At 34.5% G+C, this 72,089-nt stretch overlaps 3 protein-coding genes and 1 long non-coding RNA gene across 6 annotated transcripts; 3 read left to right on the forward strand and 1 right to left on the reverse strand.

Annotated features, from left to right (window-relative positions):
- The first annotated feature begins 27,353 nt into the window (after window positions 1–27,353).
- LOC142644328 (galacturonosyltransferase 8-like) lies at window positions 27,354–28,706 on the forward strand. Its single transcript, XM_075818965.1, has 2 exons — window positions 27,354–27,932; window positions 28,431–28,706. The coding sequence occupies exons 1-2, from the start codon at window positions 27,354–27,356 to the stop codon at window positions 28,704–28,706; spliced, it is 855 nt and encodes a 284-aa protein (XP_075675080.1).
- Window positions 28,707–38,687: 9,981 nt separating this feature from the next.
- Window positions 38,688–43,655, reverse strand: LOC142605328 (zinc finger protein ZOP1). The gene is made up of 5 exons (XM_075776785.1): window positions 43,425–43,655; window positions 42,547–42,747; window positions 42,314–42,401; window positions 39,452–39,547; window positions 38,688–39,337 (listed from the first exon to the last, which is right to left on the reverse strand). The coding sequence occupies exons 1-5, from the start codon at window positions 43,431–43,433 to the stop codon at window positions 38,973–38,975; spliced, it is 759 nt and encodes a 252-aa protein (XP_075632900.1). The 5' UTR covers window positions 43,434–43,655; the 3' UTR covers window positions 38,688–38,972.
- A 1,116-nt stretch (window positions 43,656–44,771) lies between these two features.
- On the forward strand, window positions 44,772–46,626 carry LOC142642000 (protein ALP1-like). Its single transcript, XM_075816340.1, has one exon. It carries the CDS (start codon window positions 44,912–44,914, stop codon window positions 46,307–46,309), a length of 1,398 nt encoding a protein of 465 aa, XP_075672455.1. The 5' UTR covers window positions 44,772–44,911; the 3' UTR covers window positions 46,310–46,626.
- Window positions 46,627–63,069: 16,443 nt separating this feature from the next.
- LOC142642220 (uncharacterized) lies at window positions 63,070–66,330 on the forward strand. 3 transcript variants are annotated; one of them, XR_012845617.1, is made up of 3 exons: window positions 63,070–63,324; window positions 64,087–64,245; window positions 64,364–66,330. It is a non-coding gene; the product is annotated as an uncharacterized LOC142642220 (long non-coding RNA). The 3 variants fall into 3 exon arrangements; XR_012845615.1 differs by having other exon boundaries at window positions 63,074–63,324; window positions 64,087–64,208; XR_012845616.1 differs by having other exon boundaries at window positions 63,076–63,324; window positions 64,087–64,174.
- The last annotated feature ends 5,759 nt before the right edge of the window (window positions 66,331–72,089 follow it).

Raw genomic sequence — 72,089 nt, forward strand, 5'->3', positions numbered from 1 at the left:
ATTCAGAAATTATTTTACATATTGCCAAACACAGCCTAAGATTCTCTAAAACATTTGAAAGTAGGAAAACAATAAGTGGGTGAAAAAAATATTTTATATCAAATGATACCACATCAATCATATCAAAACTTAATAAATAAGAGACATGTATATAAAAATAACTACTCATTAATACATATCTTTTATTTGTTAGTAAATAGTTATTTTTTATTAACATATTTCACTGAATTTTAGTACTGTTAACCTAATAACATTTTATACCAAACACCTAAGTGGGTGACGTACGTATGTCCAACAAAAGTCCAGCGCAAAAAGTTGTTCCCAAATGGAGGCCCTATACTCATGCACCACGTGGTCAATCACAGTCCATAGCTCACAGTCACAGACGTGTCACTACTCCGTTATTTAAATTTTGCTGTTTTCTTCTTCTTCTCTGGATTTGCTCTGCAATCTGCATCTCTCTTCTCATGGCTACCATAGCCGAAATCACTGACTTTTTTAGTTTTCAGATTGCAAGTCAAAGGACTGACCAAGTCAAATATTACCCGAAGCTGCATGTGCTACATCCACTTGCTTAATAAATTCACACGTAATTAGGACAAAATGATGGTACAAAATCTGTCACATTCACTTCTAAGTGGCTGGCCCAAAATATTCAATGTCCAATTCCCTAAATTTAATATTTTTAAAGCATTCCACAATATGCATGATTTTTTGTAGGGCTGTCCAAATCCGACCAGAGCCCGACAATCGAGTCAAACCGCCTGATGCCAACCCGATTTTGGCCCGAACCAAAGGTCCAATCAGTCGGCAGCGGGTTTCCGTTCTCAAAAACCGACACCGGTGAGTTGAGTGGCGAGTTTGCATCTCCAAAACCCGAGCAACCCGAATTCGACCGGAGTATAAAAAAAATCCGGCGAAATCTACAAAAACAAGCCAGATCCGACAAGATCTCGACAAAATTTGGCAAGATCTCGACCAGATCCCACTAGATCTGGTGGGATTTAGCCAAATCCAAGCAATTTTTAGCGAAAAAATGAAAATTTCAGAAAAAAAAAATGCAGATTCCGACAATAAAATACAGTTTCCAACGTGTTTTTCCAATTTCCGGCAAGTTTTTCCAGTTTTTGATGAAAATTCCAGATTCCAGTGATGCTTTTTTATCTCTATTTCTATTTTTATTTTTATTTTTATTTCAGATTTCGATGCCTTTTTTTTTTTATTCCGGCAACTGACCCGGCCCAACCAACGCTCACCCTCACCCGAAACCGACTTGACTGATTTTTCTGGCGATCGGTTTCAGGTTCGAGTTCCTCCACCCGACGTCGGCGGGTCGAGTCCAAGTTGGGTCCAAAACCGACCCGTGGACAGCCATAATTTATTGTCTAGAGAAATTAATAGCCAATAGCCATAGTAATACTAATTGAATTAAAATTGTGTATAAGAAGCACTACAAGAAAAAAGGCATAATACAACAAGTATTATTGCAAAAAAAAAAAAATGTAATATATATATATATACACACACACACTATTACATCTCTAGGTTGTTTTTGTTGTTGTAATAGTAACTTAAATTTATTACATCAATATGAGATTATAGCAATAATTATTATATTACATTAAAATGTGTTGTTGTAATAGGTAACTCTTATTTTACATTGAGATATGTTGTTGCAATAAGTAATTTTTTATTTCACATCGAACTATATTATTGTAATAGGTTAAATCTTTATTTCACATCAAATTTTGTTGATGTAATAAAGGTGAGTAATTGAGTAGCGGGAAAATTTGAGAAATTTGCGCTATTTTTTTTTTTCATTAATTTTCTCTCTCTCACCATGTCTATCCCTTTTTATTTTTTTTATTTTTTTTTATCTCAATATTTATCTCTCACCACACGTCTTCCTTTTTTTTCTCATCTCAATTCCCACTTTCTCTCACCACATCTATCTTCTTATTTTTTCTCATCTCAAAATTAACTTACACACGCCTATCTCTTTTTTTTTTCATCCTAGTTTCCCTCTTTATCTCACCCACCTCTATCTCCTATTTTTTTGCTTTTTGAAAAAAAAATCTCAAATACTCTCTCTCTCTCTCTCTCTCTCTCCTACCTCTTTTTTTTTTTTTTCATCTTAGTTTCCCTTTCTCTCACCCATGTTTATCTCCATGTTTTTCTCATCTCAATTTCTCTCATCTTTTTATTTATTTATTTTTTATTTCACTTTCCCTCTTTCTTAAGCGTATCTCAAAATTCAAATTTATCTATAAACTACAAAACTTATCTCTCAAATTTCCATCTCACTCTCATATCTACTAACTCTAAATTTTCTCTCTCAAATTTCAATCTCTCTTAATTCATAGTCTCCTTGAGGAGACTCTTTCTCAGTTTAACGAATTTCTCTCTAAATTTCAGGTAATTTTTTGGTTCTCTTTAAATTATAATTTGAATTTTCTGTGTTTAATTGTACAATCTTCAAGTAATATAGTTTTGTATGTGTTTTTTTTTTATAGAATCAATGATAGTGTATATTGCTATCATTGTGTTGTGTGTGTGTGTGTGTGTGTGTATATATATATATGATGTTTTTCAACTTTATACTTATTTTCTTTTCTTTTTTCTTTCCAAAATAGGTAATAAGTCAATGAAATGGTCGTGAAGCATGCTTGGATAACACCTTCAGGAAGAAACTTTTCTTTCATGTGGTATTGATTTTTGCATACTTTTTGAAACTATGTGTTTGAATGTAAATTCAACAAGTTGTGTATATATTTGTGTTTTTTGACATATGTATTGAAATGAAGTATTACGAATTTTTAATCTTTTATGCATATCTTTAATTTGTTAGTATAGTACCTAGATAAGGTTTTTGAATTGCAAAACAGGTTAATGAAAAAATTATTATTTAAAAAAATGATTTCTTTATCTTTTAATTTTTTTTAATTTAATAAAAAAATAACCTATTGCAACGAGATTTTCGAAGTAAATAATTGATATGGAATTTATTGCAACGAAAATCTAGTGTTGCATAAACCTATTGCTTTTTTAATAAAAAAATAACCTATTACAACGAGAATTTCAAAGTAAATTGTTGCAATATATAAATCGTTGCAATATATGGAATTTATTGCAACGAAAATCTAGTGTTGAATAGACCTATTGCCTCAGAGTTTATTACAACAGCTTGCATTGACTTTTTTGTCATTGCAATAACACCTATTACAACGACATTAGTTGTTATTGTAACGACTTTTTTCGTTGTATTAAGTCTTTTTTCTTGTAATGGATGTATCATGCTTTTGTTATTTGTGTTGCAATACTATACATTTTTAGCATCTTAACAGCTTTGCTATGCATGCTTTAACAATAAATAAATAAATAAATAAATAAAAACAAAAGAATGAAAGTGTACCAGGGTTTTCTTAGTTTGACAGTGATACTGAAAATTCCGCATATAGATGGGTAAGGTAGAGGATATGCCATGTTCGTATGTTGAACGGTTATGCCAATACACGCGGCGAAAAAGGGCCCTCTCAGCAGATCCTCGGTTACCAGGAAATCTCAGAGACCATCCACAAAATGGAAATTGCGTATCACTGAGAAGTTGGAGTGCAACGCCAGCTACACTATTTTCTTCCACATATTCTTTGTTGAGTTGGAAAAAATCGCACATTTGGTTTGCATCATAGAAAAGTAGATGCATTAGCTACAAATAGGCATACTCTGGTGCCGGATAATATAGGAAAATCTCTGAGAATAATAGTTTCACATGAAATGGGATTTCAACATCGAAATTAGGAACTGTGGAAATTATAACTTTAGCCACCATCCGCCTGAAATGAAGAAGATCTGTAAAAATGTCGTCAAGCAAAGTGGTATCCCCGTCAGTTGACTTGTCTAGAAAAGGGAAATTTATAGAAAGATCTCGGTAAATTCTTATAAGATTGGTCAAATCTCCAGCACATTGACTATTGAGGTGAATCCCAGCAACAATGCTTGCAACTTTCATGAACATAACTTTAATTTCAGGGCTGAATTCGACTATAATATTATTTGCGTCCCGTATCCACACCGCATATCTATTTATGGATCGTATAAAATCCTGAAAAGTCTACAGAGAGAAACATTCTTGTCAAACAAAGTATGAAATAAAAAAAACATTATTCTCAAAGAAAATTATTTTAAAAAAAACAACTTACATTATATTGACTAAAATCAGCATGACCATCATCATTAGGTAATTTAAGCCTTGCAGCTGGAGATATAATGAAGTCAATCAAAGTAGAGAGAGTTGGTATGAGATTTACTCCAAGGAATGCATTTGTTGGGAGTGGGACTAGGTTAGCCATTGTAGTGTGGGTCTAAAACTAGAAAGAAGGTTGTAAAGGAGGAGAACAGAGAAATTGAAGGAAGAGGGCACAAAGTACAAAGGCTAATAAGGCTGTTAACGGCAGAAAAGACTAATAAGAGTTGAAAGAGAGAAACTGAAGGAAGAGAACACAAAGTACAAAGTGAACATAAGGAAGATGAAAAAGAAATAAGGTAGGTCTCTTTCTTCTCTTTTCACTTCAGCTCTGAAATTGCAATTAATTTGATTAGACGTGGCATCCAATGAATGGAGAATGCTATTATTCTTTTTTTAATAAAAAAAAACCTATTGCAAAGAGATTTTCAAAGTAAATCATTGCAATATATAAATCGTTGCAATATATGAAATTTATTGCAACTAAAATCTAGTGTTGAATAGACCTATTGTCTCGGAGTTTATTACAACGACTTGCATCAACTTTTTTGTCGTTGCAATAACACCTATTACAATGACATTAGTTATTATTGCAACGACTTTTTTCGTTGTATTAAGTCTTTTTTCTTGTAGTGGATGTATCATGCTTTTGTTATTTGTGTTGCAAAACTATAACTTTTTAGCATTTTAACAGCTTTGCTACGAATGCTTTAACAAAAAAGAAAAAGAAAAAAGTAAATAAATAAAAACGAAAGAATGAAAGTATACCAGGATATTCTTAGTTCGGCAGTGATACTGAAAATTCTGCATACAGATGGGTAAGGTAGAGGATATGCCATGTTCGTACGTTGAAGGGTTATGCCAATACACTCGGCGAAAAAGTGCCCTCTCAACAGATCCTTGGTTACTAGGAAATCTCAAAAACCATCCACGAAATGGAAACTGCGTATCACTGAGAAGTTGGAGTGCAATGCCAGCTACACTGTTTTCTTCCACATATTCTTTGTTGAGTTGGAAAAAAGCGCACCTTTAGTTTGCATCATAGAAAACCGGATGCATTAGCTACAAATAGGAATACTTTGGTGCCGAATTATATAGGAAAATCTTCGAGAAAAATATTTTCACATGAAACGGGATTTCAACATCGAAATTAGGAATTGTGGAAATTATAACTTCAGCCACCATTCGCCCGAAATGAAGAAGATCTGTAAAAATGCCGTCAAGCAAAGTGGGATCCCCGTCAGTCGACTTGTTTGGAAAAGAGAAATTTACGGAAAGATCTCTGTAAATTCTTATACGATTGATCAAATCTCCAGCACATTGACTATTAAGGTGAATCCCAGCAACAATGCTTCCAACTTTCATGAACATAACTTTAATTTCAGGGCTAAATTTGACTATAATATTATTTGCGTCCCATATCCGCACCGTATATCTATTTATGGATCGTATAAAATCCTGAAAAGTCTACAGAGAGAAAACATTCTTGTCAAACAAAGTATGAAATAAAAAAACATTCTTCTCAAAGAAAATTATATAAAAAAACAACTTACATTATATTGACTAAAATCAGCATGACCATCATCATCAGGTAATTTAGCCTTGTAGCCAAAGACATAATGAAGTCATTCAAAGTAGAGAGAGTTGGTATGAGATTTACTCCAAGGAATGTATCTATTGGGAGTGGGACTAGCTTAGCCATTGTAGTGTGGGTTTAAAACTAGAAAGAAGGTTGTAAAGGAGGAGAATAGAGAAACCGAAGGAAGAGGGCACAAAGTACAAAGACTAATAAGGCTGTTAACGGCAAAAAAGGCTAATAAGAGTTGAAAGAGAGAAACTGAAGGAAGAGAACACAAAGTACAAAGTGAACATAAGGAAGATGAAAAAGAAATCAGGTAGGCCACTTTCTTCTCTTTTCACTTCAGCTCTGAAAATTGCAATTAATTTGATCAGACGTGGCATCCAATGAATGGAGAATACTATTATTCTTTTTTTAATTAAAAAAAAAACCTATTACAACGAGATTTTCAAAGTAAATCGTTGCAATATATGGAATTTATTGCAATAAAAATCTAGTGTTACATAAACCTATTGCTTTGGAGTTTATTACAATGACTTGCATCAACTTTTTTGTCGTTGCAATAACACCTATTACAACGACATTAGTTGTTATTGCAACGACTTTTTTCGTTGTATTACATCTTTTTTCTTGTAGTGAAGGTTTTAGCACCCAAAAAAAAAAAGTATATAAGCTTTTAACTATTGAATGATGGTTGTATAAGAGATTCGGGGTTCAATTCCCACCTACATCAAAAATTGATTGATATCTTGGTCTGATGATAAAAAGTTATCATCAGGAGTGGATGTCATAAGTTGAAACTCTCGAAAGTGGGTTCCAGTTAACTCAATTGGTAAAGTCTCTGATAGTTAAATAAGAGATTTGAGATTTAATTCCTACCTACACTAAAAACTGATTGATGTCTTAATTTGATTATAAATAGCTATTATCAAGAGCAGACGCCATAGGTTGAAACTCTAAAAAAAATATTATCTTTCTAAAAAATAAACTATTCAATAATCAATTTTAAGTTATATAAAATTGCAATGTTATTTTCTTTATTATATAAAAATTAATAATTATGATTGAGCACAAATAGAATAGTGTTAGCAAGAGTATTACTCAATTGACACTTCTTTGTAAGGCTTTTAATTGAGACTTCCAATATTTAAAATTTTTATCTCTCTCATTTTAACTATTAAATTATTATAATAAAATAAATCGAAAAAAGAAAAATGATGGTGTTATCTTTTTAATGTACTATTCAATTTTAATTGTGCTTATAATTTTTTATTATTGGTGAATTGCTAGCTTTGGGAGAACCCAAACCTAAAATGTTTTTCACCCAAAGTAATGTAGCTTTGTTTGTTTGTTTTTGTTTTTGTTTTTTTAATTTTTAAAGGTAATTTAACTTTCAATGATGTTCTATGGATATTGGATAGTTTGTTACCACACAAGTTCAAATTGGATGGTCCACTGGTACCTTGGTCTCTCCCTAAAAGGGTGAGCTTGGCTTGGTAGGATGGTCCACTGGTACCTTGGTCTCTCCCTAAAAGGGTGAGCTTGGGTTAGATCTACCAATTCGTCTTTAATTTGATTTGATTTTTTCTTCTTTTTTTTTTTTTTAGAATCATGATACCCCTTTTGAAGTGATCTTGGCTTCCTATAATCCAAAAAGTAGAACCTATTTAACTAGGTTTTTTTTTTTTTTTTTAGTAGGTGCAAGTCTTATGCCATAACTTTTGTGTAGTGTAGAAAGAAAAAAAGTGTTTGATGCAGTGTTAAATTCTGGAGTTTGATCACAATTAAGGCACACTAGAGAAAAACTCTATTCTCTATTGGCTGACACTTCCTGGGATATCACATAGTTATGTAAACACAACCAAATGAAATGAATGGTTCTCGGCTTTAATGAAACTTGCCAATCCCACTTACTAACCATCACTAGTATTTGCTAGTTTATAACTTGACTTGAGACTTGAAACAAAAGTCCTCATTTGCTAAATCAACCCATACTTGCTCAGATAGTTCTGTAGAGAATCTCTAGAGAAAGGTATATCTTTGACAGTTTGGATGACTATTCCAGTCCAGTTAAAATTACAATTATTTGTTAGCAAACTTGGATTTTTTTTTTTTTTTCACCAATCTCAGATACGGTCCAAGTGGTCATGGTATTTATTATTATTATTATTATTTTTGGGTTTCATTGAGTTTGACTCCATTTTCAAGTTTCAAAATAGGGGAGAGTTTTCAAGATGGCTGTCTCATGCTCTTGCTTAATGGGCTCTTGATTTGGACAGGCCCACTAGCTGGCTGATTGTTCATTTTTTGGTATAGTTTTCGTTGATAATATTGATTTTCATGATATTCCAAAGACTCAAAACAAAGGTAAACTAGTCAAAAATGGACACAAAAATGAGCTGAATGACGTGAATTTAAGTTAACTCAACTGGTAAAATCTCTTATCATTAAATAAGAGATTTAGAATGCGAACGACATATATTAAAACTCTCTAAAAAAAAAAATATTAATGATTGAGACAACATGATTCAAAATTATTATGTATTGCTGAGCTAAGTTTGTATGGCCAATCTATATTATGCCAATGCCTTAAGAATACATTCCATTTCATTATGTAAAATGGAGTCGTCGCGAAATTGAAAATGAAAAGAAAAAAAAAAAGTGTAAATGAGTATGAAGGACCTCCCTTTGTTTTAAGAGTCACTCTATGGGTTCCTGCTTTTCCAAGGTAAGAAGGGATAGATAAAAATTATAACATATTTGCCAATGTTAAGTACACATACCATATAATTATCTAATTTTAATTGTTCACCTATTACTATGAAATATATATATATATATATATATATATATATTCAATAAAGCAGTCTCTTATATTAACGGTTAAGATCAGATAGTTATAATAAATTTTTTTTTTATCTTTAAAAAAAAATCTGTATCAGTAAATTTTCCTCTCTTAAAACATTAGATAATAGTGAACTGATCCAAGAAATCATGCCACGCTATATTGAGCTTCATGCTTAAAGATACTTTGATATTCATTTATGTGGTCATAGCTTATTGTAAGGACCTTTAAACAAGGGGAAAAAAAGGTAAAAAAGGAATTTTGTTGGGCACTATAGAGCAATTCTAATACAACTATTGATAGTACTTCTTTACACAAACTACAAATTTTTCCAAAGAAAAATATATAGAAAGTAATTGTAATCAGGACTTGAAATACCAAAACACCTAAATATGAACAAAAACTTATACAGATTTACCATAAAGAAAAACAAATGTGATCTAACAATTTAATCAACAATAAAAAAAAGAACTATTAGTGGGGGGAAAAAAGTGGTTGAGAGAGAGAGAGAGTTTTACCTTTTTTTTCATGGACAACTTGGAAAGAATAGGCGAGAGATGTGGAAAGGAAGTAACAAGAAATTAATATGAAAGTCAAGCTAGAAGATGAAAGGTAATTTACCACACAAAAAAGAAAAAAGAAAAAAGAAAAAAGAAAAAAGAAAGGGTTAAAGTAGATGAAAGAAATTTTTTTTAGAGAGAGTTTTAACTTATTGCTTCCACTCTTGATAATAACTCTTTATCATCAGACTAAGACATTGATTAGTTTTTTAGTGTAGGTAGAGATTGAACCCTAGATTTCTTATACAACCATAAGAGATTTTATTAGTTGATCTAATTGAAATCCATGAAGTAGATGAAAGACATTAGTGAACCAATAAATATGGTTTTTTTTTTTTTTTTTTTGCTGAATATTAATATAAGCTTTAACAGAATGACATTCTCCCAAACATGTCAATAATGAGACTCTACTCTCAAGGTTTATATACACAGTAGACATCCTCAAAAAAAAAAAAAAAAAAAAAAAAAAAAATATATATATATATATAGAGTCATAGACACACAGTAGACATTGATTTGGAAATAAGTTATTTCGTGTCCATTCTCGTGAGGAGTGAGATAACACAAATAGATGGTATGGAACAATAAGGATACTAACATATAGAGGTTTTCCAGTTCTTTGAAGAAAAAAAAGGTCCTGTCAGCTAGTTACATACTTACATATCATATTTCTTTAATTAGTTAGAACGTGTAAATTCAATATGTTTTGGAATTTAGAGATGCCATTCAATCCTTCTATTGTTATTAAATATTTTTCTTTGTTGAAATCAAGATGGAGGGATGGCAAAAGGAGAAGAGAAAAGACTTTTTTTTTTTAGAATACTAAATATTTTTAATACTCACACGGGGAGAGAGGAGAAGAGAAAAGAAAACATATGAGAATACGAGAGTTTAACATAGTTGGTCATGCAGGCTACAACCACTAATAGCAACCAAAGGCTATAATTTTCTCATTCTTCTTTCCTTTTTTTTTTTTTTCATTTTTTTTTTTGGGAAGAAGGTAGGGATCATTGACTTTTCTTTTCAATTTTAAATGTGTACATGAGTCTTAAACAAAGTTTATATCCAAACAAGATTGAAACTTAATGTCCTAACTAGGATTGTCCACGGGTCGGGCGGGTCGAGTTTGTGCCCAACTCGCAACCGACTCGCTGGAGATCGGGTAGGGAGTTGCTGGACCCACAACCGACTCGTATTAGGGTCGGGTTTTACGGGTCGGTTTTCCGTCGGGTGAGCGGCAGTTTTGGGTGAGGCCGAAACCCGCCGAAGAGGACCAAAAAAGTTGAAAATTGGCGAGATCTCTCTCAATCCGTCCAAGATCCAGTGCGATCTAGCCAGATTTGGCAGAGATTTCGCCAAATTCGACCCTTTTCCCCCCTAAATCTGGTGTTTTAGTCGTCGGATCTGGTGTTTTAGTCACCGGATCTAGTGTTTTAGTCGCCGAAATCTGCCAAATCATGCTGGAAACTCGTGAAGTCGCAACTCGTCGTTCTCTCTTCGGGCGAGTCGGGTTTAATGGGTTTTGAAGGAAGGGAAACGAAACCGAACCACCGGCGTCGGGTTTTGGAGCTCGAGACTTGCGTCCGACCACCGGAGCTGTCGGATCAGGTTGTAACGGGTCAGGTACGGGCACGGGCAGGTATGCAGGTAAGATGGACAGGCCTAGTCCTAACTACCAATAGGAAAGTAACATTAGTTCTTATTATGTGCAATGCATATGATTCATAACTCACTTAACCAAGTAAGTCATATGTATTGCACATGATGGGACATATAGTAGCTTCTTAATGGTTGGAGCTCAAGGCTCCAAACATGTTTGGAACCAAATCTTTTTCATAAATCTATATAGAGGTCATATTGATTTGAAATAATATAAACAATTAAACATCCTAATGTAATTGAATAAATTGGATGAACAAACATCCTAATTTAAGGGAATAAAATAAATGAACGATATTGTCACCATTGTAGCATTTATCACAAACTAATTGTTGTTGATTACATAATTGTGCGTGCCCAAGGCCCCTAACTCTGTTGGGTCTAAGGTTTGGGCTCACAATTTATTTGTATAATGGGTATTGGGTATCCTACTAAGGGTAGTCCCTGGGCGGGCTCAGGAATGGAATACACACAGGAATACTCTCTGGGGTGTGCTCAGTTACACTCTCAATCTTACCTTCAATTTTTCCAACCCCCTTCTTATTGTTCCTTCTGCTATTTATAGCTTGAGGCTAGCAATGAAACTATGATTACTGGGGCACAAGTTAATTATTCCTGACCAAGAATAATTATCGTTGGGAATGAGAGTTATCACGTTGGAACTGGTGACAGCCACCAAAACTTGGTTGGCAACACAATTTCCCAGGGCACTTATAGTCTGCTGAGGATTAGGCGAACATCATCGGCGCCCTAGCCGACCATGGGATAATCGAGGTGTATTTATATACTGAGATATCGATCAACGGACTAAGGTTCTTAGGCCACTCGTGGGCCGAACATGAGGTGATAAGCCCAAGAGTGATATTGTTCATGGGCCTTCCCTAACTGGAGCCCAATGAAGGTGGCTTTTGACCGTATGCCGTATAATAATCATTCCTTAAGACAAATTTTTTTAACCCCACAAGGATATCCGATGGTGGGCTCATTGCTCTTAGGCGTAATATAAACTTAGAGATCTCAGATTCCAATCACAATTCACAATACTATTGGTTTATAGGATTTTTAGGATGTCTCTTAAGCAAGGAGTGAAATGGTATTTATCACTTCTTTAAATAAACTAACAATTAGTGTTTTAAAGTTTAACAAAATATATGGCGAATTTGATTTTTACCTCTGAGAAGTGCTACGTCTATAATATTTTCACAACAAATTATAGGTGATAAGTTATTATTGGTTCTAAATTGAAATTACTTTTTAATCTACTAATAACAACCCGTAACAACTTATCACTGAGAATTTGTTGTGAAATTATTTTAAAAATATTGTGGACATATGATTTCTTTTTTACCTATACTCCTTTTACTTAATCTTTATTGTTGTGGGTTTTTTTTTTTTTTTTTTTGGTCTAGAAGCCCGTGGCTATTTTATTCAATTTCCTTGCCATCAAATTTTTACAACTTACTTGTTATAATCAACCTTTTCTTCTATACGATTCTTATCAAGTTTTCTTTTAATTAAAAATGTTATTTTCAACTTTTTTATTATATTTATATTTTTATTTTATAATAATAATTTTACTACTTATTTCTTCTTATCGTTGATTCTCTTTCCTCCTCACACAGCACAAGTCCTATCGTGCAATAGCCAATAGCCAATAGCCAATAGCCAACAAGCTTTTCCAAGTTACGACTTTTACAAAACAAAAAACTACTAATAGATTATGGCATCTATGTGTGTGACAAATCTATTGGATTACTAACTTTCATTCATTTCGGCATCGTACAATCGAGTTATTAACCTTTGATTTTGAGATTTCACCATGGCATCTGTCGTGCAAATGAATTGTTGTTTAATTTAGTTCTCAATATTCAACTATGCCATGTGATATTATAAATTATGCTCAAAGACAGTAATATTTAGGCCAAATTAGCAAAATTACACTCTAACATTAATCTGTTTTCACTTTTCAGGCTTTTAAGTAGAGATTAGATAGAACTAGACGGAATGACTAAATTGAAAACAAATTAAAGTTAAAGGAATGTCTTCAGTTTGATTTATAAATAAATAAACAAATTTATAATTTGTAATATAATTTGGCCTAATAATTATTTACAAGACATTAGTTTTTAAAGGTTTATATAAAATTGCAAATGTATACTCTAAATCAGTCTTTATATTATTTGTGGGCGTGATGAGCTTAGAGTTTGAAAGTTAGGGTTTAGGTTTTATTGTTTGCTATGGCTTGAAAAGAGAGTATTGACTATCAAAATATGGTTGGATTCGAGAAAAAATAATTGAATCTGCAAAGTGTATAGGGGGTTTCAACTTTTGAGGAGTAAGGAGAAGAGCTTGATTTGGAGTTGTAACTTGTAAAAAAGAAAGAAAAGAGAAAAATTTATATATATACACACACACACCGAAGGTGATCAAGGTCCGATTGTTCTAAAAGAGAGGACCAACACAGTGGCCAACTTGTTGGGTTCAAATGAATTGACTCATTGCAAATTATTTAATTACCCAAGTTAATTAATTAGATCAAATTACATGTAATAGCGTGGCAGTACAAACAAATCACCAAATTATCTAAATGCAGCAGAAAATAAATTTAACACAGGTGATTTGTTTACGAATGGGGAAAACCACCGAAACAAAACCCCACTAGGTGAATTTAAGGTCACTACTCCTAAGAATCCACTATTATCAATCACAAGTGGTTACAAGTATAAGGAACCTTACCAAACCCTATGGCCTATCTCGAAATACCAACCTACAGTTGAACCTTTACCCCAATACCCAATTGGACTTGTATTGTAGCGGCAATCTTTCCGTTCAATGCACGAATCCCAGTATGTGACTAACCAATGATGCACAGACTTCGCTTATGAGTTTCTTTCCAGACTCATTCAAAACAAGACATTTCCCTTTTGAGAATAGCACCATGAAGTCTTGATCACAGATTTGACTTATGCTCAACAAGTTCACTCTCAGACCTTCTACATACAACACATTTGTAATGTCTAGAAGTCTAGGTAGAGAGATGGTTCCCTTCCCCTTTATTTGTGATTTGTTCCCATCACCGAAAGTGACATTTCCACCATTCTTAGACTCAAAAACCTTAAAGAGAGAATGGTCTCTAGTCATATGTCTCGAGCATCCACTCTCAAGGTACCACAAACATGTGTCCATTGCTTTAAATACTGACTTCATCATAAAACACACTTCATGCTTGCTTGACAAATCAGTAGGAATGGTTTTCTCTCTCAACTGCCAGTTATGAGCAAAACCTTTAACACTATTCTTAGATGAACTCCTTTGCACATTTTCATTTTGAGACAGTCTAGTATTTTCTTTGTCACATTAAGACCATTTTCAACAATCATTAAGATAGTTTTCAAATAACTTTTAGACTTACATTTTCTGAAACACTCAATCAAATAGAGATTAGAAAAACAAGATGTATTTGAAATAAAAGATCTCTTCATGCCGCTTGTAGCCATGACAACAAGGGTTAATGGATCACACAACAATGATTAAAACCTAATCAGAGTGTGCTTACTCTGATACCACCTGTTGGGTTAAAATGAATTGGCCCCTTGCAAATTAATTAATTACCTTAGTTAATTAATTAGATCAAATTACATGCAATAATGTGGCACACAAACAAATCACCAAATTATCTAAATGCAACAGAAAATAAATTTGACACAGGTGATTTGTTTACGAATGGGGAAAACTACCGAGGCAAAACCCAATTTAAGGTCACCACTCCCAAGAATCTACTATTATCAATCACAAGCGGTTACAAGTATAAGGAATCTTACCAAACCCTATGGCCTATTCCAAAATACCAACCTACAGTTGAACCCTTACCCCAATATTAATTGGGCTTGTATTGTAGTGACAATTTTTCCGTTCAATACACGAATCTCAGTACGTGACTAACCAATGATGCACGAATCCCAGTACGTGACTAACTCACCAACTTGAAGAGGATTGTTGGTTGCAAAGTTCATCAGTTCATCAATAATGAAGATCATGAAGCATCTTGGTCACAAAACCCTTGGCGTAAAGATAGTAATTTTTACAGAGAGAATAATGAACTAGGGCACTATCTGCTTGTGTTCTCTTTGCATTAACTTATGACGGCATTTAAAATAAGCCTTATATATGTCTAAGGTTGTGAGAAAAGAAATAGTATACAAATATTTCAACATGAGCCGAAAATCGGATCTGGAAATTCTAATTTCGTAAGTCTCGACAAAAACAGCTTGTATCAAGCTTTAACATTAAATCTCGATAAAAAGGATTCCGTCAAGACTTCTGTCGAGCATTAATAAACAGCTCTTCTTCACTTGTTCCTTGGTCAAATCTTCATGGTTTTAACACTTGACTTGAACAACATGTTTCTTGAAGTCTTAAACCCATCCTAGATCTACCCAATTACAAGTAAAGTGTATTTTGTCAAAAGATTAGCCAATTACATAAAATATGTCCTTAACACAACTAACACAACCAAAGTCCAAACACTAAAAAATAATAGGCGTAAATGCACTTTTAGTCCCTACATTTTGCACCTATTTTCATTTTGGTCCCTACATTTTATTTTTACCACTTTTAGTCCCTAAACCAATTAACGCCTAACATTTAGGTCCTTTCCATTACCCATTTCATGGCAAAAGCTAACGTGGCTGACATCGGCATTAAAATATTATTAAATAAATTATTTGGCATTTTTTAAATGTCAAAATTAAAAAAAAAATTTAATTACTCAATTTTAATTAAAAATAAATAAATAAACAAAAACTACTGACTTTTGCACACGTACCTCACAGAGATGCATAAAATGTACACGTTTTTTTTTTTTTTTTTTAATTTTTTCTTTTCATTATTTTTTTTCAGAAGAACATGTTCATGTTCATGTTCTTTGTGTTCTTCCCTATAATCAATCTCCAGCAAAAAACAAACCCTAAACCCAGATCCTAACCAAACCCCAAACCCGTATCCCCAGTAAAGCAAAGCTTAGCCTTCAAACCCATAAATTTTCTTAGCTAACAAACACAAAAAAAAGAACCCACTGAAAAAAAAAACCCCGAAATCACCACTGCCGAATCAAAGAACATAAAGATCAAACCCAAGCAAAAGAACAGAAACCCAACAACCAGCAAAGCACCCAACTCATCCACTCCCAAACCAAACCATAATCAAAGAAACTTCCAAACCCAAACCCAAATCTCTAGCAAACGCCAAACCCAAATCTCCAATAAACCCAAATTTGATCAGATCTATGTTAGACTAGAAAGTCACTCATTTCCAAGTTTGCAAAAGATTACAATTCTTTGGCTGCTCAAATACAAAGCTCTCTCCACTAAGACGTAGAGGCACAGAGAGAGAGAGAGAGAGAGTAGCAACTATCAATGAAGAAGATGCAGCGAATCATCCAAACCACAATGACACTATTGCACAGAAATTCCAGGTCCAGGTCCTTCTCGCTGCTTTCTCTCCCAGCTAGCCCATACCCAAAACTCCATTCAAGACAACAATGATATTCTCACACCCAAAATGCCATGATTCGTCATTGCCACCACTACCATGAACACCCTGCTGGTCCAAGCTCATCGGATCGTTACCCGAAACATCCCGATTCGTCGCACCACTTCGATTACACCCCACCCCTTTACATTGGCCCATCTTCTGCTGAGAATAGAGAGAGAAAAGGGTTTTGTTTGAAAGAAAATAATTTTTCTTTGTTTTTTTTTTTTTTAATTAAAATTGAGTAATTAATTATTATTATTTTTAAAATTTTGACATTCAAAAAATGCCAAATAATTTATTTAATAATATTTTAATGCCAACGCCAGCCACGTCAGCTTTTGCCGTGAAGTGGGTGACGGAAAGGACCTAAATATCAGACGTTAATTGGTTTAGGGACTAAAAATGGTAAAAATAAAATGTAGGGACTAAAATGAAAAAAAAGTACAAAATGTAGGGACTAAAAGTGCATTTATGCCAAAATAATAAAACAAAACTATAAAAGTCAATGCCTAGAGACACTATCGATGAGAGAGGCTTCATGAAAGCCTCTAGTACTCTTCTAGCAACAAAATGGCAATCTAAAAAATCACAAAGGGATGGAGCTATACATTGTCAAACATGATACGGTTTCAAGCGTACCATAGGGAGCATGAGATTATCCCCCATAACTCAAGGTCCTCCCTTCAAGGAGGTATATCATGCATCTAGTACATGTATCATCTATTTCACATAGAGGTGGACTTTACACGTGATGGGTATTAAAGACAAGCTTATTAATGAAAACTTGCATTAGCTTTAGACTTTCGTGATCCGGTTGGATTGAGGGGAAGTAGGGGGAGCAAAGTAGATTTAACCCAAAATTAGCTTATTTTTAACAAAATTTACTCTACTCCCCTTCCTTCTCCTATCAATCCAAATGGGAGGTTCAAATGGTTTTCCTAGGGGAAATTTGATCACCAAATTGGCAAATTCTAACAAAACTAAGATCTGTGAGACACCTTTACAAATCAACTCTATAAATTTAAATATTTATCATAAATTATTATTTTATTTTTTATTGAATTCTTTTCTGATTTCTAAATTTTAAAGGAAAGAATCAATGTGTCTTGTCAACTGTCAAGTCCAAATCATGGGCTTGATTGGGCTGGGCTTTAACTATGCTATTATGTAAAATGGTCCCATGGATTCTGGTTTTCTTTTATGCTTGAGCCCGGTCGTGTAAACAAGTCTTGGCCTAAACTAATTGTAGTGTTCTTCATTATTCTTGTAAGCAACTTGTAGACTCGTAGTAATCTCTCTGCCTCATTTTTTTTTTTTGGTGCTAATTTATTTCATTTTGTGATGATCCAAAAGAGGACACATTTATGGTAAAATATGTTCCTAGAAAAGGCAATTGATAGAATTTTAATAACTTTCCTAACTCTTACCTAGAATTTTTTATGTGTACATTGTATGTTACAACTTTCATTTTGTGATGACTTACAAAATGAATCAATTATCGTAAAATATATTTAAGTTAGATCAAAGATGGTCATTAGAATTCCTAAACAAGTCTAATTAGACCTAAAGCAATATGATCCTAGTATTCTTTTTGGATTGAGCTTATGGATCTCATCCTCCCTTCCTTTTCTTGGTTATTTAGCCAAAGAAAAAAAAAATCAGCAACAAATGGCCCTTGTATGACACAAATCTGTAGGGAAATATCACGAAACTCCCAACATGTGAGAAACAGAAAATAGAGAAAACACACGTCAAAGAAAAATAATCACACACACAAGACTGTATTTACGTGGTTTGACAATTTGCCTACGTCCATGGAGTTGCAGGGATTTCACTATTATCAGGGAAAAATACAAAGTGCAGTTACAATCTTTTTCTCTCTTGCAAAAACAATAGAAAAATCTTAATCACCAAAATAATGTTTTTCTATATCATGCGCACAAGATTCACAATGGGCCTGTAGGCTCAAGCCTCTGCTCCATGGACTAAGTTTCAGAAAATCTCCCATTAAAAAATCACGCAACATTATTTGGGTCGGGTCGGGTCGTCAACCGGATCAAACACAACTAGGCTCCACAAAGCCCAACAAAATCAGTCAGAATATATATATATATATCCACATGTTCTGAAAGGACCCAGTTTAGCTAATCTTTATATATAAATTACATGTTGAGCAACTTGTTACAGCCGTATAGAAAAACAGGACATAGATTATTGATCTTACATACGTACGTTTGGATCTCACTAGCTCTCATGGGATGGGATGCTTCACAATTTTTTATTTTATTCACAAGTGCATGCAGAAGTCATTCGCCACTTTCACCTAGGTAAAATTCAATTCTCTGCTTGAGTTGATTAAGGAAGATCAGTTTCAGTTAAAGTGTTTGACTTATTAATTAATGTCAAGTTTTCCAAACTGCTCCTTTATATCTGTAATATTATCTTCACCATGTATCATAGAGAATCTCTGTTATCTGTCTAGCCAGCTCAAAAAAGTTGTCCACCCGAGTTATTATTCTGCAGTCTACCCCGAGCTAGTGCCCACACATTACGTGCATAAGGGCACTTCCACAGGATAAGCGTCACGGTTTCATCAAGTTGATCACAAACATGCTCTTTGGGTCCAGCTATACCCTACGCTTCTAGAGGTTGGTTCGTTTTAGTTAGAAATTCCAAAGGTGTCAACAAACTCAAGTCACTCATCGTGGATATCTCTGTCTATTGAGAAAAGAAAAGAAAATCCAATACTGAAATGCTTCGTGTGTATTATTGATAGCTAATAATTGTATTTATACATGACTGAAAATAAGAAAGGAAAGGAAAACTAACTAACAGAATAACTAATCATAACTAACTGAATAACTAATCATAACTAACTGCGCTAATTACCAATTTATTCCACTACCAACCTCGTGTGTGTGTCACGTGTAAGCACTAAACATTAATAGCACCATTCTTTATTGCAAAGTCGTTTAGCTAAGCTACAAACCATAAGCTACTTGTAGCTTCTTCTATTCTGCATTTCTTCAAGTCTCACAATACTCCCCCTCAAGATGGAGTATAGATGTTGTTTTCGCCCATCTTGTGTTGGTGTGAGTGTGTGTTCTAAACACTTTTATTATTATTTATTTTCTAGCCGTTGGAAATTTATGAGTAAAATAGTAGTTGACGATTATGAGAAAAATAGTCATTGGGAAATATGGTGCCATATGAACTTGGCACTCCTATTCTACAATGAAGATACAATGATACCATATTTTAATATTATCTTCCTTCTAAAGTATTCAAGTAATCATTTATGGTCATGTGAAAAATAAATTGTGAATGATTAAACATTTGTATTATACAATTGTGGAATAATGATGTCAAATTTTACAAAATATTGAATGTATTATTCTTGTGAAATTATGGACATTCTTAAGAGTGGTTTCTAGTAGCTAGAGGCTATTGGCTTTATGTACAAATGCTATTATTATTACATCTCTTGACACGAATATATAAAATGAGAAATTATGGAAAATAATTAAAAACTTCTTTATATAAATTTTTTTTAAAAAAATTATCCAACTTGTATTTTGGGCTAGTGTATAAGATTTAGTGAGAATATATATTCCTTTTATCCACCAAGTGCAAGAGTGATATTGAAAAAAATATATGTACATATTTTATTGGCTATATGTATTGTTTTAAGATAGCGGATAGGTTTTTGTGAATTTAAAATAAATAAAAAAAACCTTGCAAATTTGTACCAAGAGGAACCAAACTCCTTAGTTCAGTACATAGTAATTTGGATTAAAACACACAATGATTAGAGATGGTAAGAGATTTTTTGTAATATTTGTTGATGACCATTCTATATTTACTTAACTTCGTGTATTAGGAACCAAAGATGAGGTATTGGAAATTTTTATTAAAAAAAAAAATGAAGTTGAGAATGGTGTAAGTCTCACTTGGTATACCTCGAATTGTGGATGTGGTTGGCTAAGATGTTACCTAAATCTAAAAGGAGAATAGCTCAAAGTGTGGGGGTACTTACCTAAGGTCATGCTACATGAATCTAAAAGGAGGAAACTTGATTCTTAAATATGTGATTGTGTGTTTATTGGTTATACTTGCTATAGTTTGATATAGTATTATTTTCATCAAGATTGATGTATTTAGAATTTAATACTATTGTTGAATCTTTAAAATGCTTTCTTTAAGTATGTGTTTCCTTTGGAAAATAAGGAAAATGTATTTCATGAACCTATCTTGTTATGATGTACAAGGATTGAGAAGAAGTAAGCAAGCTATTAAGAAAAAGAGTTATGGTAACAATTTTCTTACCTATATTGTTGAATATGAATATGTAAGTTATTAGGATGAAAAAAAAATATTGTTGATGCACCATTATAGTTGAAAGTTTGTAACATATTAGATTATGTCTAATCATACTTGGAATGGGTTGAACTTCCACCTAAGGTTAAACCTATTGGTTGCAAGTGGCTGTTTAAAAGAAAATTATAATCGAATGAGATTATAGATAAGTATAAGGCATGCTCGGTAGCTAAGGGCTATAAGCAAAAATATCATGTTGATTATTTGATACTTATTTTTCGGTTATTAGAATTGCATTTATAATAATGTTGTTTGTCATTGTATCTATTTACAAACCTATTATACATCATATAGATGTTAAAACTATTTTTCTAATTGATGATTAAGAAAAAGAATTTTATATGGAGCAACCCAAGGGTTGTGTTGTCCTTGGACAATAACTTAAAGTTTGTAAATTAGTTAAATCCTTGTATAGATTAAAACAAGTACATATACAATGACATGAAAATTTCAATATATGATGCTTACACATAAATTTGTGATTTATGATCATGAGGATAAATGCATATATAATAAGTTCAATAATAATGAAGGTATCATTATTTGTTTATATGTTGATAACTTACTTATATTTGGAATTAGCCAAAATGTTGTGCATAATGCTAAATGTTTTCTTGCCTCTGAATTTGATTTGAAAATTTTGGTTGAGACAAATGTTATTTTAGGCATCAAGATCCTTAATGATTGCATTGTACTATCACAATCTCATTATGTGGAGAAAATTTTTCTTTAACACTTTGATATGTGACCTACATTTATTATGTATGACTCAAAGGTGCACTTGGTCAAAAATTGTGGTGATAATGTTTCATAAGAAAAATAAGGGATAATGTTTCACAAGAAAAATAGGCTTGGTTGTTTAATATTTTTGACAAATTGTAGTCACGCTGATATTGCATATAATGTTGGTAGATTGAGTATATATGCTCATAATCCTAGTGTTGAGCATTGAGATGCAATATCTATATTATTGGGATATTTAAAGGGGACTTTTTTTTTTGGGTCATATTGTGGTTATCATGTTGTTTTAGAAGGATATTGTAATGCTAATTGGATTTTTGATACAGATGATGTGAAGCCCACTAGTGGATATGTGTTCACTCCAGCTAAAGGGGCTATCTCTTGGAAGTTTTCCAAGAAGACTTGCATAGTAAGATCTAACATGGAAACAGAATTAGTGGCCTTAGAGAAGGTTGGATCTGAAGCTGTGTTGCTTAGGAGTTTATTAATTAATATGCCTCCATTTACTAACTCTGTTGTCTCTGCTTGCTTTCCTTGTGATTGCTAGGTTGCCATAACACGTGTTAAGAGCAAAGTTTATAATGAGAAAAGTTGACATATTCAATTGAGGCTAAGGCATCTTATTGATAATGATATTATGTCATTGGACTTTGTGAGGTCTAAAGGAACTTGGCCGATCCTTTGACCAAACCACTAGCAAGAAGGCTGATGAATGAGACATCTAGGGGGATTGGACTGATACCTAAGTGGTGACATTGTGGCTAATGCCCAATCTCTATGATGGGTGATTCCACGCAAGAGGTTATATGGGTAGAGGTCATTAGAGGTCCATGTGGGCACTGTTATTTGTTATGTGTTTTTCGCTATCTCAGTAAGGAGATTAGTGATGAGTCCATCCCTATGGTGTAAGACAGTGCTAAGTTGCTGAATTTGGTGAGGATAAGTTTAGGCTGTTAATGGATTCATATCCCTACCTGTTGGGATGGGGTGTATCTGCACTTGCTCCTGATGGATGCCACCGACAAAGTTGCAGATTGTTGGAGGCTGAGCTTTAGGCTCTTAATGGATCCATATCCCTACTTGTTGGGAATGAGGTGTATCTGCATGCACTCTTGATGGATGTTACCGACTAAGTTGCAGATTGTTGGAGGTTGTTCTTTAGACTTTTAATGGATCCGTACTCCCTACCTGTTGGGATGGGGTGTTCTGCACGCACTCCTGATGGATGCCACTTATGCGTGAATGGAAGTTGTGCCGCTTTCTATGAGACTTTTGGGTAGGTCTCTAGAGCTCTCATGAAACGCAGTGGAACATGGCCTGGATAAGGCGTCAATCCGCTTAAGAACAATCTTGGTAAAGAAAGTTACGTGGGCGGTAAGTTTGGATTACTAATAACTTGGTTAAAAGAGTTTTAACTCTACCAATGTCTTTTAGTTCCTACTTATTTATTCTAAGTATGGTTAAAACATTTTGATACCATATTAATGCATGCTTTCTTTAGTTGATTGTCTTTCCTATTTTGTGTTTGTAACATGTGGGGGATTTTGGTGTGGGTGTGGGTGTGGGTGTGTGCACCAAACACTTTTCTTATTATTTATTGTCTAGCCGTTGGGAATTTATGAGTAAAATAGTGGCTGGCAATTATGAGAATAGTTGTTAGGAAATAATGGATAATAAAACCTTAGGCTTTTTAGGTTATTATTGTCATGAATAGCCTCTATAACACCTATCATCACACCCTTCCTTATAAGTTTTTTTACTACTCTATAATTAGATATGTACAGATCCATTATATGTCTCTCCCGCATATTTTTCTACAATTTATATTTGTTCTAAGAAAAGACAAAAGAGGGTTGTTTTTGAACCTTCATGAGTGGAAGTGCGTCCATCACAAAGGTTGACGCTATAGTCTAATCCTTAGGGGTTGTTTGGCCAAGAGAACCAGTTGCATTGAGTTTTACTCTGGGTAGCACAAATCAACCTTTAAGGACAACGCTTTCATAGCGTGATTATATAGCATTGGGAGATTGTTCTAAACTCTCTTTCTTTTTTTTCTTTTTTCTTTTTTTATATGTTCTTGCTAATTATTTGAGATATTATTTATGTATCAAAACTTGTTTATTCACTAAAACATTTCCAACATCTTGTGCAAGAGATTATTAAATTGTTGATGCCCAAGTGGCTTTGTGAGCAAGTCTGCTAGCTGGTGCTTGGTGGATACCTAAAAGGTCTTTACTACCTTGTCTTGTATATTCTCCCTTACAAAGTGGCAATCTAATTTGATATGTTTTGTTCTCCCATGATAGACAGGGTTTACTGCTATGTGGATTGTAGCTTGGCTGTCACAATAGAGTAATGCTGGATGAGTATGATCATCTCCTAAATCCTTAAGCAATCATACACAGAAATTCACACACAAGAGTTGCCATTGATCTATACTATGACTCTGCAAAAGACCTTGACACTGTATGTTGCTTTTTGGACTTTCAGGATATGCAAGATCACCCAAGTATACACAGAAACTAGTGATCGATCTATTGGTGTCAAGATAGCTAGCCCACTTAGAATCACAATATCCTTTAAGGTGCAGCTTAGAAATAGCAAAGAAGAACAATCCCTGACCAGGGGTGCCCTTTAAGTATTTAAGTATTCTAGTAGCTGCTTGAAGAGATGTGGTTGCCTAAATTGTGAAAAGAACTGACTAAGCTAATGTGTATTGAAGGTTATGTCAAGTTTGGTCAAGGTCAGATATAGTAGCTTTCCATTTAGTTTCCTATATTGTGAAGGATCGGTTGATAGCTCTCCATGATAGTTTTACAATTTTAGATTTTGTTCCATTGGTGATTTCACTGGTTTGGCCGCAAGCTAACTAGATTCTGCAAGCAAATTTAGCACATACTTCCTTTAATATAAGCTGATACCTTTGGAAGTTCTTGCCACCTCCAATCCCAAGAAATACATTAAAGAACCAAGATCTTTCAACTTCAATTGATCATAAAGGAACTCTTTAAAATTTGTAATAGCTTGCAAATTTATGCTAGCCACCAGAATATCATCTACATTGACATTACATCTAATGATTGGATTATTGTGGTACAACTGACCACATGGTTCATTCCATCACATTACTCACTAAAGTCACTTCTATAGCCCATATATCCGTCAAACTTCCTAATGGTGAATCTATGTTTGTCACTCACATTGGCCAAGGTCAACTATCTTTAGATTTAATTCTTGATAATGTACTAAGTGTTCTCTTTTTTTTTTTCAATCTTATTTCTATTGGGAAGTTAACACATAATTTGAAGTGTTGTTGTCTTTTCTTGTCTTACTTTTTTTTTGTTCAAGACTTGCAACTATGGAAGATGATTGGGTTGGGTAGAAAGCATGGTGGTTTGTATCTTTTGCAACAAATTGCCAACGTTAAGCTTTTTATTCCAATTCAACTGTCCACTTTCATGCCTATTGTCCTATCCTTTCTTGGTGTGTACAATCCTTAATCTGCTTCGTCATGCAGTTCTGCCTTCAACAATGTCAATTCTAGTCTTTCAGCTTCTAAGTTCACCTTATGGCACAACAGAATGGGTAATCCTTCTCAATCTAGATTGCAACTATTAAGTCCTATTATACCAGATATTACTTCTTGTATTAAAGATTATTCACCATGTAATATTTGTCCACTTGCTAAACAGAAAAGACTTTCATTTCCTAATGAGAATCACATGTGTTCCTCTATTTTTTATCTTATTCGTTGTGATATTTGGGGTCCTTTTTATCTTCTCACTCTCAATGGTTTTAAATACTTTCTCACCATTGTTTATGATTACAATAGATGCATTTGAGTTTACTTAATGTGACTTAAGTCTGACATACAAAGCATCTTGCAGTCTTTCTTTTCTTTTGTTGAAACTCAGTTCCATACTAGTATTGAATCCCTCAGATTAGATAATGATCTTGAATTTTCTATGCCTGAGTTTTATTCTAAAGAGGGTATTATTCATCAACTCACTTGTGTGGACACTCCTCAACAAAATTCTTGTTGTTGAAAGGAATCACCAACACATCCTTAGTGTTGCTAGGGCTCTTAAGTTTCAAGCAAATCTTCTCCTGAGGTTTTGGGGGTGATTGCATACTCACTTCTGTGTATTTGATCAACAAATGCTAAGTCCCTTGCTTCAAAACAAAAGTCCTTAAAGTTATGGGGAAATTACACTTTATCACCCTAAACTATGCACCAAATTACACTTTGCACCCTAAACTATCCAAATGCACACTTTGCACCCTAAACTATTACACTTATCACACTCTGCACCCTGGTGTAACTTTTGCTGTTATGTTTAACGGAATCTTGCTGCATGTGACAAGCACATGCTTCTTACTTAGGTGGAACAAACTTAAAAGATTGAAATGCCCTTCTTCAAAATTAATTAAAACAGCAAGATTTCGTTAAACATAACAGCAAAAGTAACACCAGGGTGCAAAGTGTGATAAGTGTAATAGTTTAAGGTGCAAAGTGTGCATTTGGATAGTTTAGGGTGCAAAGTGTAATCTGGTGCATAGTTTAGGGTGGTAAAGTGTAATTTCCCCTAAAGTTATAGGTTGACTTTGTTATACCTCTATTCTATCTAGAAACATATCCAAGTTTGATCTTAAGGCCACTCCATGGGTTTTCCTTGATCCTAAGTCTATTTTTCTTTCTAGAGATGTTATTTTCCATGCAACCATCTTTCCATTTCACTCTATGGACTTTCATCTTTAGTCCCATACTCCTATTCCCACTGGTACTCTCTTTCCATCACCACCTCCACTTATTCTAGATTCCCCTAATGTTGGTTTGGTTACTTTATCCACCCCATCTCTTCCTTTAGATCTCTCTACTATAGATTCTGCCTCATCCTCTATTGCACCATTACCACTGCTTTTACCTCCACCTTAACCTCATCCTATTCCATCTTTGAGACATTCTACTAGACCTCATAAAGCTCTTTGGGTTTTCCTTGATCCTAAGTCTATTTTTCTTTCTAGAGAAGTTATTTTCCATGAAACCATCTTTCCCTTTCACTCTATGGACTTTCATCTTTAGTCCCATACTCCTATTCCCACTGGTACTCTCTTTCCATCACCATCACCACCTCCACTTATTCTAGATTCCCTTAATATTGGTTTTGTTCCTTTATCCACTCCATCTCTTCCTTTAGATCTCTCCACTACAGATTTTGCCTCATCTTCTATTGCACTATTACCACCACCTTTACCTCCACCTTAACCTCATCATATTCTATCTTCGAGACATTCCACTAGACCTCAAAAAGCTCCTCCCTATCTCAAAGATTTTCATTTTCAAGCAGTTTCTATCACTCACACGCTACCTAATTTTCCAACTGACTCAGTAGTTTCTTATGACAATCTTTCCTCTACACATAGAGCTTTTACCCTTGCACTTTTTGTTGCAACTAAGCCTAAATCCTATGTTGAGGCTAGTCGAAATCCAAGATGGCTAGATGCTATGAATGCTGAAATAGTAGCACTTAAGGCAAACCAAACTTGGTTTCTTACTCCTTTCCCAATTGATAAAGTACCCATTGGATGTAAATGGGTTTACAAAATAAAACTTAAGACTAATGGTAGTAAAGAGAGGTTCGAAGCAAGATTGGTGGCAAAGGGTTATACACATGCAACAAGAAGGTTTGGACTATTATGAAACCTTTAGTTACTGTCAGAACCCTATTGGCAGTTGCAGCAGCTTAGAATTGGCACTTAGCAAAGCTTGATGTGAACAATGCCTTCTTCCATGGGGATTTAGAGGAAGAGGTATACATGCTCCCTCCACCTAGGTTTGGTAGCAAGGGGGAGAACAAGTACTTGGTTTGCAAACTCACAAAATCCTTGTATGGTCTCAAGCAAGCTAGTAGGCAATGGTTCTCTAAATTGTCTACTACTATCATTGGTCATGGATTCGTTCAATCCAAGTCTGACTATTCCATGTTTACCAAAGTACAATGTGATGTAATCATGCTCAAGAATGCAACGAAAGATGCCACCAACATGAAGTTCAGGAACCCAAAGTATTTGTCCATATTGAATCACTTGAGGTTTTACTTGCCAGAAATGTACCCGAAATTGCATAGGATTTTGTTCTTGGATGATGATATAGTGGTGCAGAAAGACTTGACAGGGCTGTGGGAGATAGATATGGATGGGAAAGTGAATGGGGCAGTGGAGACGTGTTTTGGGTCGTTCCATCGATATGCACAGTACATGAATTTCTCACATCCATTGATTAAACAGAAGTTCAACCCGAAAGCTTGCGTGTGGGCTTATGGTATGAACTTCTTTGATTTGGATGCTTGGAGGAGGGAGAAGTGCACGGAAGAGTATCACTACTGGCAGAATCTGGTAAAGATTAGTTTTTTTTTTGTTCCCTGCTAATTTTACATCATTTCAACATGCTTGAGCAACAGTTGGTGTCTAACACTAGTACTGATTGCATATAAATTTACTATACAACCTGTTTTGCTTTCAAATTTTGATGCTGCACCAGTTTGAACAATTTGATCTTGCTTTTTCTCTTTCTAAACACCCTACCTTTAGTTGTCTTATTAATATCTTGTACTGGATGATTAATTACGTGGGGATATAAACACTGCTAGAGGTATGAGAAAGAACAATCATCATGAATTCAAATCTATTGTATCTATAAATACAAAATAAAAATAAAAAAGAAGAAAAGCTAGAGGATATAACTTTGAAAAGAACGTCCTAGTTTCATTGTGATTAATTTATTCTGTTTTGCACTTTTGTGGGTTTGGTTATATTGTTCCCCGCTCCTTTTTTTGTGGGTAGGCAATTTATTGGAGTTATCATTATTAACCTGTTACGGTAATCTTGCTGCAGAATGAGAACCGCACCTTGTGGAAGTTGGGTACATTGCCCCCAGGTCTAATCACATTTTACTCAACAACAAAGCCATTGGACAAGTCATGGCATGTTCTGGGACTTGGTTACAATCCAAGCATTAGCGCAGATGAGATCCGCAGTGCTGCGGTGGTGCATTTTAACGGGAATATGAAGCCGTGGCTTGTCATTGCCATAACTCAGTTTCGGCCACTTTGGACAAAGTATGTTAATTATGAAATGGAGTTTATTCAGGCTTGTAATTTTGGGCTTTAAATTAATAGTCATAGTTGAAGCCTCTATTAAAGGAATTAGTAAGTTGACCGTGCGATGCACGGATAATTTGGTAATATTTTATATAAGACAGTTTTGGATAGTGTTGTATATATATTTAAAAAAAAAAAAAGTAAAGAAATATATACATTTTGAGATATTAAAAATTAGTTTAGTAGTTTCTCTGCATATTTATAGCATTTTCAAGATAATATATTTTTTTTAAAGATCACGAAACCAAAAATAAATGCAAAATAGTAACAGGACCATAAAAATCAATTAATTTGTGTTGTGTTCACATATTTCATACTATGAAATGAAAGTATGTCCAACTCTCACTGTCTTCCATTTATCGATAGTGCGACATTAAAACATGATGTGGGCAAGTGTGTATACATTTGTCTTATAAATAATTTAAAACCATGATAGAATATGACTTTACATTGCATACCAAATATTTTCTCTACTTATATACCCAAAACAAAAACTATCCAACCAAATTACCCAAACCTAAATCATAATTAAGCCCCTAATTTAAAAAAAAAAAAAAAAAACCCGTAGGGGTTTCAGCTTCTTGATGGTGGTGGGAAGTCAATATGACAGAGGCGACGACCCCTCAGATTGCTTTCTCTCTGTTTCAAATGTTTTGTCAATCTCAGGTCTTTTATTTTGGTAATATGTAGTGAAACAATGCGTTTTATTTAACAATTCGTAACATTTTTGTGTCTCTCTATCTCTCTCTAAGGCCTTATTTGGTTAGTTATTACTATTAGTCTATAATTATTATTTTTTTGCTTTTTTTTAAAATATTAAAATGGTGAGTATGCTAAAAGACATGAAGAAAAGAGAAAGGTGTGGTGTAAGCTTAGGCCATTAATGAGAAACTAATAAGATAATAGTAAAATAAGTTAATGTAAATTTTTAGATAACAGTAAAAAAAACTTAATGAAAGAGGTAAGAAAATACTAAATGCAAAATTAAAGTGCCATTTAGCAAGACCTCATGCACTCTCGCATGAGATTTTTACTTTTATATATACTAGCATATAACTCGTGCTTATGCACGGCACAGACTTATATATACTACATTTGGATGCTAGAGTGAGACCCAAAAAAAAAAACACAATGTTTAATTAAAAATATTACAAACTTCTTTTCATATTCCGTGATCCTCAACAACCCAAAATAACGTAAAACGAAAAAAGTAAATGTGGATAAAAAAAATTAGATACAAATTTATTTTGTTAACGTTTTAACCAAGAATAAAAAGGAACAGGAAAAAAAAGGCAAAATTTACTTTCTAACTCTTTAGTCCTCAATTTAACACTAACCATGGCATGCCTTCAAAATGCGAGGAAATGGACTCAGAAGTATTTTTTTTTTCGGCAACGAATGTAATATTGAGTAAATGGAAAACATTACATAAATAATTAGATTGCAATTATTCTCTTCTTCTTCCAAAATAGCTCAAAATTTTATAAAATAAGAACAAAGTAAATAATGAATGCAACATCTCTATCTACACACGCATTTTTCAATTCCACGACATTTTGTGTCTCTGAAGTATATATGTTTAAATTTTTTTCAAGAAAATTGTGCAAGAAAACGAAAAAAAAAATTAGCATCTAGCAATGAAAAGAAATGATATCAAAATCAATTTTCCATTATATTTTAAAATGCTAATGAGTGCAAGTGCAGATCTCCAATGTGTATATGCAAGTCACTTGAAGTAGCAGAGTGAATGATAGAGGATTTCAAATTTTTAGAGTTAGGGATACCCCATATGTATATATTATCATAAATATAACAATTGTAGATACCGTGACTACTATAAATCCCTATACAAAGTAATAATTGTAGAATGGATATAGAAATATATCATTGAAGTCAATTTCATGTCCACAAAATATCTGAAACTTGATCCTTACGGTTACTTTCAATGCATAGTCCCATGAAGAGTGAAAAGGATAAGAAGATATCAAACTGAAATTCATAACCGCATATATGTAAATCCAACTCAAATCCATCAACAATAAATGGCATTACACCCTTTGCATCAAACTATGTTCTGCTAACAGCTAAATTGTGCATTTGTCAAGACAAGACATTTATATTTTTGTCGTTAATTCAAAGGAAATAGAAGAAAAATTAACAATGATCTAGTGGTGTAAAATTAGGACGTCTCCTTAAGAGTCAAAAGCATTAGTAAAGGAACCTTCTGCTTTTATAGAAATCCATTTAATGTCAAATTTCCTAAATAAAAAATGATGACACATAAGCCAAATTGAAGTACATAGTTTTATTTTTTTTTAAAAATTGAAGAAAATAGATATCCAAAATGCAAAACAAAACAAATCTTAATCAACAAAAAAAGGGGGCCTAAGGATCTTACGGTCTCAAAAGAGATCCAGACGTTTTTGTTCCTCCATTTAAATCCTCCTAATTTTAGTGGGTCTAGATGAAGATATCCAAACATAATTTTATCAAAATACGCATATGTAGAGAAAGTCTATTGTAATGGCAGAAAATATCTTGAAATGCTTTATTGGAAAATAATAAAAAGGAGACAAAGCACCAATAACAATTCTCTAATATAAAAAAGTAAATTTCATAAACTCAATTTAAACCCACAAAAGATGAGAGGAAAACATACATAAAATACAAATTTATAATAAAGGATGGAGTAGTTGATGATGGTTTTTGGCCATGTATGGGCTCCAATATTGACGATAGTGTTGTTTTCCAAGGATCTATAGTCTTTTTGGGCTTATATCAGTCCTTCCATTGCGATTAATGTCTTGTATCTTATCATATTAAAAAAACAAAATTCTATTAAATTATAGAAAATCTTCAAACTCATAACCATTAAAAAGAACAACCATTAGCTAATAGTGTGGTCAAAGGTTTGCAAAATTTTTATTAAACAAAATAAGGTTTCTGTTTGATGTACTGCTTCGTTGACAAACTTCCACCAACAATTGCAAATCCTTCAACATAACTTTGAACCCACGTATTCTCAAAATCATTATAAATGCTCACATTAAAATTTGAAAACACAAGAGAGAGAGATTTACTAGAAAAGGCCGAAAAGAAGACCTAGAATAAAAATTTAACCTTCGCCAGAGGACCCAAGCACTTCAACTCTTCAAGTTTATGTGAGAATAACTGTGTATACTAATGGGGTGGCAGTGTCATGTGTTTAAGTTTTGGAAACTATAAAAACCTATGATTAACATTCATAGAAACTGTACAATAGATAGAAACGCTTTTCTCTCCATTGATTAGTAAGGGGTATGGCAATTAGTATCATGTCTAAAATAATACGTAGCCTCTAGTTTATTACATGCATGTCCTATTTCTCTCTCTCTCTCTCTCTCTACCTTATGGACCCTCTCTCTACATCTATCTCTTGTTCTCTCTCTTCTTCTTCTTCTTTTTTATTTTTTTTAATGAATAGCAAACTCAGTGCATTTCATCCCTATAAAAATAGTCATGTGTTTCCATCTTAATGGCTGGATGCATCGCACCCAAGCCAAGTTCTTATTGTAATCTCTTTGGCTAGATACATTGTACCCAAGCCAAGTTCTTATTGTAGTCTCTTTGGTCTTCACATTTAGCAGCAAAATTAAGAAAACTTAATTGATACACTAACTCACTTAGCACAAAAATTCATATGAGACAAGTGGCACAAAATTGGATTCGAGTTTCTCTCAGTTTCACCTATTATTATATATATAGATATTGATTGGGATATGCTGGTTCTGCTGTAGCTTTCATCCGATTAGTTCTATTGTTATTGCTCATACATAAACCAAGTCTTACTGTTTAGCACGAAAGAAAATTTGCTTTCTGTCCAAGTGTAACATACTTCTTTGTATATCAGTCTCAGAATTCTTCTTTTTGTATTTATACAAGTAATTTATATGGCAAATGTTTATTAACAAGATTGTTGGAATACTGTCACTGATTTTTGCATTTTTTAGCAGGACTGAAACATGCCTATCTATACGAGCAACTATATCATGCAATTTTTTTTTTCTCAAAAAAAAAAAATCATGCAATTTTTAATTTGTAAACACATATATATATAGTATGATCAAACCACTATACTATTCTTAGTGTCTTTTTATTTTGCCTATAAAATAACTAAAGATTACCATTTTTTATGCATCAATAATTTAGGGTGGGGTGGGAATTTGAATTTTGAATGTTTCTATTGGTAATTGAAGTGCCAAATAGCAAAGCTAAATCATATAGAAATATTGGAAAAAATTAATAATAAGTTGTTATATAGCGACTTAAAAAATATATAACTCTTATGTCAGGTATAAGAGTGATGATGTTAAAAAGCCTAAAATCAAGAGAGCCATTTCGAAGATAAAGAAATGTCAAGAAAGAATTAAAGCCATGGGTGAACCACACATTTGTGGTGAACTGCTGTAACGTAGTAGCCACTGGCAGGAGCTTGCTGAACGCACAAATGCCAGGTGGATGATTGTGACATTAAAATCCACAACGGTGAGCAAAATAGGGAACAAGGTTTGTACAGATCACAAAAAGGTATTAAGAGCCAAGGTTGGAGCCAAAGAGCAGCAAAGATTTTGTTATCAATGTCACATGTAACCTCTCTATGTCATTTGGTTCTATCCATCTATGTCATTTGGTATTTTCTTTACAGTCTGAAAACTTGAAAGATTCAATGCTTTGCCTTTTCTTTACTTTCCTATATGTGCATTTTGCCATTTTTAATCCGTTTATGTCATTTGTTCTAATGTCATTTGATAGGGTGCTTACTATGGTACACGATTAATGTATGGGTGCAGGTATGGGTTGAATAAAAACTGCAAGATTAACGAGTGGGTTCAAGTATGGATTGAAGAAAAACTGCAAGATGCGGTTATCAGTGCAAGCTACGAAGAGGAAGCAAGCCAAATATGAGCCATCTAAAGGTATATAATATTTATTTATATTTTTTTTTGAGTACTCATTAGAATTTGTTGTCAAGCTGACATTAAAAGTAACCAAACCATTTTGTAGAAGAAGATTCTATTTATTCATTACCAAAAGAAGATTTTGTTAAGAGAACAAAGCCTAGCAATAATACTATTCCATCGCCAGAAGTTCCAGCCCATGATGCTACTACTCCATCTATTTTCAGCTCGGCGATGTTGGAGGCTCTTTGCTAGGGGTGTGCACGGTCCGGTAGGCTCGGTATTTTCTCAAATTTGTTACCGAACCGATAGGGATCGATTTTCTCATAATTGCTACAGATGCATACCGATTAGGGTCGGTTTTCCGACCTATAGTGGTGCGGTTTGGTCGGCTCAGTTTAATCGGTTTGATCGGATTTAACATTTCTTTAGACACTATTCAGTAATACTGAATCAGTTTCCACCTGCTTTACCATTAAAAATAAAAATAAAAAATACATTAAAAAAAAAAGAAAGGATTCTGTTATTAATTGGACTGATTAGATTGAGTTTTTTTTTTTATTTATATAAGGTTTTGAGGTTTGTATTTTCATAGACTCTTGTTCCATTGGGATTCTAAAATCTTCAGATCAATTTAAGATTTTTTTTTTTTTTCAAAAACTATCTCAACCTTTTGTTTTATTTTTTACATTTTAGTTTTTACCTCGCAATAAAAACTATAAAGTCAAAAACAGAGAAACTCATTATGGTGGAGAAAATAGAGTCGGCGGGTCTGGGGTCACCCACTCACCCTCACCGCACTTAAATGAGTTAAATGTGAATGCTAACTAAATGTCTAATACCTTATCACCTTTACTATTCACCTCATCAACAAATCAAGAACAACGTGTTTTGACTGTTTTCTCATAAAACAAAGTACAAAGTACAATGTTTGTAGTATGTAAAATAACAAGAAACACAAACCCAGGACACGAAGAATAACAATAAACACAAACCCATGTTACCATGTAAAGCAAACATTCACAAAGAAACACAAACCCAGCAGCCAGCATTTAAAGTTCGTACTACAAACATCCAAAAAAATAACAAGATATCCAAGACACAAAGATGGCTTACCGGTGACTATGGGCACCTGTCCACGGTGAGCCGGTGCGAGCTCAAACGCAAGTCGTCAGTCCGGCGAGAGGCGAGAGTGAGAGAGAGAGCTTATGTGAGAGAATAGGGTCTATTTATAGGGAGGGAAATATGAAAACCTAGAACCAAACGGTGCGTTTTGTGTGTGTGTGTGTGTGTGCGTTTTTTTTTTTTAAAACCCAATATCATACTCAGCAAACAACACCGTATCCATTCTCTTTGAAAAACTATTAAACTATTTACCTATATCGGTTCGGTTTGGTACCCATCGGTGAGGGATTTGCAGCTCCGACAACTGCACCGCACCGGGGTCGAATGTCCCTTTGCGTTCTGATTGCCGGCATCGACTCCGTCGGTCGGTGGCAGTGGCGGTGCGGGAAGGTCAGTGCCGGTTAGTCTTGTCGGCTCTGGTACAGGTTTGCACAGTCCTACTCTTTGCACAGTCCTACTCTTTGCAATGATGTGAATTAGGTTCAAAATACTCAAACCGACCATATGGCAAAGTTGAAGATCTCACTCATTACTTGATGTAAATTCAATTTAGTTTGGAACTTTTTTTTTTAATGCAAATTGCATTTTAGAATTTGAAATTTCTTTAAATTCATTTTGTAAGATCAGATATTTTCTCTCTAACATGAATTGCACATATGGAAAATATGGCTATAAAGCTTTTGGTATTCATATTCTTAAAACACATAATCTAAAGTTTTTGGTATTCATAGTCTTAAACACATTATCCATTCTATTTAGATCTACATTTCATATCAAAATATTTTTGATAAATACCAAATTTCATTAAAGAGAAGATCTAACTTCCATACATTCCTTATATATAATTTTTTGTGTGTGTAAAATTATACATTTTTAACTTTCTATCTCAAAGTATTTATTGCTGAGTATTAAAGGGGGGTAAATACATTTATTTTTTTCCCAAAAAAGTAACATTTATTTCCATTTAAATAATAAAAGCTACTAGCCAAAAGATCTTTTTCCAAGTGAATAAAGTGACTCTGCACAAGGACCTTGGAGATCTTGGCATTTTCCAGATGAAATAGAGGAACCCTGCCATTTTTGCCAAACTGTGTTGGAGAATGGCACAGGACTTTGAAGCTCCAAGGGTCCAAATGCTAATTAAAGAGTACCTTCACTCAATCTAGAATCGTGAAAAAGGAAGGAGGTATAGTTGCCTCCATATCTCGTATTTGGACAGCGTGCAAAGATGGAGGTATAGTTCTCAATAAATGCTTCAAATGGTCCATTTCTAATGGAGATTCTGCTTGCCTATGGGGAGATTTCTGGCTGTCACTAGGCCCCTAAGGAACCAAATTGAACATCTCAGTCAAGGATTTTATTGTCTCTTGAATTGGGGTGTCTTTCATCTTGCCTAAAAGATACAGGAAATAAAAGGTATGCCCTTGCTTCAAGCCCGGGTCAGGAAGATAAACTAATATGGGTTTTCTCCAAAGATGGGCCCTTCTCATTAAAATGAGCTTACTTGCATGTAAAAGATTTAACTCTTTGAACCTAGAGGCTTCTCCTAGCTTGTGGGTTTGGAAAACCAGTACTACACTAGAATAATTTTTTTTTCCTTTGGCATTGCTCTCATCATGGCATTCCTACCCGAGAAGTTTTAGGTTCAAAGGGGTTTTAATCTTTTAAGCCCACTTGTGATCTGTGTGGATTATAAACCAAGTCTATTATTCGTGTTTTGAGAGATTGTATAGTGGTCAAATAAGTTTAGGAAGCTCTACGTATCAATGATACTAGGCATGATTTTTTTGGGCAGCCTCTTTTGAAGTGGTTGAAAAGGAATTGTGAAGATTTTGTTTCCTCAAGCCATATGGCTTTATTTGGCTTCACATAAATAAATTTTTGTTCCAAATTGAAAAGGCTAAGAACAACATCCACTCCCACTTTATAAAAAAAGGAGCAGAGTTTTATGCAATTGTAGCAAATAGCTTTAACAAACCACCAAGAACCAAGGTGCAAGTGAAATGGAATAATCTTGTAGAATAGGTTGCTTATAAGGATTGCTAAACCCTAGTTCTAATTGATGTAGTAAACCCTACTTGCCTTATTACAAAAATAAACTTGCTTCCAAATATTAAAATACTAATAGCTTAATAAACTACTAGGACCTGAAACATAAAAATACAATTGACTTGCAAACATAAATAATACTAAATAAAAATCTTCTTGCCTCTCTCGCATCACAAACCCCATTTTCCTATGATGCTAAGAGCCTGTTTGGATAGGCGTTTTCCTGGACAAAAACGCGCGGTTTAATACAAAACGCAATATACACAATCATTTGGAGAAGCTGTTTCAACAAAATCACGTTTAAAAATCGCACAAATCCGCGGTTTCAAAGAAGCAGAATCTAATTGCATTTTCAATAGGGAGCAAATAGAACGTTTTCACACCGCTATTTGTTTTGTTTAAAAAACCAAAAATAACCCCAAATAGCTGGCTATATTATCCTCATACCAGTCACTTCACCGGCATGAAGCAACCCCTTGTTCCACCTCAGGTTGAATTCCAGTTGATTCCGAGCCGTTCCTGTCATTCTGGTCGATTTCAGTGAGTTTTGGCCGGTATACCAATTCCAGCCAGTATTGAAATCAAACCCAATCAACCCATCTTGTCACAACACCGATCAGCTGAAGAAACGCATCTCATCACAGCAGTCTTCTTTTTCTTCTTCTTCTTTAGTTTTTCTATGTGTTTCATCCTCTACAACTCTTCTTTCTTATTCTTGTTGTGGCTATCTTCTTCTTCAGTCTTCTTTTTAGTTTTGTGAGCCTTCACGTAGGCTACCTGACTAGTACTTGAAAGGGAAGCTACAATTCAGCTTTTTATGTTGACTTATTGGCCCCCCTGCCCTCCTCCACACCACGTGATCTAGCTTTTTAAAAAAATAAATTTCAGCTTTTTTTATCTTTAATTATTTATATACATTTTAATCTTATAATATTCTAAAAAATTGTTAATATTAGTTTATTTAGGAAGTTGAAAAAAATGGGAACAATTGAAACAGTGGTGAATAGGAAGCTTCTTGGAAGCTCACTTGTGTACAATTACCCAAAATGTGAGTTTTATTTACAAAAAAAAAAAATCATAAATAAATGTTTTTTTAAAATAATAATCCCACTTTTTTTAGTAGAAAACTATATTAAATTTATTATTTTATATAATAGTAATAATAATATATAAATATATATATTTTAGTAATAATTCCGAAACGGTTTTCGATTACAAAAAAATTAAAGTAACTTTAACAATATAGTTAAGTCATTTTTTGGAATTTACACTTAAAACAGCTATTTTTAAAACAGCTTATCCAAAAATTTAATATGACTTTAAAAATAGAAAACGCATATTTTCACATTTTTACCAAACGCTTATATGTGGTTTTTAAAATGGAGTTTTAAAAACGCTAGTTTTTAAAACGCACATTTCGAAACAGCTTATCCAAACAGGCTCTAAGTGGTCAATGTCAGTGATGTATTTCACAATCCTGATAAATATCTCTCGACATTGTGAATCTAGTCCAAGAACCAACCTCTCCAAAATTAGGGAAAGGCTTCCTACCAATCACCTCTCCTAGACCCCGCAAAAGCATTGTACACTGGTTACAACCTTGTGACCTAAGTCACACAACTATCTCTATAATGTTACGCACAGCAGATGGCATGCCAAATGCACGTGCACCTTACAGCATAAATCTCTCCATCGCAACCAGGTCTCCAGCAAGTTTTATTGGACTCATCCCTCCCTCAATCTAATGACCAGTGAAACCTTTTCATTTCTTCCTCTCAAGTCATTTCGTTTGCTATCATATTCCTGTCCTCACATGATTTATATTAATGTTTGAATATAATAATTACGCAGTGCAAGAAATAGTAGCAGTCACAGTTTACTTATTCTGACTAGCAAGCAAATGATATAATTGAGACCGACATTGCATTATCAGACCCATAATCCTCACAAAATAATTGTGCACTACATAACATGCTCACAATCATATGGAGTTAATTATGAGGAGGAAATATGTTAATTGATGGAAGCAATCATTTTAGTTTTTTTTTTTCTCAGCTGTGTGGAGTAGCACATCAACTTATTCGTCAGAACATAAATTGAGATAAAAAAAAAATGGCCGTAAAGAAATGCTAAAAACATACCCCTTGTTCTGAGAGGATTTTAAATTAAAGAGGCCTGTAGAGGCCAAGCAACGGTTTTTCCCTTTCTTCAACTCTCTTCTTTGCCGCTTCCCTTGCTTTAAGGGCAGCTGCTTCTTCTTTGGATATAACCTTTGGCTTCTCATCTTGCCTCTTTCTCTTGCCAATAGCAACTGACGATGGAGCACCTTTAACGGATCTCATGGGATTTAAAGAAGCTGAAACAACAGGCCCAGGTGCTGGTCCACTTTGAACTTTAGCAGCATCTTTATTTTCTGTAACTAGTGCTGCCTCTGAAGATGGCAACGGCCTTTTTAAAGTGGGTACTTTATGTTTAGAATTTGAGGAAAATTGAGGTGTGGCATATGCCTCTTCCTGTGTCACCCACTTCCCTGTTACATTCTCTCTTCATAAATATAAATAAAAAGCATATAGTCTAAATAGATATTAAAGGAAAGGGGAAGGATAAAGAACTAAGTAAAGAATCCAATTGTATGATTCCGTACCTACTGCATCAGAATAGTAGAAGCCTGAGTTTGGGTCATTGTAGAAACCATTACTTTTGTTGTAATAATAGCCCGAAGTGCTGTCATACTCCCATTCTGTCATCATTCATAGCTGTATCAGTTTGAAACAGTGCCACAATCAAGAAAAGAATGATTCATCAACCACTAAAGTAATCCTGCTCGTTAAAAGAAAATGACAATTAAGGGCTTATCTGGTAAACTAAAACACAATATAGGACTGGAGGTGGAGGGGGATGGAATTTTGTTCAAGAACATATCAATTTCGCTCGCTCATTTGTATTGCAACTGCAAAGTTAAGCATAATGTTGCTGGCTTTTTGAGTGATGATGAAATAACAATTCTAAATATAAGATATAAGCTAATTTAAGATGCTCGGGCTTATTCCACATCTGTAGACCTTACTGGTTGATTTTTTTTTTTTTTTTTGGGTGATAAGTTTTGGCCCCCAAGGAGAGCTGGAGGGGATATGGGAGATTCAAACTAGTGACCTCCACTTAATCAATGGTTCCCAACTAACTGTGCTACCCTTGGTGTTCATTACTGGTTGAATGTTCACACACCTAAACGGTGCCTATATTTGCTAAGCTACAAGAAGAGAGAAAATAGATATACCTGCCTACTGTAGGGAATTTCCACGAATTCCTAAATCTATGAGAACAAAAAATAGAGAAAAACGCACGCCAAAGAAAAATAATCACACACACAAGACAGTATTTATGTGGTTCGGCAACAATTTGCCTACGTCCACGGAGTTGCAGGGATTTCACTGTTATTAGGAAAAAAATACAAAGTGCGGCTACAGTCTTTTTCTCTCTCACGCACAACGACAACAACAAAACCCTAATCAAAAACAGCGTTTTTACATCCTGCGGTTAAAAAACCACGCTACATTATTTGAGTCGGGTCGGGTCGGGTCGTCAACCGGATCAAACATAACTAGGCTCCACAAAGCCCAACACCTACGACTGAGACAACCTCAGAAAAAAAAAAAAGTTGTTCTAGGCTTCTAGCTCAGCTTGTTGACATATGAACCATGCCAAAGCTGGTTTAGTAGTCTAAATGGGTCAGCTCCTGCATTCATTCTTTTATTGCTATCATAGAATCTAGAGCTCCCACACTTCGTAGTGCAAATTATATATTGAACACACCCCAGACTCTCACCAGCTTGATAATGAAGTTTATAGCTCTCCCTTAAGGTGTTTGCTATGGTTTACTTTCTCCTAGGTATACTCAACTATTCAGGATCCTTATTAGGATGAAACTAGTAATTATCATGATTGGCTTGTTAACCAGTCAAACTTGTATACAGCTTGATCTTGTCCAGACTCCAGACACCATACTTACCTATTAGCTTCATCATGAGTCAGCTCAAGCAGTTCGGTAGTCTCTCAGAGATTAGTTCATTTAATAGCCTTACGCCCAACTAAAAACTATGCAGGACCATACAACTTGACAGCTAATAGCTAAAACCAGACCTTTTACTTAATCAGATTGGCAATGACATCTTTAGAGGCAGGGTTCTCCTAAGTGAGTAAACTCCCTATCATGTTTTTTTTTTTTTGATAAGTAATAAAGATGTATATTCAAGAACACTACCTTATGCAGAAAAACATAAGGCAGAGAAAAATTACAAAGAGAGGAGAAAAAAAAAAAGAGAAAGACAGAAAGAAAGAAAAGATACTAATTACAAAAGAGAGAGTTAAGGAACATAGGGAAAGAATCACTAGTGGTAATCCCCAAGCCCTAGACCAGTCAAAAAGGGAGCCACTGAAAGAAGCCAATAGCTGGTCATCAAAACTTTCCATGTCCTCAAACATCCTCCACTTACGTTCCCTCCAAAGACACCACATTAAGCACAACGGAACTAAATTCCAAATGCTAGACGAATGCTTTCCAAGCCAATTCCACCAACCAAAATGAGTATCCGCAACCGATCTTGGCAAGACCCTTAAAATCCCAAACGATCTAAAAACCAAACTTCACAACCGATAAGCCTTACCACAATGAAGTAGCAAATGATCCACCGTCTCCTCATTACAACGACACATAATGCACCAGCCAACAAAATCCCTCCCTCTACCTCTCAAATTGTCACCTGTAAGGATCTTTATCCCATACAGCAGTCCATACAAAGAAAGAAACAAGCTGAGGAGCCTTAACCTTCCAAAGACCTTTCCAAGGAAAGATAATGGGCAAGGGACTTCTTAACTTATTATAAAATAATCGGATATCAAAATCCCCATTCTTTGTCAACTTCCATCACATACGATCTCCATTCTTAGTATAAGGTAAATTAGAACCCAAAGTACGGAGAAATTCTTCCAAACCACCGATCTCCCAGTCATTTGGTCTCCGAATGAAGCGAACATCCCAACTTCTCTGTTCCTCTGTCCCCAACTGTTCAAGAGAAGAGGCCACTAATGCCTCCTCATTGGAAGAAATCCCATACACACCCGGAAAGGTCAATTGAAGTGGGGAATCTCCACACCATTGATCTATCCAAAGCTTCATTCTATCCCCCACCCCTACCTCAAACCAAATATTTTTGCTAAAAGCCTCCCAACCCATTCGAATACTTCTCCACAACTCACACCCATGTACCCCTCTATCTAGCTTCCATCCCCCCCCCCCCCATTCTTCCCCAAACTTTAGAGCTACAACCCTTCTCCAAAGCCTTGTCTCCTCAACCCCAAACCGCCATAACCATTTTCCTAGTAGGGCCCCCTACCATGTTGATGCCGTTTAATCACATCATTTTATGCCAAAACATATTCATATATATATATATATATATATATATATATATATAGCATATCTCATCTCCACAATTAATCTCATTACCTTCATCTTGATCATTCAATGCTTGGGCATGAGAATCTCTGACCTCTTGAAGTTTTGCTATATCCTTCTGATAGCTACGCTTTGCTTTCTGAATGCAGGACAAGAGTAAATCAATATCAGCAAGATTTGCAGCATATAAATTACCATTATAAAACAAACCACTGTTGTCGAAAGAGATGTAATTATATACTTTTACTATATTAATATAAGCAAATGCTGTTCTTAATACTCACTGCTTCAATTTGCTCAAGGGCGCGGGTTGCTTCCTTTTTTTCCTTCTCCTTGGCAGCACCCTCTTTTCTCATAGAATCCAGCCTCTTGGAAACATTATCCTTGTGACGTTGACCAAGCTCATGATTTCGAATGCTGGAAGGATTGTTTGATATGAAGATTTTGCAGAAGTCGCACCACTTGTTGCCCTGGCTAACCCAATACTGGAAATAGAAGGTAAAACAAAAGAAAAATAAACACGCAAACAATAAAATCAAAATGTTAGTAGCAGCCTTGCAGTCTTCCATCAGAATTAATAGCTCAAGCTTTAATCAAATGGGGAAAAAATAAATAATAAAAAGAAGCAAAAGAACCCACAAACAAAAAATAAAAACTTGAAGAGACATACAATTAGCAAATGAGAAGTAAACACTGTACTTCCCAATTAATAAATGGCAAAACAAATAAACTTGGAGAACCTAATGTACTGTTAATATACTGTATATAAGTTGTACCAACAAAAAAAAAAAATTAAGCTCCTGATAATATATTGACTCCAAAAAAAAAAATTGCTCTGTTTGGTTTCCCAATTAATATTCTATAATTGCATTACAAGCCACACATAGTACAATTACTACTCCTAGAAAATTTATAAAAAAAAAAAAAAAAATACAGGGTGCCCATGATTTTTTTAAGCCAAAATTACACTAGCAGCTAAAAAACTGTGAAGGATTATTAAAATAGAACAAAAATTAGATAGCCAGACTTATAAAGAAGTTACAAGGAAACTAAAACTAATAATGGAGTTTGTAAGCAAATAGAAGAAAAATGAAAAGTGAACAATAAAGAGAAATTCGCAGTGATTTGATAAAGAGTGATTGGGCAATGAGGACGACGATACCTCAGTCATTGCTGCGAATTAGGGCTTTATCAATTCAATACTTTTGCGCACCCGAGCTGAGCTAAGAAGCACTTGCAGAGAATTTAAAATTCTGTTTGGGTAAAAGTGAATGGCAAAGCCCTAATTTGTTCGTTCAATTTGAAAATTAGGTCTAAACCCTGAACTCTCTCTCTCTCTCTCTCTCTCTCTCTCTCCAACACAGAGAAAGAAAGGTCAAGCTGTACTGTTCTTGCTTTTGATTTCGATTTTGATTTTGATTTTAATTTTAATTTTGTTTTTGTTTTATTACGACGCTAAGACCTAAAGGTACATATATCAAAAAATAAAAAATAAAAAGACCTAAAGGTACATCGTGTCTAATTTAATTCATTTATTTTTATTTTTAAAATTAAAAAAATGAGGTTAAAATCATAATTAGAAAAAAATTAAAAAAATATTTTAGAGGGTAAAAAGTAATAGTAGATAGATACAAAGTTTCTATCCAGTACCCTATGTTTATCATCAAATAAATAAAAAGAAAATTTCCACTAACCCTTGGCCTTGTACACAATTAAAACTACCCGGTTTAAAAAAAAATTAAATAAAATAAAGGTGTATGATACTGCTTATTTTGTTAAAATTAAAAAATTATTACTGAAAGTACTATAAATAAAAGTAAAAATTAGTTGAAATATAACAGTGGGATCAATGAATAGTGTCAAAAAGTGTAATGGGGCCATAAATAGTAGCAAAAATAAGTTCAATAATGAGATAGTTTTAATTTTTCATCCACACCAAAAATGTGTTTGAGTACCGCTTATTTTGCTGAAACTAAAAATTATTTCTGATACTGATTGTAAATAAAGGTGAAAGTTAGTTGAGTATAGTGAAGCCCATGAATAGTACCAAAAAGTGCAATGGGCCAATAAATAGTAGCAAAAATAAACTAAATAGTAAAATAATTTTAATTTTTCATTTTAAAATTAAAAAAAAACTACCCATGTTATTAAAAAAAAAGATAAAAATACACTTTTGATTCAATTCAGTCCCAAAGTTTTTGAAAAATCTATTTTAGTTCTTAAAACTTTGAAAATTGTTGTCATTTGACAAAGTGTATTGTTGGCATATTAAATGCTACCGTGACTTATAAAATGATAATAATAATAAAATAATTTTATTTGACATTTTAAAAATGCAATGTCAGCCATTTATGATATTAAAATGATTTTATTTTACAATTTAAAAATGAAAACCCAGAAAAGTGAAAAAATAAATATTGCAAAAAAAAGAATGGAAATGACTTTACCTTCCCCGGTACATCCGGTCCACCGGAATGTGTAGACTATAGTCTATGACTCCATAGTCTATAGAGTATAGACTAATAAGACTATACAAACTCCAATCACCAGAACCAGATTCACAATCACTACCAACACAGACAGAACCACAGCACTTTTAATCAAAATCATGCCCTTAATTTAGTTCCTCTCCAAAAAAACAAAATTGTCATGGATCACTCGTTTTTGTTAATGCTTTCAAATCTACTCCATCTCCAAAACTCCCTAGACCCAACAACCTCATTCCTCTCCTCCACACTCTCCTCTTCCACCACCACCACCACTTCCTCCGCCGCATCCCCCACCTCCTCCTCCTCCTCCGCCTCCCCATCCCCAACTTCCCTCCTCTCCTCCTCCTCCGCCGCCCCTCTCCTCTTCTTCACCATCGCTTCCGTCCTCTCTTTCCTCGCTTCCTCTCGCCCCAAACCCAAATCCCAAACCCCCGCCTCTTCCTTAAACCCCAAGAAAACCCCTTCTCCTCAAAACCCAAATTCTGATTTCTCCGTCTCCGCCTTTCGCGCTCTCTCCACCGAAACCATATGGTCCCTCGAAGCCCCAATTCGCGACGCGCAATGGAGGTCACTGTACGGGCTGTCCTACCCGGTTTTCACCACAGTGGTCGATAAACTCAAGCCCCACATCGCTCTCTCTAACCTTTCTCTCCCTTCTGATTACGCTGTTGCTATGGTTCTCTCTCGCCTCTCCCATGGCTTCTCTGCTAAAACCCTCGCCGCTCGTTACTCGCTCGAGCCGTACTTGATTTCGAAGATTACCAACATGGTTACTCGCTTATTGGCCACCAAGCTCTACGCTGATTTTATTAAGATTCCAGGCAGTCGTAGGCGTTTGATTGAGACAACGCAAGCTTTCGACGAGCTTACCTCGCTTCCCAACATGTGTGGAGCCATTGATGGGAGTCATATCAAGCTTCATAGTCTCCCCAGTGACCCTAATTTGGCTTCTCATTACAAATGCCGATATGGGTTTCCTTCGGTTCAGCTCCAGGTTGTGGCTGACCATAAGAAGATTTTCTGGGATGTGTGTGTAAAGGCGCCAGGTGCGACCGATGAGGCCGCGCATTTTAGGGATAGTCTTTTGTATAATAGGCTTACTTCTGGGGATACTGTGTGGGACAAAGTTATCAATGTGAGGGGTCACAATGTGAGGCCTTATGTGGTTGGGGATTGGTGCTATCCTTTGCTGCCATTTGTGCTCACACCCTTTTCGCCAAATGGGATGGGTACTCCTGCTCAGAACTTGTTCGATGGAATGCTTATGAAGGGGCGGTCTGTTGTGGTTGATGCAATTGGGCTGCTTAAGGGGAGATGGAAGATTCTTCAGGATTTGAATGTGGGACTTAATCATGCGCCGCAGACAATTGTTGCTTGTTGCGTTTTGCATAATTTGTGTCAGATTGCAAGGGAACCGGAGCCAGAGCTTTGGAAGGAGCCAGATGAGACTGGGGTTTCACCTAGGGTGCTTGACACTGAGAAGTCATTTTATTATCATGGGGAGAGCTTGAGGCAGGCATTGGCTGATGATTTGCACCAAAGGCTTTCTACAAGATAGGACATAAAGTCTTTGAGGAATGGATGACTGTGAACACTGAACACCTTTGCTTCTCTGTAAGGATGCACTTTTCTTCAAGTTCTTTGATATGCTTGTGATAATATGTATGTTTTCTTTCTTGCCTTTTCCCCCCTTTTTAGTAAGCATTAGAAGTAGATCCTTGGACTGGTTAATATTATGTGTAATGACTCATTTCTAATAGATGGGACAAACTGATTTGGTAACAAAATGTGTACATTAGAGAGTACTGAATTGGAAAGAGAGGCACTGCAAAACTATAACCTCTCAGATTGGTTAATTTATTATATTTTCAGTCCTATCCTTGTTATGATCCATGTAGGTGCATGCTTCGTTATTTTGAAGTAAATTCTGAAAGATAGGAGGAATAATAATATGGTGTTGCATTGAAGAAATATCTTTCAGCATTTTCAGGAGGAATCTAGCATACTGAAACTGTGTATGAGTGTCCCCTTGTACTTTGATTTTGATAAGAAATGTATATTAATGTTTGGAGTTACCCCTGCACTTTAATTCCAATGTTTGTATTGTTAGAGTTTGTTAGATTTGTCAATACACAGAAATGGCTTAAACATCAGTTTTTCTCTCAAAAAAAATTATTTTTAAACTACCTGTTAAAAGTATATATTTCATAAAGTTAACCTTTCGTTTTTTTTTTTTTTTGCTAATCCTCTTTCACATTCCTGATATTGCTTTTGTTGTAATCTAGCATATGTATACCCATGTATCAGTGAAGTGAGTCTCTATAGTTCCTGCTTGCTTCTTTTTGGATGGAAAAGAAGTACGTGATAAATGATAATGGAGATGGGCTAGCATGACCATATTTCTATTCTATTTCTCATTTGGAGTTACTTTGATCATCAGTCCTTACCTATCAAGTTAAGTTTGATTTCAATAGCTACGAATCTGAGTAAATTAAAATGAAACATTCTAGTGGAATTACTGTTGCATGAAAATATAGAACATGTTTTTGTCTAGGTTCCATTAAGTGAAGTGAAGAATTCTTGGCTGTTAAGTCTCCTTGTGATTGAGAACAACACTTTCCACCCTTACTTCTCTTCTTCTTTTAAGATAGTTATGTCATATGCAAACTTCTTAGGTTTACAAATTACAAATGTATATAATAAAATGAAATCTTTTTGACTTTTAGTTGATTTGTTCACTTGTTGTCACCTAAGCTTTTGAGTTCTCACAAATTTCCATATTAGCATCAAGATCCCTCACTCCAAATAATTTATTGTATGAAACCAACTTTGGGGGCATAACCAAAACCTCAAAACCAATCCCTAAAAATTCTGAATTCCACAGGATATCCAATAACAACACTAGCATCATGTACGCCCAAATTCTCTGCAGCTCCTCAGGACCATCAGTAATGATTGCTTTTTTTCTTTTTCTTTTTCTTTTTTGGGTTAGGAAGATAGTGGGGGAGGGAGAGGTGGGATTTGAACAACTTACATGGGACACTACAAAGGATGCCATTACCATTGGGCTATCACTTGAACAATGATTGCTTTTAAGTGTTTGTTTCTTCTTCTTTTTCCTTGGATTGTAAACTTTTGGGATACATTTTTCTGTCTATGTAGTTTTTGGGATGTGGGTTTTGGATATAGAGAAAGCTTGGATCATGTTAATAATTAGATTTTGATTGGATTAATTGGTGATTGCTTTTGATCATTCAGGATTTTTTTTTGTTAGTGTTTCTATTGCTTTAATTCCTGTGGGGTAATTGAGTATATGGAAATTTTAAAGTCATTGTTTTAAAAAAAAAATTATGGTGAAGAGTATTTCAGTTCTGTTTAGTGTTCTGACAAATAGGCTAAATCTGCAAAGGCTTTTGGATTTCATCTAGAGGTCATTGACATTGTACTAAAATTTGATTGGTTTTTAAGCTGCCTTATAGTTTCTACTTTCTACCTGACTGATTCACTTGAAAGCCAAATTATGATTATAGTATAGGAAGAGTATTGCTGATTCCATTCTTATGATAATTTTGAAATTGGGTTCAGTTAAGGAGGCTGAATTTATTGTAACTTCTAATGGGTGTGCTACATAGCTATCTCAATGGGTCTATGGTGCCAATCTTTGTAATTCTGCTATTGTGAACGGAATTGTCTTTAGGTAAGTTTTTTAGTCAGAGAATGCGAGCCATGTCCTTGAGCTGCTTTTGGACACTAATGCCACCACTGCCTTGCTGACCAATTTTGTGATGAATTAGGATAAAAGTGGCCCTTATTGTTTTATTATTTTCTGACAGTAAATTTTAATATGTGATGCATGTGTGTGTACAAAAATGTTTGTTTAGAAGTGATTTTAGAATGTCAAAGCATTCTGCCAGTTAAGTTTTTCTGCAAGCAAATTCATAGATCTTTAGGCTCCGTTTGGGAGTTCATAAGGGAAGGGAATGGAAATGAATGGAATGGAATAGAATGTATTTAACGCTCTGTTTGTTTCGCTGGAAAACCTTCTGTAAAGATAGTTTTCCACATTTTCCAGTGTTTGGTAGCACAAAAAAAACTGGTCAACGGAAAACTATCTTTAGTCAATGAAAAATCCTAATAAAAATAAGGCTTGTTTTCTATAAGTTGTTTTTCAAAAAAAAAAATTTGTAAAACAATCTTTCTCACGGTACACTCTCTTACTCTTTCTCTCTTCCCTTTTCTTTTTCTTTCCTCACACCCTCACTGTCACTACCTCTTATCTCCCCTCTTTTATAGATCTCTCTCTCTCTATGTTTCTTTTCCCCTTTATAATACAGTTCTCTGATTAGATTTTTTTTTTTTCCCTCCTCATTGCTCAGTAATTATTCCATTCCTCTCTACTAACTTGCAAAGAAGAACATATTTGCAGCGGTAATTTTTTCATTCCTTTCTACCAAAATCTCAATTCTTTACTTTGAATTTCAAACTTGATTTTATTTTTTTCTCTAAGAAATTTTTGGTTTGATGGATTCTAGGTAGTTCTTTTTTGCACATAAAAGTGCTAAAAAAATATAAAAAATAAAAAAGAAGAAGAAAGAATGAATGAAGTAAAAAACGAAAATTTTAAACATAATGCCGGCTCTAAATTGATTTTGCATAGGATAATCTTTACGGTAAATTAATAATATTGTTATATAATAAATGATAATTGTTTAGGGGAAATGTATTTGCTGGTAAATACATTATGCAGATACTATGTAGTAATAATATACTATGTAGATACATTATATAAATACATAATTTCGAGTAATATTAAAGACTTATGGTTGACCATAGTAAACAATTAGTGTACAAACAAAAAGAATAAACAATTAAAAGTTATTGTTATTTGTACTTATTAAAGATGTATTCCTATGTCAATTTTATGTATATAGACAAATGATTTATATATATATATATATTTATATATATATATATATGTACGTTTGTATGTTTGTATGGACATTACTGTCCATATATATGAGCAAGATGAGTGGTAGAGATCATGAAAATTTGACAACTAATTTTGATTGTATCTATTGTCAAAATTTTAGTATGAAAACCAAATTCATTCTTGGTTTTTTATTTATTTTATTTATATTCATTACATTAGTTGGTTTACATAATACACATGTTTTAAATTACACAAGAAATTTAAAAAATAAAAATAAAAATTTGCATACCAAACATCAGAAAATATTCTCAAGTTCATTTTCAAGATCGTTACCAAACACTGGAAAATGATACAGTTTTCTAGAAAATGCTATTTGGAAAATGAACCATTTTCTAGAAAACATTTATGCTGAAACAAACAGAGCGTTAGGTAAGAGAAATGAATGGAAAAGAATGGAATGGAATAGAATTAAGTAACATTGATTGGATGTTTTAAAATAAAGGAATGGAAAAGAATGAAAATGAATGGAACGTAACTAATCTTATTTGGGAGCAACATAGAGGGAATGGAATGGAATCATTTTGTGACAATATTACTGTTAGATCCCTATTTTAAAATAAAAATGCTGAATATATAGGGGTATTTTGGGAGTTTTAGTAAAAAATCATTAAATCTAACTCCATTCCCTCCCATTCCTCCCAATTTCGGGGGGAATGAAAATTTGAGATTTTAAGGGAATCGAGAGGAATGAGTGTTCCTTCCTACCCATTCTACTCCATCCCACTTAAACTCCCAAACAAGGGAATTGACTTTCCATTCCCTCCATTAAAACTCCCAAACAAAGGAAGGGAAGAATATTATAAAATTATTATTCTCTTTCCTTTCCATTTCATTTCATTCTCTCCTCCCAAATGAGACCTTAATTTGCTAGCATCTTCTTTCATCTCTATAACGTGCTTTGGTTAAGTCCTTGACATGAGGCTTCTCTTCTTTAGGCACAACGTAGGAAAGATATATAATAGTCTTAGGCCTAATGTCAAACTCCTTAATGGCCAGTTTATAATTTTTGGCCAACTTTGCTCTACTCCCTTGCCGCCCCCTCCATCCAAACTGGCGATAACAAAATGGTCATTTTTCCTTGCATTGGAGAGAGTAATATATGTAGATAAAGTATGATACACAGTATAATTCAATTGAGAAAGTAGTATATACCTTTGTTTATAAGCTTACCAATTTTGATAGGAAAATGCTTGACCATTGAGAAGAATACAGTATATAAAATAGATCATGGACAAAGATAGTGTCGGTTAGAAATAGGATGAAAGAATGAAGAAGAAACTGATGGAATGTTGTGGGTGTGCAGTTTGAGGGATATAATGTAATTGGATTTTTTTTCTTATGCATTCCACAAAGTTGGGAAGAGGAAGTAATGAACAAATGAAGGGGATTTTATTTATTTATTTATGGAAAGTAGTTTTTTCTTGGTGAAACTACACTATTAGTTACCCATAAGTGTGATTGGCCTCTTAAGTTTCAAATAAATGTTATCAATTCCTCAAGTTTTAAAAATGAGTAGTATCAGTTCATCTATTAAAAGTTGTTAGTGATGTTGTTTAGGGGCACGCTAGGGAGAGATGTGGAAAAAAAAAAATAGTTTTTATTTTGAAGAAGGATGTTTCAGTTCTTTTAAGTTTGTTACACCTAAGCAAAAAGTATGTGTTGGTCACATGTAATAGAATTCTATTAAAAATAACAGCAAAAGTAACACTGGGGTGCAAAGCGTGATAGTTTAGGGTGTAAAGTGTGCATTCAAATAATTTAAGGTGCAAAGTATAATCTGGTATATAGTTTAAGGCGGTAAAGTGTAATTTTCTCCAAAAAATTTTTAATGAATTTTAAAAATATATATATACTTCATATTTTTTTTAAATGATGATGATACCTTGCCGCTCCTCCTCCCCTCTCCGGAAAGCTTTTCAATTATGGACAAAATTTAAGTACAGTATTTTAGGTGTTGTTCTTTAGATTCTGTTGGTGCAAACACAATGATAATGGAAATAACACAAAGAGAAACTGAATAATACTTCTGAATTTTTATTAGTTTAAAGAAAGAGATTACACAACACTATTTGAATTGAGGCGCGGCACTCGCTCTCTTTAAGGAGATTCAAGCCCTTGGTTGGCTAAACTTTGTAACCAGTGCAGACCGTCTCTAACTTGTCTCCCCCAGGATACAACAGCCCAACAAGTGTCGTATGGCTAGAACAACCTCTGCACAAAGTGTTCAAGCCCAAAGCTCCACCAGAAAGAACACCATTCCTTGCCAAGAATCTCTCTATTTTTTTTTTAGTGTATATTGCAGTCATATGGATTGTGTCTGAATGGGTCTATTTATAGGCTCAATGGGCCTCACAAAATTACTACCTAAATTAATCTGATTAATTAGGTCCATTATTCTGATATAGTGGGTGTTACAAGATTAATTGTTGGATATTATTCTGATGGGCTAGAGTTACACAATTAATGGTGAGATAGGGAGTTTTCTGAATAATGAAAAGGCCCAAACGGATAGTCTATTAAGTGAGTTAATGGCTCATTATTTTCCATAATAAAAATGGAATATTAATTCGAGTCATTTACTCACCAACGGATATGGTAATTACTCTGAATGGGCTGTCAAGTAGGAGGATCCAAGGTGCTGATTCATTTCCAAATTTGACACTTCCACCCTTCACCTCCCCCTTGCGCACGTATCTGGCCCAATATTTGAGACAATTCATGTTAGTCCATTAATCACCACAATTAAAAAGAACAAAATAGTCTCTCTCCTTTTCAATGTGGGATTAAACATTTTCACTAACTCCTCATCTTCCACATTCACTCCCACATCTTTACATTTATGTTATAAAATTTATTCATTTTAATTATTTAATATTAAAATGCTCCAACAATCCCCCACTCATTTTAATATTAAATTTTTAGTTAAAGAGAGATTACCAGGCAAAGATGGGTCACTATGCATCATGAAGGTGTGCTCTGCATTGAACCTTCACTTAGTAAAACAACAATCTTAACTCCAGAGTCGTAGTGGTCTCCGACTTGAACTAGGACTGCTTTAGGGAAATTAGGCGTCACTGCTTACACATAACAACCCAGGTGTTGACATGAGCTTTTAAAGCTAGCACTTTACGGCCATGTGCTGATCCCGGTTTCATGAGTGTATTTGAGATTAAGTCCAAATCTCATAGGGAGCGACCCCACCCTCACACTCACATAGGTGAAATTTTGTCAAGGGTGCTCTTGTAATTCTGACACCCCACTCATGCGAGCTACAAATTTCATTAAGAGTTTCTTACTCAACCTCTCCACATTACAAGATAAATGCACTTACATCATAGGGATAAACAATTAAAAAAATTATTTACAAAATAAATAATTAAAAAAAATTGTGCATTTCTTACGACCATCGTATGATTCGTTTTTTCCATTGAACCCAATTCTCAGGATTTCTGGTCTTTGGGTTGGGTATCCTCATACATGGCTCATGATTCTATGGACTTTAGTCCCATCCCCCTCGATGTATTCCAGACTATATTTTTTGCCAAGGCCTTGGTAAATGAATCTGCAAGATTATCATTAGATTTAATATAATCCACAGTTATGATGCCACTACTCAAATAAGATCGCACGGTACTGTGCTTTCTTCTTATAGGTCTGGATTTACCATTGTAATAACGGTTTTTAACTCTACCAATTGCAGCAGTGCTATCACAATGAATTAATATAGGTGGAATTGGCTTTTCCCAAAATGGAATTTTATATAACAAATCTCTAAGCCAATTTGCCTCTTCACTAGCTGAAGCTAATGCTATTAATTCAGCTTCCATTGTTGAATTAGCAATTATTGTTTGCTTTTTAGATTTCCAACAAATAGCACCACTACCTAAGGTAAAGATATAACCAGTGGTAGAGAGAGAATCACCTGACAAAGTACTTCAATCGGCATCACTAAAAGTTTCAATCACAGCAGGATATTTTTTGTTAAATAAACCATGACTTTTGGTACCAATTAAATATCGCATGACTCGCTCAATAGCTAGCCAATGATCTCTATTAGGCTTGCTAGTAAATCTGTTAAGCACTCCTACTGCATATGCAATGTCAGGTCTAGTACAATCAGTAGCATAATGCAAACTAAAAATGATACTAGCATAATCCTTTTGATTAAAAATCTCATCATCATTATTCACAGGAAATAAATGAACACTAGAATCAAAAGGAGTAGCTACACTTTTGTGATCATGAAAATTATATTTTCTCAATATTTTATCAACATAATGTGATTGATTAAGATAAATTCCATCACATGCTTTTGTAATTTTCATGTCCAAAATAAAATTAGCCTCACCAAGATCTTTCATATCAAAATGGCTTTTAAGCATATTTTTTGTCTCATTTATAACATGCATATTTGAGCCAAAAATCAACATATCATCCACATAGAGGCTAATAATAACATGTAAATTATTCCATGATTTAGAATAAATACATTTATCACATTCATTTGATTTATAACCATTCTCAATCATGCAAGAATCAAACTTTTCATGCCACTGCTTAGGTGCTTATTTTAAGCCATATAGGGATTTAGTTAGCTTACATACCTTGCTTTCTTGTCCAGGCTCTACAAAGCCTTCGGGTTGATCCATATAAATCTCTTCCTCTAGGTCCCCATTTAGAAAAGTAGTTTTTACATCCATTTGATGAATTTTCAAATAAAAAATTGCAGCAATAGCAATTAACAATCTAATAGATGTAATTCTTGTTACCGGAGAAAATGTATCAAAGAAATCAAGATCAGCTTTTTGTTTAAAGCCTTTTGCAACAAGTCTAGCTTTAAACTTATCTATTGATCCATCCGGTTTCAACTTTTTTCTAAGGACCCATTTACAACCTATGATCTTACAACCCGGTAGAAGATCTACTAATTTCCAAGTTTTATTAGAAATTAGAGATTCCATCTCATCATTTACAGCCTCTTTCCAAAATATAGCATCAGGTGATGTTATGGCCTCTTTTAAATTTTAGGGATTTTCCTCAATGTTAAAAACATAATAATCAGGACCAAAATCCTTTTCAACTCTAACTCTTTTACTCCTTCTAGATTCCATTTCAAAATTTTCTTGATTTTGTAAATGTGAAGTAGAAAAACTAGGTTGTGACAAAATATTTTCTTTACCCCCACTATTTTTCAATTTAAAAGGAAATTTTTCTTCATGAAAAATTGCATCACCAGATTCAAAAATTATTTTGTTTTCAAGATCAAAAAATCTATAGGCTACACTATTAAATGCATAACCAAGAAAAGCACAGGTAATAGCTCTTATATTTAATTTAGGTATTTTAGGGTCAGTAAGCCTTACATAAGCAAGACAACCCCATACTCTCAAATATCCCAAATTTGGTTTATGTCCTTTCCACATCTCAAAAGGTGTGGTGTGTGACTTTTTATGTGGCACCCTATTTAAAACATGACATGCAGTTAAAATAGCTTCACCCCAAAAATGTAAAGATGCACCAGATTCAATTAACATGGCATTTGTTAACTCAATTAAAATTCTATTTTTTCTTTCAGCCACACCATTAGAAGCAGGTGAATATGGTGCAGTAGTTTCATGGATAATTCTCAAAGACTGAACAAATGAGTTGAATGCACTTGATTCATACTCACGGCCTCTATCACTTCTTATTCTTTTTATTTTTCTACCAAATTGATTTTCAACTTCTTTTAAAAAATCTTGAAATTTTTCAAAAGCATCACTTTTATTTTTCAACAAATAAATAGTTGTATATTTTGAGAAATCATCAATAAAAGTGATAATATATCTATTTCCTCCACGAGTTAAAATTCCCTCAAATTCACATAAATCGGAGTGAATTAACTCAAGCAAATTCGGTATTTCTTACAACACTTTTATGAGGCCTTTTTGTAATCTTAGCTTGACTACAAGTTTCACATTTTTCAAAATCTTTTGACAGTCTTGGAATTAATCCTAAACTACTCATGATTCCCACATATCTATTATTGATATGGCACAAATGAGCATGCCAAAAATTAATAGAAGAAAGCATATAAACTGAACTGGTAGATGCTTTATTATTCTCAATATTCAATTTAAACATTCCATCACAAGCATAATCCTTGCCCACAAATAATCCATTTTTAGTGATTACATAATTATCAGATTCCATAGTTTGCTTGAAGCCAGCCTTGTTAAGCAAAAAACTTGACATTAAATTCTTCCTCATGGACGGAGTATAAAGTACATCTTTCAATGTTAGCACACGTCCAGAAGTGAATTTCAATTCAACCTCACCACTCCCAAGAACCTTGGTTTTGCTAGAGTCACCAAGCATAACAGTTCTTTCTTCTTCAAAAGGAGTGTACAATTTGAACCAATTTTTGTCATAGCAGACGTGCCTATTAGCACCAGAATTTGCCCACTATCCTTCAACATATTGCACCACATTGATGTTTGTAATCATAGCCACTAAAGGCTCTTCGGTTACGTTAGCCTGCGGGACAGATTCATATTTCCGAAATTTGCAAAATCGAGCAATATGCCCACTCTTGCCACAGACAAAACAGGATCTATTAAATTGATCTTGTGAAGGGGATCATTGGTTCTTATTGTAATTTTTATTCGGGTTTCCCCTTCCTTGAGGTGTTCTATTATTGTTTTTAAAGGCTTTCTTTTTTGGCTTCAATTGACCATTTCTAGGAAAATGATTTTTGGGCATATTATTATTGGATGAAATAAGGTTTACCTTTGTGGTGGAATTACCATTGCTCTCTTGTGTTATGAGTGCATCTTGTCCTCTAGCCTCCTCCTCCACACGGCTGCGTGTGATCAAGGTGTCTAAGGATGTCTCCTTTTGTTTGTGCCGCAAAGTCTTTTGGAACTCCCTCCAAGATTGTGGTAGTTTGTCAATTATACCGGCTACCACCAAATTATCTCCGATCTTTATGCCTTCAGATCTCAATTCTGCTACAATCATTTGGAAGTCTTGTGCTTGATCCACCGCCGATTTTCCATCCACCATTTGGTAATGGAAAAATCTACTAGCAGCATACTTCTTTGCACCTGCCTCCTCGGTATCATACTTGCTTTGTAAAGCTTTCCAAATTTTTTTAGCAGACTTGTAAGTTGTATCATAATAATCATAGAAATGATCGGCAAGACAATTTAATAGATAAGAGCGACAATTATATTCATCTTTTGTATGCTCATCTATTTTTTCTTGATGGAGAATATATTCTTCGTCACTCATCTCATCGGTAGGAACCTTTGACGGATTCTTCTCAGTGAGGATGTAGGCAACTTTGAGAAGGCTCAAGTAGAAGAGAACCTTTCCTTTCCACCTCTTGAAGTGGGCTCCCTTAAAGCGAAATGGCTTGTTGAGATCTCCAACAGGCTCATTTGGTTTCTCTTGTGTAGGCTCTATGTGTATGAATCTCCTTAAAATTGTTGGTGCAAACACAATGATAATGGAAATAACACAAAGAGAAACTGAATAATACTTCTGAATTTTTATTAGTTTAAAGAAAGAGATTACACAACACTATTTGGACTGAGGCGCGGCACTCGCTCTCTTTAAGGAGATTCAAGCCCTTGATTGGCTAAACTTTGTAACCGGTGCAGACCGTCTCTGACTTGTCTTCCCCAGGATACAACAGCCCAACAAGTGTCGTATGGCTAGAACAACCTCTGCACAAAGTGTTCAAGCCCAAAGCTCCACCAGAAAGAACACTCTTCCTTGCCAAGAATCTCTCTATTTTTTTTTTTTTAGTGTATATTGCAGTCATATGGATTGTGTCTGAATGGGTCTATTTATAGGCTCAATGGGCCTCACAAAATTACTACCTAAATTAATCTGATGGGCTGGAGTTACACAATTAATGGTGAGATAAGGAGTTTTCTGAATAATGAAAAGGCCCAAACGGATAGTCCATTAAGTGGGTTAATGGCTCATTATTTTCCATAATAAAAATGGAATATTAATTCGGGCCATTTACTCACCAACGGATATGGTAATTACTCTGAATGGGCTGTCAAGTAGGAGGATTCAAGGTGCTGATTCATTTCCAAATTTGACACCTCCACCCTTCACCTCCCCCTTGCGCACGTATCTGGCCCAATATTTGAGACAATTCATGTTAGTCCATTAATCACCACAATTAAAAAGAACAAAATAGTCTCTCTCCTTTTCAATGTGGGATTAAACATTTTCACTAACTCCTCATCTTCCACATTCACTCCCACATCTTTACATTTATGTTATAAAATTTATTCATTTTAATTATTTAATATTAAAATGTTCCAACAGATTTCCCTCTTAAGAATCAGTCATGTGTCTACTTAACTTAAAAATATAGTTCCATCCCATGAGAAAAAATCCAAATGGCAAAATCTTAAAAGGAGAATCTAAAGAATAGCACCCAAGTACTGTACTTAAGTTTTTGTACAATATTTAGGTGTTATTTCTTAGGTTATTCTTTTAAGATTCTGCAATGTGAATTTTTCCTCATGGGCTGGAAGTGTATTTTTTAGTTAAGTAGCTATATGACTGAATCTTAAGAGGGAAACCTAAGGAACAACACCTAAGATATTGTACCTAAGTTTTGTCCTAGATAAAATCTATTGCAAATATTATTTCAAGTTGATTTCTTTTGTTATGTATACAGGTAGTGAGTTTAGGGAGAAAAATGTTCAAATGCGACTTGAACTTTAGAGTCGTGACCATTACAGCCTTTGAACTTTTGTTTTAACAAATTTACTCCGTAAATTTTGCAATATGTGCCAAATTAATACTTCAATTAGCTGGGAAACCTACATTCAATTTAGAGAGAGAAAGAAACTTAGGTGAGAGAGAGGATGTCTTTTAATCCAAACACACCATCCTTCAATCCCTCCACTGATCTTGCCTTTTATGGCCGAATTCGGAGCCGGATTTCTTTGTCTCGTTGCCATTCATGGGTTCAATTTTCTACAAGAAAAATCGTTGTTCGTGGGTTGGTCATTCTACTAGCAACTGGGAGATGTTAAGCGTATTTAAATGTTTTATTGAAGAAGTGTGAGAGGAAGGTTTTGTATTAGAGGTTGAGTACGTGACTTCGATGACTCAACGCCCTAAAAAAAAAAAAAAGGAGATGGGACGGTGTAATCTGAAATCAAATGTTAAGATATGAACTATTATGCTTTTGTTTAATCGTATGAATGCTGGGGCTTCTATTTCATTAACTAATTAGGAGTCCATTGTACTGCCGAAGAACCTCACAGTCACATGGGACTTTCTTGGTCACTCTTAGACCCATTAAATAATCAGATTGACATCACTAACCCACTTGTACAAGACTACATGAGGACAGAGATTCCAAGGGCACGAACTAAATAGCCTCAAACTTCTAGTAATAGCTGTTGATCTGCACAGTGGAACAATGATCAGGACAAAGATCTCAAGCTCTAGTGGAAACACAAGTGGCGAGATCGGTGACGGGATTGAGGGATATCACAGTTGGATTTTGGAGATTCTCTCTCTAAATTGAACAAAGGTTTCTCTCTCCTCTATTTTAACCTAGATTTTTAAAATGTGCAAAGTTTATGAAATAAATTGACTAAAATGAAAGTTCAGGGATGTAATAACTAATAACCACTACTCTAAAGTTCAAGGGGTGTTTGGGTATTTTTCTCGAGTTTAGCCCATATATTTCTGTTGAACAGTTATTTGGGGATCTATAAATAGGAGTTTTTTTGACGAAAAAATATTTGTTTGTAGTTTTTTCATTAATAAAAATCTAGATCATTAAAAAAAAAGTCACTATTCTGTTAGTTACTTAAACAACACTACAACCAACAATTAATAGAAGGATTAATACCACTTGTGGCAGGCAAAAATAAGTCAAACTTTTTTTTTCTCACAAAATTAATTTATAGAAGTGAGATACTAATCAACCTTTAATACCCCTATTGAGACGTGTTGGGTTAACCAAAAATGAAAGGATCAGCATTAAGCATAAGTGTATAAGATGAGAGTTGGTCAAAAAGAGCCTCGGGAGGCTTATATTACGTTCCTCGGGTTTGGTTTGAGATGCTGGTTACACTCGTTCTTGGATTACAATCACACTCTTATCTTTCTCTTTGTTCTCTAATATTTTTCTCCCCCTTTTTACAGAGGTCTTTCAACCTTATATAGCCTCCCAGGTTGTATCTTAGCTTTCCACTTTAAGGGTTTGGGTTTGTTTCCTTTAATACTTGTCTCATCAGAACTTCACTGGAAGGCTTCTACACTAAGCTAAGAGTTGTGATGACACTGTTCTAAGGTCATTTCCTCATTAATGCGGCCAGCTAAGTGGGTTCAGAGTATTGAATGCAGAGGTGATAGATGTTTTATCTGCACTCTTCCCTTCTTTACTTGCCAACAAATCTTCCTCATTTTCCTCGGTTTATGCTCGATGGTCTTCAGAGCTGGTCCTCGGCCCTTCTGAGGACATAAGAGTATCCCTAGGGTCCTTCGGCATTATAGTCTCCCTAGGCTTGTGATGTGTTGTTTATATTTTTCTCGAGGGCGTGCTGTCAATGCCATTCGAGGATTGTTCTTCTAACATTGGACTTCTCTCTTTTGACATTGTCCTCGAATTCTTGTCCTCTCACACCACTCATTTCTTATGTTCTTATGAAAAAATAATGAAAATTAACCAAAATTTTAAATTTAATTAGATTTAAGCTTTTTTTAATTCAATTTCTTTTTTTTAAATTTTATGACATGGTTTTTTTTTTATTTGTTAAATCGCTGACGTGATATTTTTAAAATGCCAAACAAAAATATTTATTATTATTTTATTAGCTACGTCAGTATCTAACATGCTAGTGATGCACTTCATCTGACATGTAGATAATTTCTGTTAGTAAGAGAATGGCATAGACCAAAATGACAATGGTTTTTTATTTTTAGAGACCAAAAGTGTATTTTCAATTTTTAGTCCAAAATATAATAACCAAAAGTGTATTTTTCATCCTCTTTTTTTTTATAGGAACGTGGGCTATTTTTTTTTCTTTTTTTTATAGAACATGCAATAGCTTCTTTTCTTTTAATTATAGAAACATGGGATAGTGTGAATATATATATTTATTTATATACATTGGATGCGAGCTTTGTATCTATATACTTTGATACAAGATAGAATTCTACTCTAATCTAATCTAAGTATATATGTGTATGAAACTTCTTCTTAGAGACTTGATCCACAACCCTTACCCCCCACACCCTACAAGTACTTATACTTGTGGAGTGTGTAGACGACTAAATTTCTTAGTTTGAAATAAACCAAACAAGTAAAATAGTTTCACAAATACGAATTTGTATTGATAAATGTGTGGTACAATTCTCTGTAATTACAAAAGAGTGATCCTCTGATTCGATCTCCTTGAAAGATTTATTGATTGGAATTGTGGTAATATGATTTTGATTTGAACATAAGATATTCTTCAATTTAGCTGAGGAATAGATCGAAGATTTTTGAAACGGAATTACAATGAATCTCTGGCTATGAGCTTGTTTAGAAATTCTTTGTTCTTCGTGTTCTTCGTGTGTTCTTCGTGTTTGAAGGTTTGTGGTGGAAATTCTTCGGTGCTTTAGAGGCTTGATTCCGTAGAGCTTCGTTGATTTATGGTTTGTTGAGGTTTCTGGAGGCTTTTGAGCTTGATTCCAGTGAACTTTGAGATCTGGACGAGTAGTTTGGATGATTTTGCTTCGAATGTTGTCTGTATTCGAGGTTGAAGTTCTTGAAATTCTTGAAGGCTTTGGGGTTTGATCCTGGCAGAGCTTCTGGGTTTCTGAACTCAAGATATCTTCTTCCTTTTCTCTGTGTGTTCTTCGTGTTTGAAGGTTTGTGGTAGAAATTCTTCGGGGCTTTGGAGGCTTGAATCCGTAGAGCTTCACTAATTTGTGGTTTGTTGAGGTTTCTGGAGGCTTTTGAGCTTGATTCTAGTGAACTTTGAGATCTGGACGAGTAGTTTGGATGATTTTGCTTCGAATGTTGTTTGTATTCGAGGTTGAAGTTCTTGAAATTCTTGGAGGCTTTGGGGTTTGATCCTGGCAGAGCTTCCAGGTTTCTGAATTCAAGATATCTTCTTCCTTCTCTCTCTATTCTGTCTTGTCTCCCCTCCTAAATGTCTTAGGAAGGCTTCTATTTATAGGAGTTTAGGGGTGGGTGAGCGACACGTGGTTGGTGACACATGTCACAGCCTGATTGGTCTGCTTATGTCATCGCTTACACGTGCTGATTGCCTGTATCATTGCTTACACGTGCAGGGCTGCTTGTGTCATCGCTTACGCATGCTGATGCAGTTTCATGCCTTTATTTCAATGACACTTGGCAAATTTCTATTGGTTTCTGAATAGTGATGGCAAAACCTAGCAGCAGTACGTGGCGCTTTGTAATTGGCTTTATTTTGTGGACTTGGTAGTATGATGTGTCAGCTTGTGATAGGTCGGGAATTTTCCCTCTCTACAGAGTGACCATCACACCAAGGGTGTACAGTGATTGTATCTATATACTATTTAGTGAGAACAGAGAGGTTTTCTATACTATTATTTAAGGGACTTCTCCTGTTTGGGATCCTCAATTTTGATGTTCAAATACCATCAAATATCTCAGTTCATAAAGCTTAAATAATAGAGTTATATATGTAAAATTGCTAATTTAAAAGCTCCTAAATTTTCTCTCACCTAAAACATAGCCTACAAAATAAGACAACTCCCCGTTGGTATTTAAACTCAATATTCAGAAAATTGAATTGCTCCAACTCTCCTATATTCCTTCAATCACTCATGTTTTCAAATTTTTTTTTACACTTTATCAAGACTTACCCTTTTCTTTTTAATTTTCGGTTTTCCTTGCTCCCTATTCTCGTTATGTTTAATTTGTTTTGTTTGTTTTTTTACCTCAAATGCATAATATGTTTAAACATACACTTAAATCTCAAATAGCGATGAATAGAAAATTAAAAGACTACACCAAAAAAAAAAAAAAAAACCTCATTGTACACTATTTATTATTATCAAAAATTTTTTTGTTTACTATTTACTATTTTTACCTCTTTTTTTTATTATTTTAGAAATAAAGATAAATTAATTACTCTAAATTAGACACGGGCTAATAGGAATACACACTTTTGCACAATTTTGTATCACAATTTGTCATGTTGTGATTGATTAGAGTGTGTTAGTAGGCCATGTGGAGACACACTCTAATCAACCACAACTCACCATGTAGCGAATTGTGGCCAAAATTGTGTAAAAATGTTTGTCCCTAGCATTTTTCTAAAACAAAAACAAAATCAAAATCAAAATCAAAAGCAAGAACAATACAGCTTGTCCGTTCTTTCTCTGTGTCGGAGAGAGAGAGAGAAAGTTCAGGGTTTAGACCTAATTTTCAAATTGAACGAACAAACTAGGGCTTTGCCATTCACTTTTACCCAACACAGAATTTTAAATTCTCTGCAAGTTCTTCTCTGCTCAGCTCAGCTCGGGTGCGCAAAAGTATTGAATTGATAAAGCCCTAATTCGCAGCAATGACTGAGGTATCGTCGTCCTCATTGCCCAATCACTCTTTATCAAATCACTGCGAATTTCTCTTTATTGTTCACTTTTCAATTTTCTTCTATTTGCTTACAAACTCCGTCATTAGTTTTAGTTTACTTGTAACTTCTTTATAAGTCTGGCTATATAATTTTTGTTCTATTTTAAAAATCCTTCACAGTTTTTTTCTAGTGTAATTTTGGCTTAAAAAAATCATGGGCACCCTGTATTTTTTTCTTTTTTTTTTCTAGGAATAGTAATTGTACTCTGTGTGGCTTGTAATGCAATTATAGAACATTAATTGGGAAACCAAAAAAAGCAATTTTTTACTGCAGTTGAGATTAGGACGTTTATTTATTTATTTATTTGGTACAATACAGATACAATATCTTAAAGGTACAGTAAATTTAGGTTCTCCAATTGAATTCGAACATCTGATTTCATCAACCAATAAAAGAAAAATGGTGTTAGTTGGGAAGAGTGTATTTCTATCTTCTTCGAATGTATTGTGATTCTAGAGAGTGCTTTGTTTGCTTCTCATTTGCTAATTGGATGTTTCTTCAAGTTTTTTTTTTTGGTTAAAAAAATCAGTTTGCTGTGTTTTTGTTTGTGTGTTCTTTTGCTTCTATTTTTATCATCTATTTCTTCCCATTTGATCAAAACTTGAGCTGTGAATTCTGATGGAAGACTGCGAGGCTGCTACTAACATTTTGATTTTATTGTTTGCGTGTTTATTTTTCTTTTGTTTTATCTTCTATTTCCAGTATTGGGTTAGCCAGGGAAACAAATGGTGCGACTTCTACAAAATCTTCGTATCAAATAATCCTTCCAGCATTAGATAGCATGAGCTTGGTAAGCAGACTGTGCCCATGAGCAAATTGAAGCAGTGAATATTAAGAACAGCATTTGCTTATATTAATATGGTAAAAATATATGTATATAGTTACATCATTTTCGATGATGGTGATTCGATTTATCATGGTTTTTTATATGCTGCAAATCTTGCTGATATTGATTTACTTTTTTCCTTCATATCTTCAGAAAGCAAACTGTAGCAATCAGAAGGATATAGCAAAACTTCAAGAGGTCAGAGATATGCCCAAGCATTGAATGATCAAGATGAAGGTAATGAGATTAATTGTTGAGATGAGATCTGCTATATATATATATGTGTGTGTGTGTGTGTGTACACTGCATATGCTTGGGCTCAAAACATTTGAAATTAGAGCAGTTGTTGTACAACTGTTCATCATTGCAAGTTACTTGTCAAAAAAAAAAACTGCTCATCATTGCAAGTTGTAGTGATAGGCAAATTATGCTCACCAATATTGGAAGAGAAATGTATATTTCATTCAATTTATTTATATAGACCTTTTACTCACTTAGGAGAACCCTGCCTCTAAAGATGTCATTGCCAATCTGATCAAGTAAAAGGTCTGGTTTTAGTCATTAGCTGTCAAGTTGTATTGTCCTGCATAGTTTTTAGTTGGGCATAAGGCTATTAAATGAACTAAGCTTTGAGACTACTCAACTACTTGAGCTGACTCACGATGAAGCTATTAGGCAAGTCTGGTGGCTGGAGTCTGGACAAGATCAATCTGTGGTACAAGTCTGACTGGTTAACAAGCCAAGCATGATAATTACTAGTTTCATCCTGATAAAGATCCTGAATAGTTGAGTATACCTATGAGACAGTAAACCATAGCAAGCACTTTAAAGGAAAGTTATAAAGCCGATTCATTATCAAGCTGGTGAGATTCTGAGGTCTGTTCAATATTTAATTTGCACTGACAAGTGTAGGAGCAAATCAATGAATGCAGGAGCTGACTCATTTATTTTAGACTACCGATCCAGCTTTGGCATGGTTCAAATGTCAACAAGCTGAGCTAGAAGCCTAGAACAGCCTTTTTTCTGAGGTTGTCTCAGCCTTAGGTAGGTATATATATTTCCTCTCCTCTCTGGTAGCTTAGCAAATATAGGCATTGTATAGGTGTGTGAACATTCAACCAGTAATGTACCTCAAGGGCAGAACAGTCAGTTGGGAACCAATTATTAAGTGGAGGTCACTAGTTTGAATCTCCTGTATCTCATCTCCAGCTCTCCTTTTGGGGGCCAAAACTTGCTTATCGCCCAAAAAACCAACCAGTAAAGTCTGATGTGGAATATGCCAGAGCATCTTAAATTAACCTATATCTTATATTTAGAGTTGTTATTTCATCATCACTCAAAAAAGCCAGCAAAATTATGCTTAACTTTGCAGCTGCTTTACAAATGTGTGAGCCAAATAGATATGTTCTTGAACAAAATTCCATCCCCCTCCACCTCTAGTCCTATATTCTGTTTTAGTTTACCAGATAAGCCCTTAATCATACAATTGGATTCTTTACTTAGTTCTTTATCTTTCCCCTTTCCTTTAAAATCTATTTAGGCTATATTCTGTTAAATGTATATCTTTATCCTTCTCCTTTCCTCTAATATCTATTTAGGCTATATGCTGTTGAATTTATGTTTATGGAGAGAGAATGTAGTAGGGAAGTGGGTGACACAGGAAGAGGCATATGCCACACCTCAGTTTTCCTCAAACTCTAAACATCAAGCGCCCGCTTTGAAAAAGCTGTTGTCAGCTTCAGAGGCAGTACCAGTTACAGAAAATAAAGTCCAAAGTGGACCAGCACCCGGCCTGTTGTTTCAGCTTCTTTAAATCCCATGAGATCCATTAAGGGTACTCCATCGTCAGTTGCTATTGGCAAGAGAAAGAAGCAAGATGAGAAGCTAAAGGTTATATCCAAAGAAGAAGCAGCTGCCCTTAAAGCAAGGGAAGCGGCAAAGAAGAGAGTTGAAGAAACGGGAAAAACTATTGTTTGGCCTCTACAGGCCCTTTTTAATTTAAATTCATCTCGGAACAAGGGGTATGTTTTTAGCGTTTATTTTATTTTATTTTTTTATCCCAACGTAGAAGTTGATGTGATACTCCACACAATAGATAAAATAACCAAAATAATTGCTTCCATTCATCTACCTATTTCCTCCTCATAATTAACCCCATATGATTATGAGCATGTTGTGTAGTGCACAATCATGTTGTGAGGATTTAGGGTCTGATAATGCAATGTTGGCCTATCATTTGCTTATCATTCGCTTACTAGTCAGAATAAGTAAACTGTGACTGCTACTATTTCTAGCACATTATTATTATATTGAGACATTAATATTAATATAAATCTTGTGAGGACATAAGATAGCAAATGAAATGGCCTGAGAGGAAAAAAAATAAAAAAGATGTGAAGGAGAGGTGTCATTTGCATTTGGCGTGCCATCTGCTGTGCATAACATTATAGAGATAGTTGTGTGACTAGGGTCACAAAGGTTGTGTACAATGCTTTTGTGGGGTGTGGGGTCTAGGAGAGATGGTTGGTAGGCAGCATTTCCCTAATTTTGGGAGAGATTGTTTCTTGGACTTGATTCAAGATGTCGGAGAGATATTTATCTTGATTGTAAAATACATTACTGAAATCATATGGAATGTATCCTTAATTTGTTTTTAGAAAGTTCATTTGTAGAAATTTCCTTGCAAATGAACGCCATTCTTAGAAAATCCAAAGCAATTGATTAACTTCATTCCTGTTTTGGAAAGAGTTTTCCAAAGTGAAACATTTTACATATTTCCAACAACCATAAAATAAAAAAAAACACAAAACAGATATTCTACCCCTATTAGTATTATCCCAAAGCATCCAAAATATAATTCCCATAATAAAAAACAAAAAGTTGGGAAGTTTTTCCCAAAAGAAAAAGGTTGAAGTTTTATGGACTTGCTCAAAGGGTGAGCTCGAAACCACACCCAGCTTATGATAGCCACGTCATGGTGGTGCATGACCTACATTGCCGCGCAACTGACTGCACATCCTCGCGCAAACGACCCATGTCTCGCTGCATGTTCTCGCGCAATCGACCCATGTCTGGCTGCATGTCTCGCCAATCGAACCATGTCCTTGTGCAATAGATCCATGTCTTGCTGCACATCCTCTCGCAATTGCTGCACGTCCTCTCGCAATCAACCCATGTCTTGACGTAAATGATCCATGTCTTGCTGCTCATCCTCTCGCAATTGCTGCACGTCCTCTTGCAATCGACCCATGTCTTGCGCGTCCTCCATCAACATAACCAATCTAGCAGCATGATTCTTTCGTTTGTTTTGTGAATTAGCAATAGCGAGATCTTCTAATAACCCCAAAAAAAAAAAAAAAAAACTCAATTAAATTATAGGCTTCATTGTTCAAATTGAATCACAATATCGCAATATTATATACCTTCGTAGGCTTGATTGTTTCCCATATCAAAAGATATGGAGCTTCCCTCATCAAATTCCTTCGGGTCTTGAAACCTGCAAACGCAAACATACATAAAAGATGCGGTTTAGTTTTATGTGGAGTTACTTTTCTAGGCTTTCTAACACGAACCAACCAAATGGTATAAGAGATGGAGGGAAAACGTCTGCATGATTCACTGTCACTGTTGGGGAAGACAATAATATACAGGCACAGCCCCATGGGAGGAGTTTTACTTTTATATAGTTACCATGTCCACGAATGGGAGTTTATATGGTTGGGTTGGCTTGGCTACTATAGAGACTAGGGCACAGACTCTCACTTGCTCCCAAATCTACAGCTTTTTTATCCTAATAGATCCTTCTTGAAAATTTTCAAGCCATAGTAGCCGAACTCAACCCTAAGCAGCCCATCACAAAGTAAAGCTGATAGCTTGTAATTAATTATTAGTCTATATATCACATGGCATAATTTATAATATTCATCATTAAATAAATAATAGAAGAAGTTGAAGAATGAAGGATTACTCACATGGCATAATTTATAATATTCTTCAATAGATAAAATAAATAAATAATAGAAGAAGAGGAAGAATGATGGCATAATTTATAATATTTTTCAATATAAAAAATTAAATAAATAAATAACAGAAGAAGAGGAAGACTGAAGGATTACTCACATTGTTATGTACTCACATGGCATAATTTATAATATTCTTCATTCAAAAAATTAATTAAATAAATAAAAAATAGAAGAAATTCATTAAAAAAATTAATTAAATAAATAAAAAATAGAAGAAGAGGAAGAATGAAGGATTACTCACATTGTTATTGTTATGATTTTCTTGGTAGCAATAGCGCAAACTGAAAATTATGATTTTCTTGGTAGCAATAGCACAAACTATGAAAATGATAGAGATGTCTTCCGTAGTAAGAGATTGGGAGTCTAAATTCTAAACCCACCAAGAGAGAAATTTGTGGGAGAGGTGTGTGTGTGAATTTTCTTTTTATAGACAAGCGAATAGGATTTCTACCGAGAGGGAGAGAGACGTGTGTGAAGATAAACAAAGAGAATTCCGAATTTTTTGATAGATGATAGAGTTTTTACGCAAGTTAAAAATTATCCATAAATCAATTTGGTTTGAGAAAATGTATCTAATAATTAATTATTAATAATAAGAAAAACTAATTTAATAAATTGAAGTACTGGTAATCAACAATTAATTAAATTTTTGTGTCTATATAAAGAATTGATAAAGCAGCGGAGGAAAAGCTGATATGAAAAAAAAAAAAGGTTTACGTATCAAATATGAACAAAATAATAATAATAATAATAATAATAATAACTAGTCCTCAACCCGTGCTATGCACAAGAATCTATTTATTTGTGAGATAGACTAAAATAATTTTAAAAAATCTTAAATTGATTAAGAAACTACATCATTACATGATTTACTCTTGTATAACTTTAATTTGTGTTACAATTTAATGAAGAAGTCATGGCTTACAAAATATTTGTCAAACAATTTCAGATACTGTACACAATAACTCAAAATTTTAGATATTAAAATTTCTAAAAGACCAAAAAAATATTGAAAAATCAAATAATTCACTACTTAGAAATTATTGAAACAAAACAAAATATATATGACTAAAAAATAGAGAAAATTGGGTTACATTCAAAAAAATAATCCATGATTATAGATAATAATAATAATAATAATATCAACGTTTGAGTTTGAGTTTGAGTTTGGATTTGAGTTTAAGTTGGACTTATTAGAGAGATATAGTTTTACTCATTGATAAGTTTGGATTAAACAAAAATATTTTTATTTTAAAAAAATGATGAGTTTGAGTTTAAGTTGGACTTGTTAAAGAGATAGAGTTTCACTCCTTATTAAGTTTGGACTAAATAAAAATAATTTTATTTAAATATGATAATTTTATTTATTTATTGTGCTGATGTGAAAAATTGTGAGAGCTTTATAGGCTTCGATTATATAACAACAATAATAATAATTGTAGAGATGAAGGGCCCAGAAATGGATATTGGGCCATGGGCTGTGTCCGACGACATTAAATAGTTCGAGGACAGGTAGGTTCTAATGGAGGCATACAAGTTCATGGTCTACGGAAGAAGTTTGGTCATAAGGAATTGGGAGTGTAGTCCGAAGAGAAACACCTCATCTGTTGAGCAGGGTAGAGGTCAAAGGTCCAACCCTTCGTTAAAAACAACAACAACAACAACAACAACAACAACAACAACAACAATAATAATAATAATAACAATAATAATAAAAGAAATTGATACGAATAAAAAGAAGATGTTTAAGTAAAAATCAAATACGAAACATTTATAATAATAAAAAAAAAGTGATAAAACAATAGAGAATTTTATCTTTAAAAAATTACTACAATTTATAATTTAGTGCAACCACAGATTTTCAGTTCAATTTTTAATTAGATAGAGCGCTATTAATAAGAACAAAAGACCCGGCCACAAAAGAAAATTTTTCTCATTAAAATATCTTTTACTAAAAATTTGATAACAACAATTCAATAAATAATACATTTTTTAAATGTTGTGAAAATATATTAGAGTCATGTTAATGGATACCTTAGAGCAATTATTAATAAACCATAATAAGAAATTTTTAACACCACTTTTATGAAAAATGTAAGTGCACAATTTGTACCTGGACCCAAAAACAAGTGATGAACTTAGGCCCAAAGAGCCTTATACAATGAAATTTGTAGAGTATGGGTTTGGGATATTAGAAAGTTGATCGACAGGCTAGGATGCCGCTGTCTATACAAGTAGTAGATGGACGTAACAAAAAGAAGCTCTTTGGACGTAAGCCAAGGACAATTTATATAGTATTTCCTTTTCTAAGCAAAAGATTACAATTCTTAGTTTTTTTTTTTCAGCTAAGAAGAAGGTCCCTCCTTCTTTCCTCTCTCGTTCTCTTATATACTTCTTCTTCTTCCCTGTTTCATTCACGTGTCACACAAATTTCTCTCTTAGATACTTGTCCCATCCACCACCTTCTTGAAGTCTTCAAATAATAGCAGGAAGGCTGAATTACACTGTTTAGAGGTTATTTCTCCATTAATGTGGCCAGGGAAGTAGATGCAGGGCCTTTAATGTGGTGGTAGCAGCTTTTTTCTCAAATATTTCTCACACGTTCCTGCTTCTAAAGGGTGCTTGGATCATACTTTTACCCACCATTTCTTCAAGAATTCTGCCTCTAACCCGTTTAGCAAGTCCCAAGGCCATTGTCGGGCCTGTCCGAGGAGATACTCCTCCTCGGACAACTCCTCGGACCACTATAGTGCGGACTGACCTGTGGGCCTAGAGACCATGATCAAACAGACTTGTATCAACCAATCAGACCCAAAGCCTAAACGTTTGTTCAAACACTTCTACCCCCCACAATAGCCCCTCAAAACTTTATTTTTCCCTCCCATCCGAGGGGAGAAATAGAGTTTTGAACCAAACAGCGCACCCTCCACACACTTTGCAAACCGCCACACGTGTAGGGGTCCTTTCATTTCCTGAAAACGTCTTTGACACTTCGAAACCCAGAACGCGTGCATTTATGACCGCAAGTTACATCCTGTTCCCCACGTTCAATGGTGGGATACGCATCCAACGGTCCAGATTTGCTCTAAAAATTTGAGCGGGAGAGTTTTAATTTCGAGGCCGCCTCCCGCACGTCAAAACGCCTGGGAACCCGTATCTCCATCCATTCTTTCAGAAATCAATCACATCTAAGTGCCAATTATTATCTTTTCTCTCAAGAAGCTCGTGAAGAATCACCTAACCAACTCCCGTAAGTTCTCACTTTTCTTTACTCATTCCTTCTCGGCTTCTGTCCTCAGCCACCATCTAGATCCCTTTCCTTCTTTAAACTTTCGTTTCATTCCTACTAAATGGGTAGATTTAAGATTCTAGTTGATACCGACGCCGGTATGGAGGGTTTTAGGGTCAAATACCAGATTCCTCACGACGTGGGCATGAAATATTGCCTAGTATAAGCCATAGGTGACGCTAGGAAAGTGGGAGAAGTTATCATTCCCATGATCGCCTTCATAGAAGGTGGGATGACCCTCCCTATGAAAAACATAACCAGCGAATACCTACGTAACCATAGGTTATGCCCAAATCAGTGCACACCAAACGTATTTAGGGTCTTAGGTTGTGTCGATGCTCTAAACGAGCAAATGGGTTTGAATCTCACATGGCACGATGTTGCCTATATGTACGAGTGCCATAAACTCAAAAGTGTAGGATACTACATTAAATCCAGGTCTAGCATTGTTAGATTGATATCCTGTCTTCCCAAATCCAACAAAGGCATGAAAGACGACTATCTCATCGCCTCGGGAAATTGGTTTGTCGGTCCTCACTGCCCAGTCGAATGGGGAGAGCTAGGTGTG

This window comes from Castanea sativa, chromosome 7, assembly GCF_040712315.1.
Source record: "Castanea sativa cultivar Marrone di Chiusa Pesio chromosome 7, ASM4071231v1".
NCBI lineage: Eukaryota > Viridiplantae > Streptophyta > Magnoliopsida > Fagales > Fagaceae > Castanea > Castanea sativa.

Excerpts from the sequence above, each read along its gene's own strand:
- LOC142644328 (XM_075818965.1), top strand. The coding sequence starts at position 27,354 with ATGCTCCCTCCACCTAGGTTTGGTAGCAAGGGGGAGAACAAGTACTTG. Across the intron at positions 27,933-28,430 it reads ATCACTACTGGCAGAATCTG|AATGAGAACCGCACCTTGTG; the intron begins GTAAAGATTAGT and ends ATCTTGCTGCAG.
- LOC142605328 (XM_075776785.1), bottom strand. Across the intron at positions 39,548-42,313 it reads ATTGAATGATCAAGATGAAG|AATGGGAGTATGACAGCACT; the intron begins GTAATGAGATTA and ends GAATGATGACAG. Across the intron at positions 39,338-39,451 it reads CTACTATTCTGATGCAGTAG|GGAAGTGGGTGACACAGGAA; the intron begins GTACGGAATCAT and ends AGAATGTAACAG.
- LOC142642000 (XM_075816340.1), top strand. The coding sequence starts at position 44,912 with ATGGATCACTCGTTTTTGTTAATGCTTTCAAATCTACTCCATCTCCAA.